Source organism: Amblyomma maculatum, chromosome 9, assembly GCF_055883805.1.
Source record: "Amblyomma maculatum isolate TAMU_Amacu chromosome 9, ASM5588380v1, whole genome shotgun sequence".
Lineage (NCBI taxonomy): Eukaryota > Metazoa > Arthropoda > Arachnida > Ixodida > Ixodidae > Amblyomma > Amblyomma maculatum.
The window spans coordinates 108,236,238-108,308,326 of record NC_139352.1 but is presented as its reverse complement, the minus strand read 5'-3'; the positions used below and the strand labels follow the sequence as shown (position 1 = coordinate 108,308,326).

Below are 72,089 nucleotides of genomic sequence, written 5' to 3'. Positions count from 1 at the left end.
TGCAATGTATCAGGATGCACATATTTGTTTTTTTATTGCGTGTGTGGATTTCCTGGGCATATGCACCAAGCTTCCTGCGCATGTAATATGCCCAGTTTTGGTTTAATGAAGATAAAATAAAAACGATGGAATTGCTACTACTGCAGGGCTTCAGAAAACTGGTTTATTGTTTCAACAACTCGTATGGCATATTCTTGTCCACAACTTCAAACTCTTCATTGGCATTAACAATAGGAGTGTAGCAATTAAAAAGTTAGTGAGTTTCAATTAATTAGCTTATGATTAGGAGTGTTGTGCAGTAAATTGTATCCATCAATGCTCAAAATGTTCCTTGCAAATATTTTTTCCATTTTGAACTCCTATGTTTAGGAATCTTCAAAAGTATTAACTGAAATCACAACTCGTCTCGCTGCCGCAATTGCACCAAACTGGTAGGCACCTTGCCAGACCTATATTGCATAATGACATCCATTATGTGGATCTTGCAGTAACCCTGCATTTCTTCTGGTATCTGATTGATTTCCTTTGCCAGGGACAAGCAGAAGTGTTCGTTTGGATCCAATTTTTCTTGTAGCTCTTTGTTTATATTTTCTATTTCCGAATCAAATGTTTCCCTTTTTTTTGCTTGTTTTTTTTTTTTTTTGTTTTCATTTGAAGGGCTGGTATATGGCTGATGCCTAGCGGGTTTTGCTAATGCTACTGAAATGTTGCGAGGAGATGGAAGTGAAGGGCATGGTGAAATATTTGACAATTCAGCCAGAGGTGTAGAAGTTTGGGAAAAAGATGCACAGTTTTCTTGCGTGTTGCAACTTGCCCGTTCTGATACCATTTTTAGTAGCACTTCCTGTGCAGGGGAGTGCTGTGCAGGGGAGTCTATCAATAGGTCGTCTTGACAACCCAGCAGGACTTCATCAACTGAGTCGCTGTCAACGAATACTGCACGCAAGTTGCCTGCATTGAGACCCGCAACATTGCTGGAGGACCTAAGGAGAAATAATAGGGTTTTCATCAGCATAACACCACCATAGAAGTCTATGCCATTGATTCACAACTCTACGTAGATACAGCCGATATACTGTGTTAATTTTATTTTTACCTTTCTACTCACAACATGAAGGTTTTGCATGAGGTTAAAAATCGTATATATATATATTTTTTTTATTTATTGAACCTTACAGGCCCCGAAGGGCATTGTGTAAGGGGGGTTACAATATCAAGGTTAATGGCTGTAAACAAGGAGCAGACACTAGGTATTACATAATTTCAAACATAAAAGAATTCCCAACGTAATTATACATGGTCGCTACAGAATAGAGTACATACAGATGCATATAAGAATATGAGAGAAAACATTTAGAAAGAAAGGCAACATGATAATAGTATAACATAGGTCAATTGAACTAGCAATACAAACTTAACACTTTCTCACGGAATGAAACAGGACTATTTATCGATGCAATTGAATCAGGAAGATCATTCCAGAGTGAAATGGCGCGAGGAAGTGCAGATGAGTTGAAAGCTTTCGTACGGCCAAAGATGCGAGAAAAACTAAGATGATTGTGCAAGCGTCTAGACGTGCGCAGTGGATTGCTTAGTGGCAGCGGCGAAGGCCTATCCGTATACACATACTTGTGTAACGAGCACAGAAGCGAAACTTGGCGGCGATTTTCTAGAGGCGGGAGAACATGTTCTTTTTTCATTTCAGACACACTAGATTGGCGGATATAGTTGTTGGAAATAAATCTGGCAGCTCTGTTTTGTATCGATTCTAATTTTATGTTCAGATAGTTCTGGTGTGGTGACCATATCGAAGACGCAAATTCAAGCTGGGAGCGTACATAGGTTATGTAAGCTAATTTTCGGACATGAGCGGGCGCTTTTTTAAGGTTACGGCGGAGATAACCAAGAGAGCGAGATGCTTTAGCACAGATGGAAGTGATATGTTCGTTCCAGGATAGGTTCGGTGTTAAAAGAATGCCCAGGTACTTGTACGACGGTGTCTCAGACAGAGGCACATTATTTAAGAAGTAACAGAACTTAGATTGAGAACGTTTACGGCTGAAAGTCATTATTTTACATTTGGAGGGGTTAAGCGTCATGAGCCAGTTTTCACACCACCTAGCAATATTATTAAGATCCTGCTGAAGAAGGTGATGGTCATTAGTCGATTTTATTTCTCGGTAAATTATACAATCATCAGCAAACATACGGACAGTAGACGATGTATTAGTTGAGAGATCATTAATATAAATAAGGAAGAACAAAGGACCGAGAACGCTGCCTTGAGGAACACCCGAAGTAACAGAAGAAGATGACGAGGAGTAATTATTAACGAAGGTAAACTGTTCGCGAAGAAAAAGAAAGTTTCGAAGCCATGATAAAGTGAGGGAATCAAGACGAAGTGCTGACAATTTGGAGATTAGACGACAATGGGCTACTCGGTCAAATGCCTTCGAAAAATCAAGAAATATGCAGTCTGTTTGTTCATTCTTATCCATATTAAAATTAAGATCAGTTGTTAGCTCGAGCACCTGAGTGTCACACGAATAACCTTTTCTAAAGCCGTGCTGATTTGGAAAGAAAAAGTTATTAGACTCAAGATGACGGCGGACGTTAGAAGAAACAATGTGCTCGAGTAGTTTACAGCATATGCATGTGAGCGAAATGGGCCTGTAACTGTCAGGAGAACTTCTATCACCGCTTTTAAAAACTGGAATTATTTTTGCCATTTTCCACTCAGCAGGGAGTTGACCTGTCTGTAATGATTGCTGGAATATACGGCACAATATTGCGCTGCAAATGGGCTTTAAATTCTTCAGTACCTTCGAGTTGATATTGTCAACGCCAGACGAAGTAGAAAGGTTCAGATTGTCGATTAGAAGAGATATGCCTTCAACTGTTATAGTAATGGGTTCCATATACGGCCAGTCGAATTCGGGGACAAATGGTACGCTGGAATGATCTTCCTTCGTGAAGACAGATGAAAAGAATTTGTTGAACTCAGACGGGCATTTTTCATCAGAAACAGGCACGTGAGCGTCCCTACGTAAAGAAATGCGATTGCCATCCCTCTGTGGCGCAATCACCTGCCAGAACTTTTTAGGCGTGGATTTTAGCAAAGCGGGGAGATCGTAAGAAAAGTATTTAACTTTCGAGTCACGTATGGCAGCACAGTATGATTTGACACACTCCTTGTAATTCTTCCAATCGGACTGATTACAAGTAGACGAAGCTTTCATGTATAATCGTTTCTTTTTATTTCTAAGCCTTCTGAGGGATTTGTTAAACCAAGGATTAGACTTATCGTTGTTCACACGCACTAACGGGACGTATAAGTCGACCAACTCGCAGATCTTTTCCCTGAAAAGAACCCAGTTTTCGTGTACCGTTCTAGAAGGAAAGTGTGGCAGGAATGCGTGGCGAAAAAAGATGTCAAAATCCGCGTTCATTAGCGAAAAATTGGCTTTATTGTAGTCTCGTATATTTTTACTTTCGCGACCAGAGTACCTATGATTGATTCTGATTGGTAACTGCATTAACTTGTGATCACTAAAGTCGTCAAAAAATGCAATATCGCCCATGGTATCAGGAACGCTGCTTAGAATTACGTCAAGAGTATTCGGGCCACGTATCGGATGGCTAACAATTTGGGATAGGTTAAAGTCCAAAGTCAAATTTAGAAAGTCTCGAGATGTGGTGTTAGCGGTAGTTAAATTAGGCCAATCAATATCTGGAAAGTTAAAGTCACCAAAAAGGTATATGTGGTCGCATGGATATTGCAAGGTAGCTGCATCAATACTTTGGCGTAGATTGTCAACAAAGCAGTGACTCTGGTCCGGTGGTCGGTAACAGGCACAAATAAGTACCTTAGTCGAAGACGAGACGAAGGCTGTCCAGACAATTTCGAGTGGTGAAACTGTGTCGACTACAAATGATCTGAGAGATTTTTTAATGGCTACCAAAACGCCTCCGCCTTTCCTTTCTGAGCGGTCATGACGATAAATACAGTATGCATTTATGTCTGGTAGAACTTCACTGCTGTTTATATCGGGGTGCAGCCAGGTTTCTGTTAATATAAGAATATCAGTATTGTTATCATCAATGAAAGAACGTATCTGATCGCGCTTCGGAAGCAAGCTGCGAATATTAGCGAAAGTTACTGATAAACACGGTACCGACTGACTTTTTGCGGCGAATGTAAGTGTATGAGGACCTGATTTCCGAGCTAGCTAGCTGCAAGAGATGACGGAATCTGTTTCACTGTCGTAAATGTAGGTCTTGTCGCCCATGCGCATTTTGTCTACAGACAACCTGAACTTCTTATCCTTTGCTTTGGCATGCTGTATCAATTTTTTTCGTGCCACCCGGGTGGCAGCAGAAAAATCCTCGCCGATAGAAAATCCTGAGTTCTTTAATTTGCGAGCAGCAGCTAAGATTGTTTGCTTGTCCTTAAAAAAAGCGAATTTCGCGATTATTGGTCGCTGCTTGTCGGAAGCAAACTTGCCTATACGGTGGGTGCGCTCAAATTGTGATCCAGTAATTGTGATATCCAGGTGCTCTGAGCAAAAGTCTATTAATTTTTGTTCGGAGGCTGGCCAGTCTTCTTTAGCATCGTCGCTGATGCCGAAGAACAGCAAGTTCGAACGCCTAGATCGATCCTCGGCGTTATCGCATCTAGAATGAATGGAATGCAGCTCTTTCGTGATATCAGACATCAATCACATTATTAGAAGAAACACTGGTTGAAACACTGCTGGGAGAAGCAATAGCGGTTTCAAGGGCAGATACCCTATCCATTACAAGTTTGATTTCATTGTCAGTGGCTATTTGTTTTTCTTTAACGCCCCTCAGTTCGCCTAGTATCTCCGCCTGCCCTGCTTCAAGTCGTTTCACTGCATCAAGAACAGATGTAAGAGTGTTGTCGTCAGGGCCCGGGTTCTCTTCAATATCGCCACACAGAAGCAGTAAGAATTCAAGCAAACAAGCGCGAAATTGTGTCAGCAACAATAAGTATCTTCTTGTCATATCATACAGTTCTATTGGGTACGACACCGCTACGAAACAATAGTTACTGCTTTTAGTACAGGTGCAATGATTCAAGTAACTAACCTGGAAAAGTAGGAAGGGTGAGTGCCCCATTCTGGCAGCGGTGTCGTACCCAAACGAGGCCGGTGCAAGTGGGCGTTTATATGCCGCGCCGAGTAATCCGATAGTGGCTGCTGACTTTTGAATGCCGGCGTTGCCAGATGAAGGTTTCGTTGAAGGCCAGGCTTGACCATGTGATGCTTCCTCTATGTCTGCTGCTATCTGCGCTCTTTGATCGTCGTTTAATTTTGCGTTTGCGTTTTGTCTAAGTTCCATTTCTCTTTTCATCAAGGGCCCCATCTGCAGACTAATACGTTTATGATCACTTCCCAGACTACACTCCCCTTCTTCGTCTATTTCCATTTTTCTGACCTTGCTATAAATTTCCTGCGACATTAGACAGTAGTCAATGGTCGTCTGCCTGCTGCGGAATTCCCACGTGATTTGGCCTTCACATTTTGTTTCTCTGTTTACTATAACTAGATCGTGTCGCTCACAGAAATCTAGCATTAGCTTCCCGTTACAATTCGTGTATCCATCCAGATCGTCGATGTGGCCGTTCATTTCCCCCTCATGAAAGAGCCGGGTCTGAAAATATCGTTGAATCACGTGCTTTCTCATAATGCTGTCCATCGCGTAGCCTGAAGTCCTTTCTCTCTGTTCTGTGGGGTTCGACGGCGGAGCTTCTGGTATCTTCCTGGAGGGCCGTTGTCGTTCCTTTTGCAACCTAAAGGATGGATCGATGGAGGAGCTCGCGTTACCCCCCCCCCCCCCCCCGGGGGGCACTAAAAGTATATAAAGAACCAGGGCAGATAACAGGATGTCTCTGAATGCATTTATTCCACAGCTATCGATATGCAAACATGGCGCTTTCTCGCTCTCACGCGCGCTCCCCAACCTCGTCTTCGTCCTCTTCGTTCTGTTTGTAGATTCCCTCACGAATCTGCAACACTTCTCATGGGCTCGTTTAAATAAACTAACAGAAACGTCGCACCTAAGAAAGAGGCTATCGAACACACAATACAAGCAGTACATCGAAATTATTGTTCAGTCTGGAGACTACAGATTTGCTACCTAGCCCACTTATCTACATATAAGTATCATAAACCTATGCATCTAACAGATCATCCAACTTTGTGTTTGGCGCATGATAGCCACAGTTGCTTATGTGCCATAAAACCACATATAACTAACTTATCTGCACCTCCCACGCGACTGTCCCAGTCATGAGCATACGGTAACCAGGTAACGCTCGCAACGCACAAGCTCAAAAACCTCAGCAACTTCCTTAATTAATTGACTTTACTGGTGACGACTACGTGTTGTCCATTGCGGTCTTTCTGCACACTGGCGCCGAACAGAGTATTGACCCTTCTTTACGACCCATTATCGACCAGCTACACACCAACGCCTCCGCTACTTCCGTCAGTAGGTTCGTGCTGCGTGACGATACCTTGTTCGGATGCAATACGCGCCCAGATAGTGCCGAAATTTTGCTCGTTGTCCCTACGCATCTCCGCTTTACCGTTTTAGCCCAACGTCATGACGCCCCTACCGCAGGGCACCCGAGAGTTTCAGGCGCATATGATAGCGAGCGCCGCCGGTTTTTTTGGCCTGGCCTTTATTGCTGTGTTCGCCGCTGCATTTCCGCTTGTGACCTGTGCAGGCGTCGGAAAAAGTCGCAGCTGTAGCATAGTGGGCACATTCAGCACAATCGAAGTCTCTGCCGGTCCAATTTCCCGCGTCGTTCTTGACCTCCTTCGACCTTTTCCGACATAGACTTCCGGCAACATGTGGATTGCGGTCGCCACTGATTACTCAACACGGTACGCTATCATGCGAGCTGTCCCGACCTGCGGTGTCTCTGACGTCACTGATTTCCTTCTCCACGACATCATCCTGCCTCAAGATACTTCCCGTCAACAGCTTACAGATCGAGGCCCCTACTTCAATCCTAAAACTTTGACGAATTGCTTCAGTCATGCTCCACCCGCCACAAATTCACAATGGCCAGTCATCCTCAAACGAACGGCCGTAGTCAGAGCCTTAGCCAGGCGCTTATGGACATATTCTCCATGTACGTTTCTGACCATCATCGTCACTGGGGCGTCCAGTTGCCATTCGTCACATTTGTATACAGTTCGCCCCGTCAAGATACAACCGTCGATTCACTCATGTATCTCCTCTATGACCGCGACCCTCTGGTCCCTTTTGACAAGTTGATGCCTGCTGAAGACCATCCAAGCAGATATTTTTCGGATGCTAGAGCACGCAACGACACATGCCCGAGGCATTGCTCAGGATCACCTCGGGACTTTGGCTCCCTCATCCTTCTTTGGCTCCCGGCCCGTGTGAGGACCTGTGCGAGAAACTCAAGCCCCGGTACGTGGGTCTCTACCACATCTAGGAGCAACTTACTAACGTGAAATACAAGATCACTCCCCTGTCTCTCACGCCAGACTCCACTGCACCATCGATAAAGACTGCACGTCGCTCGTCTAAAACCCTACTATACCAGCTCAACCGTTAAGCAAGCACCGGGACTGTGCTTGCCCTCAGGAGTAGTTACCGTGATGTAGGAAGACGACGATGATGCTTTGAACGCTGTGTTGAACGACGCCGACGCTGAAGCGGAAGCTGCTGTGTGGTTGTGCACTAGTGTCCCCGAGGAGCTGCTGACTTTGAGGAAGGCTCTTCGCTAGAAATGCCCCGTAAGCGCCTACCACAGGGGGCACACCCGCAAAAGCAGCGGGACTGCTTGGCTGCTGAGCGGATTGGTGGTCTCGGTTTTATCGATCGTTCTTACAACAACCAACGGTAAGGGTGTGGGAGGAATGACCTCATCTCGGTCGCTTTCGCAATCATCTGCATTATGTGTTTCGTTCTCCTCTCAGCGGGTATCCACCTTTATTTTTCACTAGCACAAAACTCTTCACGGGACCCATAACTAAATAATCGTCCTAAGCAAAATGATTAAGCTAATGACGGCTTTCCAGTTGCCTAGGAAGAGGAACTAAATGGAAGCCTTTAACACTTACGCTTTTAAATTTGGAATACGAAATAACGATTGATTCTTAGTGAAATATTAACTGTAGCATCGCTGATTATCCCGATACAAGAGCCACGAGAGAGCATATACTGACCTACACAAATATAGGTCCCTAGGTGCATGCAAACGCAGTTTCGTAACGCAATTAAAATAATTTTAACCCTACAGTTGCTAGTGGTGACGCTGTAGAAAACAAATCGTGGGACAAAACGCCACACAGCTTAATCGCTTATTTATGTGTCACTAAGGCGGCAAAACCACACGACAATTATGGGGCAGATAAAAGTAATTACACCTGAGAGGGCACAGCATCAGATTCCCCTTTGTAGCTCCTATTCAGGACCCTCATTCGCGTGATAATATTTGAATACTTTCTTAATCAATTGTTCCTTATAAATGCTTTGTTCTTGCAGGCTATCTGTCATGCAAGAGCAGTATTCCAGAAGTGCGAGCGCGGACTAGGGGCAAAGCGTCAGCGCTGAAATTCAAAGGTCTCAGGTTTCATTTCCATCAAACGCTACCCTCTTCAACCAGAGATCGCAGCGTCTCTCCGCTTATCTATCTTATAAGGACGATAAGCTATATATGCTCATAATGTCATGCGTGTTCGTTCGCTAGATTTTCACCGCATGGATTCTTCTCATGGTCTTGGGAAACAGATCGCAATTCTCCTTGTCAAGCACGAGGATGATGGTAGTGATGACAATGACGATGCAGTTAGTGCTAATGATAATGACGATAGTAGCGACGATAATGACGCTGCATTAAGTGACAATGATATTGACGCTGCGTTAGTAATATAATCACGTTAGGTGACTACCCAGATGCCATTGCAATATTTTTTATCCGCTTCGTAGAAAGTATTTTTCCAGAAACATACCGCGCCTTTTCGTAGACACCTTATTTGAAGAGGATTAGGCTACACCCGTTCATGCACTACCGGCATTTTCTAGAGCAACGATACTACCAAATACGGGACAATACGGGACGACGTATAAATATGCTTTGGTTTCGTTTCGCCTATTAGATTTATTGTCACAAGGTGGCAAGGTGCCTAGTGGAGGGCTCCGGAAATTTCGAACACCTGATTTGCGCTGATATCGAAAGCAAAAGGGCGCCTATCTTACAGCCTCCATCGAAAACAGGCCGCTGCGGTTTGATTGGATCATGTTTCCCTGGGCACAGCAGGTGAACGCACTAACATTTGCACCACCACAGCTAGTCATATTATATGGTGTCCCAGCTAAATATTAAAGAGCTTGTGAAAAATGCAGTGAGCCCTGTTGCTCCTGTGAAACCAAACATAAGTAGTTCAGAGTCGCCTCTTTAAATCTGCAGTATCTTTTTTTAATTCAGCAAAAACAAATAATTAGTAGAGACATTTTATTTATTACCTTGATATAAATGTGAACATACAAAAGCTGCAGATTCTTTCACGAAAAATAGCTACATAAATTACTTGCAAAAGCTAGATTGTAAGTAGCTTTATATATTGGCCTTCCGAGAAAGATTTTACTTGGCCTGCTGCTACTATATATTGCTCGTCCAGTCCAAGCTTCACCGAAAGAAGCACGGTATTGAAAAGCGGATATCATTTTTTGGTATGTGCGCCGAAACGTTGAAGTGGCAGTGAAGTGACTCGGTATGATATTCTCTAATCTGTTACGCCGAATATACTGCACGAATCTTTTGTGCAAAGTTATTACGAAGTGCAATCAAGCGGTGCCGAGAATCTCATGGCTGCCACTTGTTCGCGTTCCTCTCCTTAAGATGCTCAGAGACGCCGCTGAGGAAATGAGAATGGAGCGTATTGGAATGTAGCGCCCCGCGTGCGCTTGTATTTGCGTGAGAAGTAGAGCAGCAGCAGCCCCCGAAACAATTCATGCAACTTTCGAGCGGGGACGTTGACTTCACGCCGTATATTCCGCCGTCACTAAAGCTGTCGACTTGCCTGCTACTGAATGTGCTCTCTCCAAATAGAGGGTCACTAATCCAGGTGGCGTCCTGCAGGGGACAGCAGCAAACAATAAACATCACATAGCGTCAGCCTTTTCCAGCACTTGGTAGGAACCTCCAGAATTAGAGATGTTGAGGTTGTTGAAAGCCACTGGTGGCTTTAACCTTGCGGGTCTTCTCCTGGCAACTGCTCCAATGTAGCAACGTCTACACGTAGGTAGAGTGAATAATGTTCTGAATTGAGGCACTTATTTGTGACACCACTAATCTACATCTTGTTGCGAGTTCATCATGCCCCACAACCGGCGGAGTGCTTTTAAGCGTAGCGTGGGCTGTAGCTGAGCTAGATATGTTATCATATGGTGCGTGTAGTTTATTGGTTTTTCGAGACGTAGTGCATGACTGGCACCGGTGTGGGTCGCTATTTATTATTGGTCACCGCGGTTAATACGTGCACTGATATCGTGCAGTACCGAAGTATACTGAATTTCGCCTCTGACAAAACGTTACCGCTCTGCGGATGCGCGCACAACTGCATCATAGGGCAATCTGTCGAGCGCAATACAATTTCGCCATCGTGGTGGGAACTTTCTGATCTTTCTTTGCTGTGTTGGCTAGTTTAAAATGAACTCGCAATTTATACGTTTAAAAAATGTAATGCTGGTGCCGGGTGTCCAAAATGCAGCATGGAAACGGCGTGCAGCTCCCAAAAATTGTAGTGCTTGCGAGCGTGACTAACATGACAGCGTTTGGTTAAGACACAGGTTAACAAACATGGCTAGCTGCAGCTCGCAGATTGAAAGAGCGTTCCAAAAGTAAACATGCATTCGTTCCCGTGTCCCTGATTAAAAGCCTCGAGGAAAGTCCCGAAATTGCTGAACGAATCCCAAGGCCACAAAATCGAGACAAGTAGAAGTAACTTTGGCTCACTGCAAAAAACAAGTGCCCGAAAAATGTGGTGGTGAAGATGGGATGAGTGCCCGGGGGACCAGTGTGCAAGAAAAAAGAAAGTAAAGAAGCTACCAACAAAACATGAATCACATGACAGCGTATACGAAGGAAGATGCTATAAATAAATAACGCAGAGCAAACGCTCGCGAACCTCAACCGAGCTAAACCTCGACTATATTAATCTCCAAACATTAAAGAGACAAAACAGTTAAACTGAGGCCGATTGCTTTCAAGAAAACCCAACGAACGATTTGGTCTTCGAAGCATATTCATATGGTTTGATCACGATATTGGAGCCAATATCATTCTGCTTTATTTCGTGGGGTTGTTGCGGATCAACAAAACTACAAGAGCACGGACTTTTGGGCAAGTTGGTGCATTGCAGACATGTACTAGGGCATACGAATTATATGAAGGAAGAAATGCATCTTTGTGGAACGCTTTCTGTCTATCTTGTCAATTTTTCAGCGTTTTAGTGCGAAAACCTTTAGTGCCTCATTGTTATCGACAGAAGGTTGTCAGCAGAGGCGTCACGAGTTCGAGAGCGATAGTTAAAAATCAATTAATAAACCGTGTCTCTACCAGGAATTAAACCACCATCCCTTAGATCCCCAACACATCGCTTTACCAACTCCGCCACGCCCTCCATCGCGAAGAGCTATTCATAATTCCTCTTGTCTACCGTGAGGATTACAGCGGGATTCCGCGAGAGACTGACACTTCGCCTTTCGTTTCCTGTAAACGAATTAAAGAACGCCAGTGAACGTTTAAGCCTTCAATGAAATGTTGGTTGTGTTCGACAAGGGGCGCGCGATGTACCGCCACGACAGGTCATGAGGTCACCAGGCGAAGACACGCAGTGCGCTCCAACCGGCCGTGCCGGAATGGAATTAATTTCGAGAAATCACGGCAACCACGCAATTAGAACGAATTGCGAACATTGAGGAATGGACGAAAGCACTCAAACGCCACGAAATGCCACGTTGGGGAGGTTACACAGACGCTGGTAAGAGACGATGCACCTGGTATAGCGGATAGACGATTGCTCCACATGTGGGACGCTGAACAAAATGTGGAACGCAGGCTGAAAGAGCGAAAGTCGAACAAGAATCTTAGAAGACGGATCACCAGGCATAATAAGGAGGTTAAAAGCTAGGCGATCAAATTTGTGCCAAAAAACATTGTTCAGCAAATGCGACGAAATGGAGGGAGGCATGAATCTCGCCAACACGTGAGGCATGCACCGGCATCTGCTGGACCAAACAAAACCAAAACCTCATTCTGGAGTAAGATTGGCAAAACTCAGGCCCGCCATCGAAGGAGACGACGCGGCGTGTATGAATAAGTTAGTAAAAACGTACTTTGAGGACAACCAGCGTCCCCCCGTCTCCCCCATGCTACTGTGCGGCGCCCAACGCCGGTTCAACGAGACGCTTGACGCCCCCATCATGAAGCCAGAGGTGAGGGCAGAAATTGTCAGACTAAAAACTAAATTAACCCCGGGCCCACATACGATCACCAACGATATGCTAAGGAATCTGGACGTGACACGTACCATTAGTCTTTTAACAGAATTCAGGGGAATATTTTGCGAAACGAACCAGTTGTCAGATCAATAGAAAACGGCAAACATAATATTAATACCAAACCGCACAAACCCTCGCAACTGGAAAATTTGAGACCAATTTTCTGTATCCTCATGCGTTGGGAAGTGGCTGGAGCACGTAGTCCAGACAAGATTAACGTGCTTCATGGAGCAAAACAATCTATGGCCGCAGAGGTGGCTGGTTTTCGACCACACTTGTCCACGCAGGATGTAATGCTCCGACTAAAACTATATGATAGACTTGCGATCGAAAGACACCAAACTATTCCTGGGTCTAGACATCCCCAAGGCCTTCGACTCGCTCGGAGTAGGAGAGTGAACGCAGAAGTACATAAAAGACTCTTAATGGGGAAGAAAACCCTGAATTATACTTAAAACGTCAGAATCTATTACTAAAGAGTTAGGAAGGAGAAGCACGCCGCAGGGCTCACTGCTATGGCATTTTCAATTCAACGTGGCGATGAGGGGCCGCCCAGGTTAACTAAGTCGAGGGGTAAAATGTTTGCATATATGCCGATGACATTGTAGCGTGTGCCACAGAAGCCGCTAGGCGACTGCTCATTGCGAGTCTCGTGCGCTGACTTGAAGAAGTGGCCCCTTGTCGTTCGATTAGAAAGGCTTAATTTTGATGCTGACCGTCTCTCGGTGCTCTGGATCTGCTCTCCTGTGCCTGTTGGATCAGCCCCACATTAAAACCAACCTTCTGGTTACGGGCCTAAATGGCTACGTGACACTGGTAGCGGTACGGCCTTGAACTCCATTTCTCAGGCCTCTCGCTGCCGCTCATTGAGGCCCGACCGGCTTCCGCTCTTGTGTACTCCTGTTCATCACTGCAGCCGTCGCCTCCGAGGCCAGGCGAAGAACTTTGCTCCTCTACTTGAACCGGTGCCATCCTACCAAGAACTAAAGATTTCTGCAATGATCTAGTCAAGTCGACATCATTTGCTGCTTCAGAAGCCTCGTGTGCCCCGAGTTTACATGGTGGTACTGGGAAAGACGTCGACGGCTGGATCGACCAGTTCAAGCGAGTGGCTCAATTCTATCAGTGGAGCCGTGGTCAGAAGCTTCACAATATGTATTTCGCACTTAAGGACTGCGCTAAAACGGGATTTGAGAATAGGGAGGCCAGTCTTCAAAGCTGGGATTCCTTTCGCCAGCCGCTGCGGAATACTTTTGCCAGCCACGACTGCGTGATCGCGCACGCCCCCTCCTAGAAGCTCGTGTACAACTGCTCAAGGAAAGCGTCGCCATGTTCGCTGAGTACGTGACCTGTCTTTGTCGGCAGGCTGATCCCGACATGACGGAATCAGAGAAGTTGGGCCACCTGATGCAGGGCGTAAAAGAACCCCTCTTGACTGGTCTATTTCGCGGTCCACCTCAAACCGTCCTGGACTCCATCAATGAAGCTACCCTCATTGAGCGAGCTATGCAGCAACGATTCCGGCGCACTGAGTCTGCCTGTGGTCAATCTTTCAGGAGTGTGGCCACTGATCCGCGAGGTAGTTCTCGAGGAGCTCCTCAAGTTCAATCTTGGATCGCCTAATCCGACTGCCGCTGCTGTCACTGAAGCCGTGCGCGAAGAAATCCGTCAAAAATGTTCACCACCTGAGTCGCTGTCGGAGTGTCACCCGTTAATAATTAGAGGGGTATTATTAACGATGCGCCCTTAACGGTGCGCACACTCCCAGACACCCTTAGAGTGAGTGGGGGTAGCTGTTCCGGTCGCGAAGGAGATGCCCTCGACTTGCGTGGCAAGCTCAGCCGGAATCCAACTACCTAGTAGTGACAGAAGGGGGTAGCCGTTTGGTGCCCAGCTGTCGCCGGTTCAAACCAGAGTAAGGATCGGAGTCAGAAGTAAAAAACAAAACACAATTTATACACAGCAAGAGACGATACAAAGGAACACACAGGATCACTTGAAATACAACAGACGAGAGGTTCACAGAACACAAACGCTAAGCATGCAACTACAGAATTATTCAATAACACAGGCTTTACAACAGATCAACACGAGAGAGTTACATAAACAAACACCAAATTGTTCACCGGGCACTGTTGCAGTCCGACGCCTCAAGAGTCACGATGTGGCCGCCGCCATAGGCAACCTGCAATGGAGTTTGCTGAGACATGTGGCGCCACCTGGCGGCCGACGGGAGCTAATACTGAGGCGGCGCAGAAGCTGACGCCGTATATGTTGCGGCCGCTGTGTTCCTTCTGCTTTCGCGTTTTGTTATCCCAGTGAGTGTGATTTACTCATTTAGTGACTTCAGTGGTCTCGTGCGATGCTTCGACTACTACGGATGTGAACAAGAATAAAAATAAGCGCAAGGGCGGCGAGAAAGACTACCACAATCATGAAGGAGACCTAAGCGTACCGCTTGCTGGGAGAACCTGGGGAGAATGATGAGAGATGGAGATATTGGCTGCGAGAGAGTAATGTAACTGAAATTCGTTTTGTTATGGGGCCATTGGCGTATAGACGCCAAGAAGCTAAAATAAGACGATTGCCCGTGAGCGGAGGAAATGGTATAAACTTCTGACTCGGAGAGTCGCACGCTGGTTGGGGCACACTGCTCAGTACGCGCTGTAAAATTTGGCGTGTACTGGTGTGTACTGCTGTGCAAGATCGAGTGGCATACGTCCAGAAAATCAACAAAGCCGTGCAGCCGCAGCATCGTATTTCAGCCGCATTTCAACGGAGGCGAAATAAAAAAAAATGTTCGTGGATCTGAGAACCGGATTTCTAATGCGGTGTCTATTCGGAACCACAAAGCCAAAATATCTTCAAAACTTCCAATTACAGATTTCAATAAGCATATTTATCTGTAAATTAGTTCTTAAGCTAAGGTGCTGAAAAAGTCGAAGTGGCCGCTGAGAATGGAACTTCGTTCTATTGTTCCGCGCTAAATATTTCTTTCACCGACTGCTCAAGCTACTCAAGAGTCTCTTATCTCAGACGATAGAATATTTCATCATTAGTAACAACAGTAAAAAAGTCTAACTCTTAACGACCTCCGTTACGAAAGCTTTGCCGTTGAGTGCCAGCATTTCCCGCCTGCTTTCCCCAAGCTTGAGGTACGGAGATACAAAATGCATGCCAGTTATTGTTGTTGTTAAGGGCTTTATTTTTCCAACGGTGCAGGAGGCCCCCTACTCCCCGCCTCCGGCACGCACAGTTTTCGTTGATGACGCACGCTACAACCGCACAGTGCTTGCAATCGCCACGACATCCGTAGCGGGTACCGCACCATTCCTCCTGTAACTTCCGCGGCACTGTCGAAAGGTGCACCACGAACAAAAGTGTTCGTCATGGTATTAAACTTTAAAGCAAAACCGCGAGGAAATTATTATGCTGCTGTAATCAAACAGCAAGAACAAAAAAGAACCGGCGATCAATCTCTTCTCAGGTTCTCTCTGCACTTTCAATGTTTGGGTATGAGGTGTGAACGCAATAGGTGAATGAAAAGCTACGTTTACAACATTTTTCATTCATTTAATTATTTCTTAATTCATCATCACATATCCGACTAATGCCCTGAGAGAATAAATTTCGTTAAAAAAAATTCCGTCTACTCACGCGACATTCAAAGCTATGCGCGCGGGTGTTCCGTCGCGAGCGGCGCGCACTTCGCGGTGACGTCGACACCGTTCACGTTTTAAACATGAGTATTCTCGAACAGGCGGTGTCCTTTCGTCAGTATTGGTTTTCGAAAGTAGCTCTCAAGACATTCGATTGCCTTAAAACCGCAGAAAATGAGAGCCGAGATGCTTCTAGCCGTACAACGCGAACGCAACCCGACCGCGCCGGCCTACTCAGATTACTCGGCGCCGCCGTTGGCGGCGCTGAACGCTGCGCTCCACTAGCGCCGCCTAGCCACTGCAGGTTGCCTATACGAGACGAGCGCCGCTCCCTTGAAAGTCCGTGGGCTTGCCAGCAGCGGGTGATCCCCGGGAGTCCAGCCGTAGCACAGGCGAGCACGTCGCAAAACACTTGAACTGACTGACTGACTGACTGACTCAACAAGCGGCGCGGTCGCTTTAATTAGGGCGCGCCGCGTCTGTTTGTTAGCACGCGCCAAAACTAGCGCGCACACACACATAGCTTCGCTGGTTATAGCTCCCTCTTCTCCTCCCGTCGAGCCGCGCGTCGTCATTGGCTAGGTCCCATAGAAGATGCTCGATTTTTCTGGCGCATTCCAGGCCGATGAACCACCGTCTTCCCCGGGCAAGGGGAAAGAGGGTGACAACAACGCGTACAAAGCTACGCGCTCTCCAGCGCGGGGAAGGGGGCTTTTCTCTACATGCTTTCCACGCGACGCCGCGCGGGCCTCGCGCCGTGCCGGCTTGATAAAAATGGGCGCCGATTTCGTGACACGGAGCCACGTTCTATCAGCTACGCAGCGGCTCTTCGTCGGCCTGCAGTGCCTCCCGCGCAACACCTTCTTTTCGAATTACAGCTGTCATCCACTCCTCAGCCACTATTCTATCAGCATTCCGACCACCCGCCATCCCAGCAGAGCCCCGTGATGCAGCCACCGGTTCGGAAGGCAGACATCTGGCGCACTCCTCGCCAACGGCCGCTGTGCTACCACTGCGGAGAACACAGCCACTTGTAATGTCGTTGCCCATACCGTGAGCTTAGTCTTTGGGGTTTTTCGCGTGATTCTCCGCGTCCCCAGGTCGACGAATGCCCTCTAGAAGTCGAATAATATTTAGCAACCCGTGCAATATCTTCCAACGACCGTACACAGTTGTCTTCTCCCGCGCGCTACTCGTCACCCAGCCGCCGTAATTTTACTGATGCGCCGAGGCTCCGGTAGCCAAGCCCACGACGGGGAATCTGAAAGCGGCGACTTTAGGGGGGCAAGTTGCTGGTGAACGGAATCGATGTCCCGAAACCCCCTCCCTAACTACTCAGCCCAATGCTCTGACTACGATGGCGCCGCCGCCGCATGAACCTGAAATTCCGAATCCACCTCAAGCCGATCACGTTGTTTGCGCCGACCTTTCCGTTCTCGTTGACGGGCACCCAGTGACCGCTTTGTTAGACGCCGGAGCAGACTTTTCAATAATAAGCAAGAATTTCGCGGATCGGCTCTCCAAGAGGAAAAGTGAACGGCTGGGGCCGCAAATTCGTACTGCTGGCGGTCACCTTACAACACCAATCGGACGGTGCACTGCCCGAGCAACCATCGCCGATTCAGCCTTTGTATCCGTTCTTGTTATCCTGCCGCACTGCTGCAAGGACCTCACACTCGGTGTGGACGTTTTACGTGAGCATGGGGCCATTATGATTATTCATCGCCATACTGTCAGGTTTTCGACGCCTGAAACGACGACTGCTGACTCCGAACGACACCACGCACCTTTACGCATCGTTGACACGGATGTATCCATGCCGCCTCGTTCGTCTGCTCTCGTCACAGTCAGGTGCAACGGCCGGTCCTGTTCTTCCGGTGTTGCCGAACAAACTCAGAGCTTCTGCTACATCAGGGCGTCTGTGTTGCATGCGGTATAGTTCATCTGACCAACGGTCTAGTGCACGTGCTGATAACGAACTTCGGGAACAAACGCTAACGCATCGCTGAAGGCACCACGGTAGCCTACTTTGAAGGTGTCACAGAAGCAGCTCACGACTGCTTTGCTCTTGAGATCAACACGTCTGCGAGCCAATTGCCCAACTTCGACCTTGATGTGAATCCCGCTCTATCAAAGGCAGAGAAGCGCAGACTCGTCGGGATACTCTTTCACTTTCAAGACTGCTTCTTGTCAGCCTCCGCGGTTAAACAGACGTCCCTGACCAGAACAGCATAATAACCGACGACCGCACCCGACTAATCCGACAGAACCCCTGTCGAGTGTCATCGCAGGAACGCGAAGTCATTGCTGAACAGGTAGACGAGATGTTAAATGACGGTGTCATACAACCATCGAGGAGTCTCTGGGCTTCCAATGTTGTTCTCGTTAAGAAGAAAGACGGAAGTTTAAGGTTCTCTGTGAACTATTGTAAGCCTAATCAGGTCAGAAAAAAAGACGTCTACACGCTGCCACGCATTGATGACTCATTAGACCAGCTGTGCCAGGCGCGCTACTTTTCATCGCTTGATTTTAAGAGCGGTTACTTGCAGATCGAAGTCGATGAACGTGATCGCGAGAAGACAGCGTTTGTCACGCCCGATGGACTTTATGAATTCAAGGTCGTACCTTTCGCATTGTGCTCTACCCCAGCGACATTTCAGCGACTGATGAACGCAGTTCTATCTGGTCCTAAATGGCAGATGTGGGTAGTCTACCTGGACGACGTTGTTGTGTTTTCGCCAAAGTTCGAGAAACACCTCCAATGTCTCTCCACTGTGCTACGGGCTATCAGGTCTGCCGGCCTCACGTTAAAAGCATACATGTGTCACTTTGGTTATGAAGAGTTCCTGTTCTTGGGACACGTCGTCAGCGATCGAGGTGTTCGGCCCTATCCTGCTAAAACATAAGCGGTAACCAAATTCCGCACTCCGTCCGACAAGAATACAGCTAGCCGTCTCTTGGGCCTTTAGCCTATTAGCGCAGGTTTATTGAAAACGTTTTGCGCATGGCCGCTCCGTTGACACGTCTCACGCGGGATGATAAGACAATAAAGTGAAGTGACTATAGCATGAGCCACGAAGCACCGGCAGCTGCTGCTACGCAGATGTGAAGAGAAATTCAGCCAGCGGAGCCCTGGACTGAGGGCAACCGACCATTGTAAAAAGTGGACGAAGTCGACGGAGAAGACTCTTGTGGATACAACAAGCAGACATCTCTGAAGACGTCCAAAAACCGCCAAATAATATAGGACTAAATAAAGTTTTTCCTCCCCCTCCTCCATCGCAGTTATCTATCACTCCTACCAATACCTCGATAAGGGTGAGCTATCCTCTACAAACGCCCATTTCAGACATTCTTTTATCCGCTGGCTTATTATTTAGGACAACAATGAATCTTAGCACGCTTTTCAACGCTAGCGCGAAGGACCCACGGACAGCTTGAGGTAGGCGCCACCGGCGAGGCTGCTGCCTTCAGACGATACTTGAGCGCAATGTTGTCACGCGATCCTAATGGCATTCTAGACACTAGGCTATAAATGACTATTGTAAACGCAGAGTAGTTCTGCCGATCACCGCATTATGCATTTTATTTGCTGTACCTAAATGGGAATGGTTGCCGTAATCGAGAACCACGGGGAGCTGTGTAACAACAGTAAAAAGAGCGTAACAACAGCGTAAAGACGGCGAACTCACCTGTGCAACCATGGTATTAGCCTCATTAGGAGCGAGAAGAATGCGAGAACAGCCCGAACATCATTGGCGCTGTTGTAATTGGAATCACATGCGGCCGCATCGCTGCCAAGATTAGATGATAATAATCGGCACGAATATCATCAGTCAACAACAAATATGATTTCAAAAATAAAAACTTTTCCTTTCCGTGACAGAGACTCACTGTGCTGCAAGTTTCTTATCCTCTGGGAAACTATTAAGTACCATATGTCGCCTGGACCAGCAATGTTCACACAACCGAAAGCCGCGAGATAGTGACTAGCCGCTTCACGCACTCAAACAGAATGTTTGTTTTTCAATGACACGAGGAAAATACTCTTCGAACATCGAACGAGGTATAAACTAAAACAGAGAAAAAGAGGTGCACTTGTCAGAAATTATCGAAACGCAGGGCGCGCTATTCCGGAATCGCTGTGTCTGCTAGTCGACCTGGTGGAACCTTTGAACACGCGGAATTTTTAGCACACAGCGACCGATCTGGGGAAACAAAACGGCACCGGCAAATGATTGCGTTGATCCTCGAACAACAAAGCGCGGGATAGAGCCGAGCAAGCATGCAAATCGCGCGGCTGGTCGGCCAGCACACCAATTTTGACGTCACATCCTCCTTATACCGACTTTCGGCGCCCCCCCATCATGCTCTCACAGCAGCGATGAGGGCGTGACCTGGGCATATTTTTAGCAAGCGATTTTGGCTTTTATTACCGATCGAATCCAGAAGCAACGGACACACGTATCAGAGGCCCTTCTACCAACCACCACATTTTGTGGAATTTAAAAACCGTTCCAGCTTCCTTTAAAATCAGATGTAAGCGAAAGAATGGGCCAACGTTCCTTTCATGGCAGCCTGCCTGACGTATTTTCCACTAAATCACTGAGAGCAAAAAGTTGAAAAGCAATTATTCATTATTGTGGTGAGGTTATTGGTGCCAGAAAAAATTATTCTCCTTATTCTGCATCCTTCTCCAGCCTCCTGACAGCCTATTTAATATATATATATATATATATATATATATATATATATATATATATATATATATATATATATATATATATAAAAAATTTAGTGTCCCAATACTCCTAAACATTGGTACAAAATAATTTATTTCTACTTCCAGTCTCCTTAATGCGGACACCAGACTTTAAGTCTAGGGTGGCCACTTGCTGGCAAGTGGCCACCCTAGACTTTTCATGGCTAGGTGACGACCGCATTGCTTCTTGGCTTTGGTGGTTCACTGTTTAGGGCTGCGGATTACTTTGCCGAGAGACATAGTTCCCATCCCTATCGTCCATGTTTTTAATGAGACGGCAACGGAAAACAACGCGTTTGCGAGTGGGTAATGCCTCTTTTCTATGAGGGGAAATTTAGATACAGCATCCAGAGCAAGTGAGCTGCGATTCCTCTCGTAGTACGTAGCAGCGCCGCCGCTCCTTTGGCAGCGGAAAGGGCTTTCCCTCGTCCTGTACTCTGAGACTGATTTGATATTTCATTTTACCGGATTCCACGGGTCCTTCCAGACCAACTCTGTACCTGCCGCAGCGCCAGAAAAAGGCCGACGTGGACACGGCACCCCAACAGTGCCAAAGTAGTACGCCTTCGAACTGAAATTGTTTGTAGTCCACAGACAGACGTCTCCCGCACCATTGCTCTAACGCGGGTAGAGAAATATCTGCCGATTCGAAATATAAACAAAGAGGTCCATCCGGACAGCGTGTTTTCTAAATTGGTTAATAAAATCTCTGCCGGGACACACAGTCGGGGAACGAGGCCAGGGAGGCTGCCCTTATCTCCCTTGGGAAGTAGCTAAAATGGAGGTGGAAAAAGGTAAAGGGATTTGGCTAAAAGGAATGTATTCTGAGATTTATGAGGAAATGGGGACAACATGCGATTGGCCAAATGGTGCTTTTGATGTAGCGAAGCTTGCTTTCGGACCTGCTTGGATGGCGAGCATTCGATTTAGCTGAATGTGAAGCCATCGGCCTCCAAGCGCATTCCAGCGCCGCAAGGCGCTTACCGGGTCTCAGAACTCTGCGATAGGTCCCCTAACGTGAGGCCGCTTTTGGGGTTCCTCATCACCAAAGCCAGCTTCTCCCACCCTGACCCTAGTCGAGATACTAGAGAGGTGAATTTCACCGTCGTGAGGTGTTTTATTTATACTAAAAAGTACTAGGCAAACGGTTCGAGGCTGGACCGTGACGCACACTGGTGGATACTCATCCTTGATACTCGCCCAACATAGTATATGGGATGGATATCTTGCGAGTATGCTTTGGCAGGCCAGTTGGTACCTAAGCATTATGGTTTTTTTTTGCGCAAAAAACACGACACAAAAGGAACGAGGTAGACAGGACAAGCGCTTACTAACAACTCAGGTTTTTATTGACGGAACATTTGCTTAAATACAGCAGGTGCTCTTATCAACAAGAAGAAGGGAAAAAGAGGCTTCGCATACATACATATCAGATCAGCACAGATCCCATCATCACACGAGTGAATGCATGCTTCGAGTTCTACTTATGCGCAAGATAACTGATTTCTTTTTTTGAGAGCAACATTGAAGGATTGCTGACACAAGGAGTTACCCGATTTTTCTATTTCATTAGCCTCAGTTATCTCTCTTCCAAGTTGTGTCTTGCATCGGCGCAGTAATGACGTTTTTTCGAGCGTGGGAGTGCAGTTGCGGCAATTCCGAACATGGTCAATTATTTTGCTACATGAATTGTTCCTGACATCTCTTGCGTGCTCCCTGGGCCTTTCATTAAGGCACCTTCCAGTTTGGCCATATATACTGCTTACCACTTAGGGATGGATACTGCTTAGGGATGGATATCGTCCAGGGGGAACAATCTTGAACTCCAAGCCTTGCTATGGAGTTGTTCGCTGTTAGTGCCAAAAGTGACATAATACAAAAAATGGACCCCCCCCCCCCCCTTTTGTGTGTGCTGCACATGGCTCATTAATCACCGGGCTACTAACCTCTTCTGGGTTCGGTGCTTCTGCACCGTTCCCGCAATCCTATTTGTGTCGGTGGCATTCAAAACAGTACTAGGTGCTTTAATACTACTAATTGCTCCTACTACCTCCTGGCACCTATCGGAGTGCCACTCAGTGCTTTATGACCTTTGCGTACTAAGCGCTTCTACGCCTGTATACAACCAGTCTGTTCTGAAGTTTCGGTTTAACTATATTTTCATTTGGCTATTTAGCACCAACCTTTTCTCTGTTTCGAGCCTAAAGCGAGTTCTCTAAAGCCAAAGCTTGGCTCGCTCTAGCCGTCAGGCCTCTGCGAGAACCTCCTCTTTTCGCCAACGAAAACCAACGCGTTTGCGACTGGGTATAATACCAAATTGGCACAAGGGGAAATTTAGATCCAGCGTCCACAACAGCGGTCTGCAGTTCCTCTCGTACTACGCAGAAGCGCCGCCATTCCCTTGTCAGTGGGAACACTACCGACTCGGAAATCGGCTTGACATTTCTTTTTTTTTTACCGGATTCCACGCGCGCCATCCAGACCCACATGGACCTGCCACCGCGCCGGCAAGGACCTAAAGTGAGCATGGCTCGCTCACAGGGCCAAGGGAGCACGCTGAGAACTCATCTGGGATTTCGCACCTCACAGTATGGGTCACGGCTGCACCCACACTGACTGCTGGCTGTTGCGACTTAGCAAATCCTGTCAGCCGTAATCATCTTGGCCCAAGCAATCGGTGAGAACGGGGGACTACGTGCAAGTCACCAAATCAAATTTATCCCCCACGCTCCCCCTAGCTGACAGAAAGAATTTTGGAGTATAGTCAAACTCCTCCTGCACCACTAATGTATCGCGGGGAGAGAAAGATATCCCAATTGTAGATATAAACGAACAGGTTCAAACGGACAAATTATTTCGTAAGAAGAATATAATAAATGGGATATGCTACTATGCGACCCACAGCCGTGAAGCGGGCCCTAGCTGACATAATGTAAGATGGAGTCCAAAGCCAGACTCCGCCCGCACCACTAATGTATCACGGGTAGGCCCTAGCTGACAGTCCAACCATTACAAATGATTTACCTCCCACAAAAAGACAAGAAGCTACCACAGTGCCTTAAAACCCGATTGATTACATTACCACTGATCTTTATTTCCATGTGTACAAGAAGGCAAGTTCGACCTTTACAAGAGACCGTTTTCTTCGATAACTGTTAAACGCTGTTACGCAGCATCCCTTTGAAATGTGGCTCGGAAAGTGTTCTCAGATATGAAAACACCGACAAATAACGCGAAGGCGCCACGGCAGTACAAACGCAGAGTACAGAGGTACCCGGTTACCAGGAGTATCTCTGAAAAAATATATATATTTTATTCTTTTTTCAGAGACGTCTCTCTTTGCCCAAAACAGTTTAAGCAGAGGATGGGGTTAAAATATGAAAGAACACAGCTCTTCGTTATTTAGCACAATTTGTTAAAATGAAAACGATTACGAAATGTTACAGCTCTCTCAAAAAAGAAATAGCCTAACGTCTTGTTCTAGTTCTATATTCTGGTGTGTTGGGGTCGTGGTCACCTCTTATAAATAGCGGTGTGTTAAAACTGAACGCCTTGTTATATTTATTCTTGTATTGATATCTCTGAAAAAAAAAAGCAATTTCAAGCGCAGGTTTCTTTGATGTGAGGAAAGCACTTCCTATACCAGTTAATTTTTCATCTTAGTCTAGCTCCTTCCCCTCCCCCCCCCCCCCCCTTCCGTTTGTACGTGTCCTCTCTGAGCATAAACGGCAGATGCCTAGAACTAAATAACCGTTTTCAGCTTCCACGGCCATGTCGAGGCTGGGGAATATTCATATTCCTATGCCTTCCCTAAGAGCACTGTAAAAAACAACCATGTCCAAGCTAACACACGGCGACAGTTAGTTGAATGCACTGAGAGGAGTCAGTATAAACAGCTATAGCCCTAGCTATAAATGACACTACTGCAGCAATCCTCTTATCGACTTCAAAATTGCAGTTGAAAATATTGATGAAGGCAAAATCCCCAAACCGGCCATGCAAATTCCAATTATCAACAAACCTATCGCCATATTAGGAATATGCGAGTCTCAGCACCTTTCTTGTAACCACGAAGTAGGGCTGCGTAAAATGCGTAAAGCTATTCTCGACATTTCGTGAGCCGGGCGGGGGCATCCTCTACCAGCTTTTAGCTACGTATCGCATGGTGACATTCAAAACATGACGTTCACTTCTGAAAATGCTGCTAACCTGTCCAATTAAATCACTACAAAATGGCAACATCTTATATCGAGACAGCTGCAGACATGGTCATCTTTTTAATAATTTAGGTACTCTATATATTTGCGAACTTCACCCCTAAGGCGGCCTCACACGTATATTGAGCGGCCGCACCAGATTAACTGAAAATGCGGAACTCCAAATTAATGATGGTTTGTATTGGAAGCCAGCAGGATCCAGTACGGATGGAGCGGGCCGTTATCTTTTCGCTGAAAATCACAGAAGGCCAATGGTGTTTGACCACCTCACGAGGTTTGCGAGGAGGAGAAAGGGCTCAATAATTCAAAGAACTCTTCAGACGAAAATAAAGCATTATTTCGTCCTCCTTCTTCACAGTGCATGCCGAAGCCTATGCCTTCGCTTGACGCCAGAAAATGCCCAGTCACCCCTCCTCAGGCTTCCTTTCTCCCCGCCTTTAACTTGCCTGTGTAGTAGTTTGAGCTGAAGAGAGTTTTCCATGCGTAGAGTGGTCATGGCCAGTGCTAGAGCAATACGGTCTGAAGTGATCGGATGCTAGCACATAACGCTTTTCCTTCAGGTTGCTACTCTAGGGATTACCGCTTCTTGCCTTTACTTTCGTTTAGTACCGAGATGTCGCAAACATGCACAAGCACCGCTCAAAGGATGCTGGTTTCCAGGTGGTCAAACTCGAAGGAGTCAAATAAGATTCCTCCCTGATTCTCCGGTCCAGTGCCCGGCGGATTACTTTCGTCCCTAGGGAGCTCTAAGCATCTGCTCCTACTAAATGCCGTTCAAAGGAGAGAGATTGGAAGGGGATAGACAGAAGATTTCTGCTTCTTACTCTCATTTGTTCAATAAAAGAGGACAGGACGCAAAAAGAAGAAACGTTACGTAGAAAGCCCTGGTAAGAAAGAAAAAAATACTTTGATGCACAGGACAAGGAATGGACAAATTTCTACATATAACGAGCTGTTGTGCCGAAAGAAACCTATTGGGGCGTTTTATAATTGGTACAATAGCAGTGACATCCGTGACTACCATTCTAACATTCATTTAGGGACCTAATATGGTTTCTCGAAAATGCCATGACATCTATAAAGTTTTTTCCCTTACTGGAAGAAACGCCATAACGCGATATAGTTTCCTGAACAGATCAATCTAATTGCTTGTTGCGTGACTTTCTTTTAGGGGCTGGCGTCATGTACACATTGTTTCCCACTAAAGTTTCACCTTCCTCCCAGAGATATCCACATCAGAAGCGCTGACTTCAATTCCGTCAAGGATATTCCTATTGAGAAATTTTTAGTGTGAACGCAATATTTCAAGGGTGAATCAGAAATTCAGGTAATCAAGTTGCATGTGTAAAGCCTAGACCATTGATTCTGTATTTTACCTTTTATCTTGAAGTTATTGCACTTTGGTTTGCTAAACACAACCAAGATAAAGTATTTTAAACGAGTACTCCAGCAAGTTTTGTAGGTTTAGCCATGCTCATCCACAAAAATATATATTATTTATTTTGGCAAGAATGTCGACAAAACATTGTCAATGTTCCGTATACGTGCTTTGCCCTCTGCTACATATGTCTATTTAGACGACAAGGCCTGCGGCCTTCTTCCGAAAGTAGACAGAACAGTACAAACTGAAAAACATATTGTCGAAATTATTGGTCTCCTTTTTGTGTATATATTCAGCTTCAGATTAGGTATAAGCTGCGTAGCGTTGATTCCACGACCACATTAAACAGCGGGATCACTAAACAATCTTTCTGTGCCTACTACATCTGCTGTTGTCCTGTATCGCCAATGAATTGCTTTAACTAGTGGCTGTATAAAGCATGGCGTTATTTTGCCACACCTTGTTGAGCCCTCTGCATTCTTTGTCTGTGGTGGCATATCTATTCGTCGGTCCGAAATCAGTGGATTGCAGTCCATGCGGTGTGATATTAATCCCTAAAGGCCGGATGAACGAGCTGATGTCAAGACTAGTATTCCTGGCGTGTTTCACTGGTCGAATTCATGATCATTGAAATACCTTACCAGACGACGTCTACGTATAATTATGTTAGATTCCCAGAAATTAGCGAAACCTTATAATTAAAGTGGCAAAGTATAGTTACCGTGATATATACGGTAGCCGCAGCGACGCCAATCTTCTTCAACATGCATGCTCTAGTTTGCTGAAATGCTTCACTTGGAACGCAAATCGCAAGATCGTAAGAATGAACGCCCTGTTTGCTTTCTTTATATTGCAGCGACACATGCATGGCATACCTAAGTCTTATGACCACTATGAATGCGCCCATTTTGTAGAGCGCATAAAGTTTTGACGCCATGTGCCTTCTTTTTCAAGCATGAAGCAAAAGCCATTTTGTGATTTAAAGCATGCATCAGGTATGTTTTTACGTCCGTGAAATTATATATTATATAAGTTATGTGTTTTCAAAAATTATCACTTCACAGCCCTCTGTATGCACTCTTCGAGAAAACCGCAGTATGAATTAAAATTTAGCAAAACGTGGTAGCGAAAGGTTCTGCCATCACCTTGGCAACCGATAATGCAATGAGAAACAGTATTGAACAGGTGTTTATTTCGTGGAGATGAATAGGTTAAGTAGGGCATATTTTCGAGATGAAGGTAGGAAAATAATTTCGGTAGCATAGATATTTCGGTGCTAATTCTTGTAGAGGCTAATGTTTGTCAGGTAGGCCACATAAAACACGGAAATAAATTTGTATAGAATAAATTAACGTAATGCAGATAAAATAATGAAAGACACTGAGGCTTGGCAAGGCCGAGCTGACTACTTTATACACGTAGCAAAGGGAATACAACCTGGAAAGGAAAGGAAAAAAAGGAATGTAAAATCAGCTTCGCGGGTCTTCACTAACCATGCTATTATTGTTAAAGGGCGCAGACTGAAATTTCAAGTTCGCATCATTTAACAATGCAATGAGTCATATAAGGATATGTTTTACACTGTCGCTGATTTTCTCTAAGACGAAGATATATCCATGGGAAAATAATCTTTTTTTTTTCCGTAAGGAGAGAAAGTGCTAAGTTCTGGAGCTTAGCAGTGAAATAAACATTACTCAGCCTAGTCAGGGTATATTGGCAAAGTAATTATCTACTCTTCAATTTTTAAAAATCTGTTACCGTTCCTTACTCCTGTATTGAAACCACGGAAAACCGAATCCGATATTATGCACTATGAATCTTTAGAGCATAAGGGATTTACGGAAATTTTCACGAGTGGAGTGACGACTAAATTTTTTTAATGCACTGACCTCCAAATAATAGCCCGCTTGAACTAAGTGGAGGTCCACCCACTTTTTTTGAGTTTCTGTAAACACTCATTTGACTCTTTAACGACACCGCAAGAATCCAAAAACATATAATTTCCATTTGAAAGACCACGCGGCCGCTCTTTCACCCTATAGCCACACTACTTTTCAAGATACACCCAACACGGAAACGTTATCTTCTGTTTGAAATTTTCACGTTTGCAAGTATCGTCTACTCCTGACAAAATTTGATGGTGCATTACTTTCTAACATTTTCTGAGAATACTGAAGTCAGCCAGTAAAGTTCAGGTTCTTTGTTTTTAAATCTTCCGCACCTCTCGAGGATGCTCGCCGATTCGGCAGGCGAAGTGCAGATCACAGGAACACTCAATGAGACGTAGGACTACGAACTGGCAGTAACAAAACGAATCTTAACTTTATACGACACAGACACAAACACAAGATAAAGAAAACTTATTTACACGAGGCAGAGAGGCGACACACTTTACAGAGACTGAGCGAAAGACTAACTGCAAAATGAGCGCATAGCTCTTTTTACGACTTCTCAGTCAGGGCCTGCCTGCTATGCTATCTTTGTCGACGGCCAGTATCAGAACCAGAACCGCCGATGGCTGCGCGGCGCGGTCTTAAATAGCCAGCGCAGAAAATTCGAGGCCGACCCTGTTGTGGCGTCAATACTTTGGGCGGTACAAAATCATTCTCCGCGTCGGACCACTGGACTATGAAGTCATTCCCGACGGAATGTCAGCATCACACCGGCGACGCGCACGCCCAGAAATTGTACATGTTGTACGACTGAAGCAATATTACGCGCGTTAAAGAATGTGTGGTAACTGTGCAGCGTTTATGTTTAAATTGCTTTGTTTTGGAACATGGAGGCGATGCTTTTTTAAGGGGGCAGTAATGCCGCGAAACCTTCAAAACTGTATTTGTTGTTTTCTAACAGCCACCGGCATAAAGTCTTATCACTCTGCTTCTGGATCGCGTATCAGTTCCGTAATCTTCGTTTGTTAATGCTCGATGTCGCTAGTCACATCTTTATCAGTTTCGTTGTAGCCTATGATGCACCGAGATCTATCTCGAAGATTCCGGCCACTCGTGTGTCTTTCCATAATGTTCCAGCCCGTGCTGGTAGCTGTTTGCGACGTCATCCAAATTGTTCTGAGCAGCCTTTAAATTGAGCGTTGACGAGTGTGACGGGCATTCTTTGTTCGACGATCGACCAGCACGTTTGTTGCTATCGCCGGAGCCGAGTTGCTTAGCTCTTTTGCGGGCGCAAGTCAGCCCAGTAAAGATTTAATTTCAGTACCGTCAAGCCTGTGTCTTCTTTTGGTGTCAGCGGCCTTGTCACCACTACCATCATGGCGGGAGGAGATTTAGGCGAACGTGACGAAAGGTAAGGAGACGTCCCAGTCACGATGGGTATCGTATACATACACAGACAGCATGTCGGTCAGTGTGCGATTGAGGCGCTCAGTGAGACCGTTCGTTTGCGGATGGTAGGCCGTGGTCAACTGGTGACAAGTAGCGCATGAGCGGAGAAGGTCATGAACCACTTTAAAAAGGAAACAGCGGCCACGATCTGTGAGCAGCTGACATGGAGCGCCACGAATCAAGATGGCATCATGCAGAAGAAAGCCGGCAACGTCGGAGGCGCAGCTGGTGGGGATAGCCCTGGTTACAGCATATCGGGTGGTATAATCAGTCGCCACAGCAATCCATTTCTTTCCAGAAGTCGATGTCTGAAAAGGCCCAAGAAGATCGAGGCCCACACGAGAAAACGGCTCAGTCGGCACTGGAATTGGTTGCAGGGGCCCACTAGGTTGAAGCGAGGGTGTCTTACGGCGCTGACACAGCTCACAAGCGGCGACGTAGCGACGGACAGAGCGGTAGAGAATAGGCCAGAAAAATCTGCGTCGCACACTGTCATACGTGCATGATACTCCCAAGTGTCCTGCTGTAGGAACGTCGTGAAGTTGGGCGAGGACACTAGAGCGCAGATGAGCCGGAACGACCAGTAAAATGTCTGCGCCATCTGGACGCATGTTCCGTCTGTATAATGTCCCGTTATGGAGTACAAACATGCAGGCGGAAGGATCGGGGATGTTGCGCAGCTCGTCAATAATTAGCTGCAGGGCAGGATCACGACGCTGTTCGGAGCCGATATTGATAAAGTCTGAGATGGACAAAACGTAGTCATCAGCAGTATGATCGGACAAATCGGGAGGATCTACGGGATGGCGGGACAGGCAGTCAGCGTCTTGGTGTAAGTGGCCGGACTTGTACACCACAGTAAATTTATACTCTTGTATTTGTAAGGCCCAGCGACCTAAGCGGCCAGTAGGGTCCTCAAGTGAGGACAGCCAACACAAAGCATGATGATCAGTCACTACACAGAAGGACTGCCCAAACAAATAAGGGCGGAATTTGGTCAGCGCCCAAACAAGTGCAAGGCATTCTCGCTCTGTAATTGAATAATTGCGTTCAGAGGTCGAAAGCAGGCGGCTAGCATAAGCAATGACGCGGGAGGAACCATGCTGGGACTGGGCAAGGATAGCACCAATACCATGTCCGCTAGCGTCGGCGCGCAGTTCGGTAGGTGCCGAAGGATCGAAGTGCGCCAGAACAGTTTGGGTGGTGAGGGCGGAAATAAGCGCCGTAAAAGCATAGGCTTGGTCACAACCCCATGTGAAAGGTACGTTTTTTTGCAAAAGAGAGGTAAGCGGACGAGCGATATCTGCAAAGTTCCGAATGAAGCGGCGGAAGTAGGAACGATGGCCAAGGAAGCTTCGCACGTCACTTAAGCTACGTGGAGTAGGGAAGTCGCGCACGGCTCGAACTTTGTCAGGGTCGGGCTGCACACCATTTGCGTCAACCAAATGACCCAGGACTTTGATTTGGCGCTGGCCGAAGATGCATTTTTTGGCGTTCAGTTGAAGACCGGCGAGGCGGAAAACGTCCAGGACCGCAGAAAGTCGATCGAGATGGGTTGCGAACGTGGAAGAGAAAACGACGACGTCATCCAAGTAACATAAACATGTCCATTTGATGCCACGGAGGAGTGAGTCCATCATGCGCTCGAATGTCGCAGGAGCGTTACAGAGTCCAAATGGCATCACGTTGAATTAATAGAGTCCGTCGGGGGTGACAAAGGCGGTTTTCTCGCGATCCCGTTCGTCGACAGCAATTTGCCAGTAGCCTGAACGCATGTCGATGGAAGAAAAATGGCTGGCACCATGCAAGCAGTCAAGGGCGTCATCAATTCGCGGGAGAGGGTGAACACCCTTCTTTGTTATTTGATTAAGGTGGCGATAGTCGACATAAAATCTCAAACTTTAGTCTTTCTTTTTGACCAATACGACAGGAGACGCCTAGGGAATGCAGGAAGGCTCAATAATATTTTGCGCCAGCATCTTGTCAACTTCTTTCTGTATAACATGCCTCTCAGTAAGGGAAACACGATAAGGCCGTCTGTGGATGGGGTTGGCGTCACCCGTATTGATTCGATGGGTCACAACGAATGTTTGGCCCAATGGTCGGTCCCCGAAATCAAATATATCACTGTACGACAGCAAAAGGTCGGAGAGAGCTCTGGCTTGGTCATCAGGCAGATCCGCGGCTATCATGCCTGAAAAGAGGTTCGAAAGAGAAGAAGCCGATATATGCTGCTCCGACAGATGCTGAGGGTTTAGAGCAGCAACTTCGCAGTCCGCCAAAGGAAACAGATCAGCGAGTGCGATACCATGGGGTAAAACTTGAGTGGAACGGCTGAAGTTCAGTACGGGAAGATAGGTGCGGTTAGCAGTGACAGTCACGACGGTATGAGGGAGTATGACGTTGTGACGGAGAACATTGGTAATTGGGCAAGTGACGTATGTGCCATCAGGAACTGCGGGAATCGGGCCAGCGGGACATAAATAGCAGCTTCGGGTGGTAGACGAACAAATTCGGCCGATCGGAGGCAAGGCTTGACATCGGTGTTTTCGGAGCAGTAGGGCAGGTCTAAGCGAAGAAGACCAGTTGAGCAATCAATCAGGGCAAAATAGGCCGTTAAAACGTCGATGCCGAGGATCACGTCGTGAGAGCAGCGGTCGATAACAGTGAAGAGGACAGGGGTAGTGCGACCGGAAATACTCACGCGCGCAGTGCACAGTCCCACGGCGGCAGCGACGCTTCCATCGGCAACACGAACGGCAGATGAAGCGGCGGGTGTGACAACCTTTTTGAGACGGCGGCGAAAGTATGAGCTGAAGACTGAAATTTGGGCACCAGTGTCAATGAGAACAGTAACAGGGGCACCATCCACATAGATGTCTAGAAGGTTGCGGTGATGAGCGAGGGTCAGCAGAGGATTTTCGGGCCGGGTCGTCAATGCAGCGTCAACTCCGGGAGCTGCATTGGTTAGTTTTCTGGATGAGAGCCGGAGAAGTGGGGAGATGAGGAACGGCGAGATTGGTGCGAGTGGGACCGCCGGGTCTGAGGAGACGGTGAGCAGCTGGGCATGCGCGGGGCTGGCGAGTTAATGTCACGATTGAGCGTATCACGGACATAGGTTGGGTGTGGAGCATAGTCGGCGCTGCGATCAGAATAGTAGCGAGGTCGAGGTGGCGGAACCGAACGGCTGCGGCAATGGCGAGAAATGTGGCCGACACGTGAGCAGTTGAAGCAGATGGGTCGGTCATCCGAGGTTCGCCATTCGTCCGGGTTGCGGTAGCGGTAGCGGTACCGCGTCTGAAAGGGCGTGGTAGGAGCCGCAGCAGCTACGACTGGAATGTTAGGTTGTAGCGATTGCTGTGCGGAAGGTTGGCCGGAGTTGAAGCCCACGTTCGCGTTGAGGCCCACATTTGCGATCTCCTGGCGAACGACAGATTGGATTAAGGCTATAGTAGCATCCGCTGGCTGAGGAGCAAACGCAACGGGTGTCATAGCTTCTATCTCTCGACGAGCAATCCTGATCAAGTTGGAGGGATGAGATGGCTGCTGTAAGGTTGGACTATCTTCGCACGAGGACGTAGCAGCTGTGTCTGGCAAGCGTTCGAATCGGTGAGTAATACGGCGGTGTTTTGCTTGTTCAAACTGGCGGCAAACTTGGATAACTGAGTCGACCGTCGGACAATTTTTGCAAAGCAGTAGATTATAAACATCGTCTGCAATTCCCTTTAATATGTGGCCCACCTTGTCTAATTCGGACATGGCGCTGTCCACCTTTCGGTATAGGGCTAGAATGTCTTGAATATAAGACAAGTACGATTCTGTCGAAGACTGGGCACGGGATGCGAGGTCTTTTTGTGCGCCAAGCTTGCGTCCGATCGGCTTGCCGAATAGGTCTCAAAGCTTCTCCTTGCAGATCTCCCACGATATGATATCGTCTTCATGCGTCTCGAACCAGACGCGCGCCGTACCTGCCAGATAGAAGATTACGTTGGCGAGCATGATGGTCGCGTCCCAACGGTTGTGCTTGCTGACCCGCTCGTACATGGTGAGCCAGTCTTCTATGTCGACGTGGTCGGTGCCGCAAAAGGTACCTGGATCGCGAGGCTGCGTCAGGACGACGGTGGGAGCTGATGGTGCCGCTGAAGGTGTCGCGTCGAATGGCATAGTGATAGTACCAATCTGGCGGCCACTACGGAGATCCAGATTTGGCGACTTACGTACTTTCAGCAATCCTCCACCAAATGTTAAGGAAAAGTACACAGTGGTAAACGCTAATTCACTGTTAGACGCACACGACACACCGCACACCACAGAACGAAGTCAGCTAGGCCTGAGCGTCGTCTTCTTCCCTACTTCCCATCAGCACGTCGTCGTCGTCTCCATATTGTGCTCCGTAACAATATTAAAGAACACAGCTCTTCGCTATTTACCACACTTGGTTAAAATGAGAACGATTCCGAACTGTTACAGCTCTCTCAAAAAGCAATTAGCATAACGCCTTGTTCTAGTTCTATATTCTTGTGTGCTGGGGGGGATGGTCACCTCTTATAAATAGCGGTGTGTTAAAACTGAAAGCCTTGTTATATTTATTCTTGTATTGATATATCTGAAAAAAAAAAAGACAATTTCAAGCGCAGGTTTCTTTGATGTGAGGAAGGAGAGCACTTATACCAGTTTACTTTCCATCTTGGTTTAGCTCCTGCCTCCTCCCCCCACCTTCTGTGTGTACGTATCATCTCTGAACATAAACGGTAGATGCCTAGAAGTAGACAACCGTCTTCAGCTTCCACGGCCATGTCGAGGCTGCAGAATATTCATGTCCCTATGCCTTCCCTAGCACTGTAAAAAACAACCATGTCCAAGCTAACACCCCGCGACAGTTAGTTGAATGCACTCAGAGGAGTCAGTATAAACAGCTATAGCCCTGGCCATAAATTACACTACTGCAGCAATCCTCTTATCGACTTCAAAATTGCAGTTGAAAACATTGGTAAAGGCAAAATCCCCAAACCGGCCATGCAAATTCCAAATATCAACCAACCTATCGCAATATTAGGAATATTTGAGTCCCAGCACCTTCCTTGTAACCACGAAGTAGGGCTGCGTAAAATGCGTAAAGCTATTCTCGACATTTCGTGAGCCGGGCGGGGGCATCCTCTACCAGTTTTTAGCTAAGTATCGCATGGTGACATTCAAAACATGACATTCCCTTCTGAAAATGCTGCTAACCTGTGCAATTAAATCCCTACGAAAATGGCGACATCTTATATCGACACAGTTGCAGACATGCTCATTCTTTAATAATTTAGGTACTCTACATTTGAGAACTTCACCCGTAAGGCGGCCTCACACGTATATTGAGCGACCTCACCAGATTATCTGAAAATGCGGAACTCCAAATTAATGATGGTTTGTATTGGGAGCCAACAAGATCCAGTACGGATGGAGCGGGCCGTTATCTGTTCGCTGAAAATCGCAGAAGGCAATGGTGTTTGACCACCTCACGAGGCTTGGGAGGAGGCGAAAGGGCTCAGTAATTCAAAGAACTGTTCAGACGAAAATAAAGTGTTATTTCGTGCTCCTTCTTCACAGTGCATGCCGAAGCCTATGCCTCTGCTTGACGCCAGAAAATGTCCGGTCACCCCTCCTCAGGCTTCCTTTCTCCCCTCCTTTAACTTGCCTGTGTAGTAGTTTGAGCTGAAGAGAGTTTTCCATGCGTAAAGTGGTCATGGCCAGTGCTAGAGCAATACGGTGTGAAGTGATCGGATGCTAGCACATAACGCTTTTCCTTCAGGTTGCTACTCTAGGGATTACCGCTTCTTGCCTTTACTTTCGTTTAGTACCGAGATGTCTCAAACATGCACAAGCACCGCTCAAAGGATGCTGGTTTCCAGGCGGTCAAACTTGGAGGAGTCAAAGAAGATTCCTCCCTGATTCTCCGGTCCAGTGCCCGGCGGATTACTTTCGTCCCTAGGGAGCTCTAAGCATCTGCTCCTACTAAATGCCGTTCAAAAGAGAGAGATTGGAAGGGAATAGAAAGGCAGAAGATTTCTGCTTCTTACTTTCATTTGTTCAATAAAAGAGGACCGGACGCAAAAAGAAGTAACGTTGCGTAGAAAGCCCTGGTAAGAAAGAAAAAAATACTTTGATGCACAGGACAAGGAATGGACAATTCTCTACATATAACGAGCTGTTGTGCCGAAAGAAACCTATTGGGGCGTTTTATATTTGGTACAATAGCAGTGACATCCGTGACTACCATTCTAACATTCATTTAAGAACCTAATATGGTTTCTCGAAAATGCCATGACATCTATAAAGTTTTTTCCCTTACTGGAAGAAACGCCATAACGCGATATAGTTTCCTGAACAGATCAATGTAATTGCTTGTGGCGTGACTTTCTTTTAGGGGCTGGCGTCATGTACACATTGTTTCCCACTTATGTTTCACCATCCTCCCAGAGATAACCACATCAGAAGCGCTGACTTGAATTCCGTCAAGGATATTCCTATTGAGAAATTTTTAGGTTGAACGCAATATTTCAAGGGTGAATCAGAAATTCAGGTAATCAAGTTGCATGTGTAAAGCCTAGACCATTGATTCTGTACTTTACCTTTTATCTTGAAGTTATTGCACTTTGGTTTGCTAAACACAACCAAGATAAAGTATTTTAAACGAGTACTCCAGCAAGTTTTGTAGGTTTAGCCATGCTCATCCACAAAAATATATGTTATTTATTTTGGCAAGAATGTCGAAAAAACATTCTCAATGTTCCGTATACCTGCTTTGCCCTCTGCTACATATGTCTGTTTAGACGACAAGGCCTGCGGCCTTCTTCCAAAAGTAGACAGAACAGTACACAGTGAAAAACATATTGCCGAAATTATTGGTCTCCTTTTTGTGTATATATAAAGCTTCAGATTAGGTATAAGCTGCGTAGCGTTGATTTCACGACCACATTAAACAGCGGGATCACTAAACAAACTTTCTGTGCCTACTACATCTGCTGTTGTCCTGTATCGCCAATGAATTCTTTTAACTAGTGGCTGTATATAGCATGGCGTTATTTTGCCACACCTTGTTGAGCCCTCTGCATTCTTTGTCTGTGGTGGCATATCTATTCGTCGGTCCGAAATCAGTGGATTGCAGTCCATGCGGTGTGATATTAATCCCTAAAGGCCGGATGAACGAGCTGATGTCAAGAGTAGTATTCCTAGCGTCTTTCACTGGTCGAATACATGATCATTGAAATACCTTACCAGACAACGTCTGCGTATAATTATGTTAGATTCCCAGAAATTAGCAAAACCTTATAATTAAAGTGGCAAAGTATAGTTACCGTGATATATACGGTAGCCGCAGCGACGCCAATCTTCTTCAACATGCATGCTCTAGTTTGCTGAAATGCTTCACTTGGAACGCAAATCGCAAGATCGTAAGAATGAACGCCCTGTTTGCTTTCTTTATATTGCAGCGACACATGCATGGCATACCTAAGTCTTATGACCACTATGAATGCGCCCATTTTGTAGAGCGCATAAAGTTTTGACGCCATGTGCCTTGTTTTTCAAGCATGAAGCAAAAGTCATTTTGTGATTTCAGCATGCATCAGGTATATTTTTACGTCAGTGAAATTATATATTATATTATTATGTGTTTTCAAAAATTATCACTTCACAGCCCTCTGTATGCACTCTTCGAGAAAACCGCAGTATGAATTAAAATTTAGCAAAACGTGGTAGCGAAAGGTTCTGCCATCACCTTGGCAACCGATAATGCAATGAGAAACAGTATTGAACAGGTGTTTATTTCGTGGAGATGAATAGGTAAAGTAGGGCATATTTTCGAGATGAAGGTAGGAAAATAGTTTCGGTAGCATAGATATTTCAGTGCTAATTCTTGTAGAGGCTAATGTTTGTCAGGTAGGCCACATAAAACACGGAAATAAATTTGTATAGAATAAATTAACGTAATGCAGATAAAATAATGAAAGACACTGAGGCTTGGCAAGGCCGAGCTGACTACTTTATACACGTAGCAAAGGGAATACAACCTGGAAAGGAAAGGAAAAAAAGGAATGTAAAATCAGCTTCGCGGGTCTTCACTAACCATGCTATTATTGTCAAAGAGCGCAGACTGAAATTTCAAGTTCGCATTATTTAACAATGCAATGAGTCATATAAGGATATGTTTTACACTGTCGCTGATTTTCTCTAAGACGAAGATGTATCCATGGGAAAATAATCTTTTTTTTTCCGTAAGGAGAGAAAGTCCTAAGTTCTGGAGCTTAGCAGTGAAATAAATATTACTCAGCCTAGTCAGGGTATATTGTCAAAGTAATTATCTACTCTTCAATTTTTAAAAATCTGTTACCGTTTCTTACTCCTGTATTGAAACCACGGAAAACCGAATCCGATATTATGCACTATGAATCTTTAGAGCATAAGGGATTTACGGAAATTTTCACGAGTGGAGTTACGACTAAATTTTTTTAATGCACTGACCTCCAAATAATAGCCCGCTTGAACTAAGTGGTGGTCCACCCACTTTTTCTGAGTTTCTGTAAACACTCATTTGACTCTTTAACGACACCGCAAGAATCCAAAAACATATAATTTCCATTTGAAAGACCACGCGGCCGCTCTTTCACTCTATAGCCACACTACTTTTCAAGATACACCCAACACGGAAACGTTATCTTCTGTTTGAAATTTTCACGTTTGCAAGTATCGTCTACTCCTGAAAAAATTTGATGATGCATTACTTTCTAACATTTTCTGAGAATACTGAAGTCAGCCAGTAAAGTTCAGGTTCTTTGTTCTTAAATCTTCCGCACCTCTCGAGGATGCTCGACGATTCGGCAGGCGAAGTGCATATCACAGGCACACTCAATGAGACGTATTACTACGAATTGGCAGTAACAAAACGAATCTTAACTTTATACGACACAGACACAAACACAAGATACAGAAAACTTATTTACACGAGGCAGAGAGGCGACACACTTTACAGAGACTGAGCGAAAGACTAACTGCAAAATGAGCGCATAGCTCTTTTTACGACTTCTCAGTCAGGGCCTGCCTGCTATGCTATCTTTGTCGACGGCCAGTATCAGAACCAGAACCGCCGATGGCTGCGCGGCGCGGTCTTAAATAGCCAGCGCAGAAAATTCGAGGCGCGGAGGAGAAGCGGAAACAGCTTTGCGCTGTCAAAGCTATGCCTTCCCCCCTCGGCTTTCTAGAAAGAACTGGAAGCTAGTCGAAAGCCACCGTCAACACGCAAAACCTTCTTAATGAGGAGGGGTGATGCACGCGTGAGTTAGCCCATGTCGTCGAGGACGAGGAGACAGTGCGGTGGCCGCGGTTGCGCACTCGGATACGTCGCGTGGAATGTGATGGAACTCTCTATCGGCGCTTTCCCGTGGCGCGCACGGCGAAAACTTATAGGATGGGTCACCGCGGCCTTACACAGCCCTTCTCGTAAATAGTTTCTAATTAACAAGGTTGCTGTGAGTCAAATCAAATCAAATCTATCTTTATTTAGCATTCTTCCGCGATGTAAATAAGAAATGCCAGGACAAGAACAAAAAAGCTGCTACAAGGAGCTTTACGACGTTCTTGACTCTGTCATTGGGCAGCGCGGATTTTTATGCACACGGTAAACACGGGATACTGCCATATTTCAACACACATAGACATAAGTTGCACTTCATAATAAAAATAAAGGAGCCATTATCATATAAAATATTTTAAATAAATATTCACAAATTTGAAAGCAAACGCAACACATAGCCAAACAAACAAAACAATGTCATATTAACTATTACATCGAAATGTATATAGTTATTTTAGGCCCGTTACTTAATTCAAGTGTTAAATGCTACAAAATCTGACTTTATCAAAGAACAGAATTCACATCACGAGATCCTTTTTCGACACCAATTATTCCCCCCAATTGCTACTAGTCATAATTTCAAAATTTACATTTTTCTTTGTCCGCGTATTTAACAAGCAAGGCACACGGTATTGCAACGTATTAAAGCCATTATTAGTGCGACAAAATCGCAATTGCCACATTTCTCTTTGGCTCATTATTTATGGCAGTTGCCCGGTTTTGAAATTACACATCTGAATAAAATACTTATTGTAAGTTTTAAACTGCTTTTGTATTTTACCGACAAGACAAAAGTATAGAGGTGTGTGACAGAAAGCAAATTCAATGCCTGAAACGAATCCCGTGTGTGATCATATAATATATATATATATATAAATATATATATATATATATATATATATATATATATATATATATATATATATATATATATATATATATATATATATATATATATACATATGTCAGAACGACAGGTTGTTTGCTTCTGTACCTGTGCGAATAATATTGATTTCTTGTTCTACAGTTATTTTTAGTGAATTTACTGTGCTCCAATGAAGCAGCCTATTAAGGGTTCCGTTCGCTAATATTTCAGGTTCTTGAATCTCCTTACATTGAAAGAACATACTGGTATTATCGGCATAAATAACAACACATGCTTGATCACTAATAGCTGTGATATTATGAACATAATTATTAAATAACATCGGCCATTGCATACTGCCCTGCGGAATCCCTGCTCTCAAAGGGAGGAATGCTGAATTCTCACTTTTTATGGCGATGGACTGTTTCATTCACTTTAAATATAATTTTATTATATAAAGAGGAATCCAACGCAATGCGTAATGTGCCAGTTTATGCAATAAAGTGTCATTATTAATTCTGACGAAATCTTTTGAAAAATCTACGAAGATATCCAGAGTTAAGTTCAGTTCAGTTCAGTCGTTCAGTCGTGTCCGACGCTTCGTGACACTATGGACCATGTCACGCCATGCTTTCCGGTCTCTCACTATCTTCCTAACATCACATAACTTAATCTGCAGTGCCTCGAGGATGCCATCTAACCATCGCGTTCGCTGCCTACCCCTTCTCCGGCGACCCTCAACCTTTCCCAACATCAAATCTTTCTCCAGCGACTCCTCTCTTCTCATCAGATGACCAAAGTAGCTGAGCTTTAACTTTAGAATTTGACCCTCCAATGAGCAGTCAGGGTTTATGGTCGACAATATTGACTGATTTGATCTTCTGGCAGTCCAAGGAACTCTCAAGAGCCTTCGCCAACACCACAATTCAAACGCGTCAATTCTTCGGCTGTCAGCCTTTTTCACAGTCCAACTCTCGCATCCATACATCACAACTGGAAAGACAATATAGCACGAGTTATACGGATCTTGGTTGGCAGACTAATGTCTCTGCTCTTTACTAGGCGGTCAAGGCTAATCATTGCTCTCTTTCCCAGAAGCAGGCGTCTCCTAATTCCATAGCTGCAGTCTCCTTCCGAGGTAATATTGGAGACCAAGAACAGGAAATCTGTCACAGCTTCCACTTCTTGTCTATTGATGCTCCAGGACTTGACAGGGCAAGCCGCCATGACCTTTGTCTTTTTAATGTTCAGTTTAAGCCTAAACTTCTCACTCTCTTCTTGTACGCGCACAGAAATCTCTTGAGTTCCACTTCACTTTCTGCCATTAAAGTGGTATCATCCGTATATCTAAGGTTGTTGAAACGTTTTCCATCAATCTTCACTCCAGCTGAAGACTCGTCCAGACCGGCCTTCCTCATGATGCACTCTGCATATAGGTTAAATAGGCAGGGTGACAGTATGCAGCCTTGCCTCACTCCTTTCTCAATAGGAAACCAATCAGTAAGACCATGCCCAGTTCTGACTGTGTCCTATATCCAGAGTTAAACTCTTCTCCAAATCCGTTATGTATTCTTTTTGAGTCAGTACAGCCAATTCAGTTGACATGTGTTTTCAGAAACCGAACTGTTGTGGCTTTTAAATAGAAAACATATAACAAATTGTTCTTACCTTATTGCAATAAATATTTCCACACCTTTCAAAATAACCGTCAGTATTGCTATTGGGCGGTAATTAGAAAAATTGTTTTTGCCTCCCGGTTTGCATAGCACCGTCACCTTTACAAGCTTGGGTTTTTCTGGAAAACAGCTGTAGATAAGCAAAAAATATATACATGAGTTAAAACTACTCCAAGGCGGAAGCAGATGATGTAACGGAGGAATCAGCGGCGTTTGAAATTGGTTTATCAGAAATAAGACGCGCATTTATTCGAAACAAACGCAAACAGCATCGCTGTGTCATCAGTATTATATGAGAATGTAATCAGTCCTAATTGTTTCTTTTCTCAGCTGAAAATATTGAACACCACAGGCGGGCGTGAACACCGTACCGAAAAAGAATAGAGCCGCAACCATAAAGGGAGGAAATGGACAATTGTAAGTCCAAATAAACACTTCACTATGTAAAAGAAAATAAAACCTAAAGAAGACGAGCAGCTTTCACCTACTCTGGTATAAGGGTCACTATCAGAGCCGTAGGGGGGTGGATGTGAGCTCCTTAGCTTTAATGGAGTGATTCACTTGGATAACCCAGTGCTTCGGATCTATGGTCGAATGCCCTTTAATGGAGCGCTTGACCTAGATTTCTGAAGATTCCCGTTTATGCGGGCTACAATTGCGAAACTAAATACAGTCTCTTTCACTTGTCAGAATACTGCAAAGCACGCGTATATGGTTAGGACGATTTCGGTAATTGAATAAGGAGCTTCGTGATTTATAGTCGCAAATCATCAGGGTAAATATTATCCCCAACAACCATATTTGAATTCCTTTTTACTGCGGAATAGATGTCAGCTGTCTCGCAAAATTTCACGGAATATTTTATTCAATTTGAACGAATGTTTTTGACATTTTTGCCCCAATTACCAAACCTTAATATATCGTGTTTAAAGGCAAGTGTTTCTACATAGAAAACAGACTTTTTTTGGAGTCAAAGGGGTTTCATTATGTCATCAATGTCCTCATATATTGCATTAAAATTGGAAGGAGCGATGGAGAATGCACATATCTGCTGCTATGGCTTGGGGATGCCCGCTTTCTAAACAGTGTCGGAAAATAGACGCACATCCATTCTAAGGATTCCGTAAGCCCTTACAAGCATAGGGAGCACTTCAAGCATTTCAGAAAAAAATACATAGTTAGGCCTCTCAATCGTGATATTATATGACTATGCCGGTGATTCTCTAATGCCCAGCAGGAATTTCCTATTTTTCGTCACGGGCACAAAAAAGAAGTGTCAGTAGCTTGTACTACACCGTGTTCCGTGACTCTTCCTTTTTTTAGGCAAAATCCTTTTTTCGCAGGAGTGTGGATAGAATTTTTTCATTCGCAAAAAGCATCACACCGTCCTTGTTGAGGAATGAATTGATTGATGAGTGATTCTAAAAAAAATTCTTGTACAAGGTGGAGGATGGACAAATGTGTCTCTGTGCAAACTGTCGATAATGTGAAGCGATCAGTTAAATAAAAAAGGGTCAAATGACAATAAACTTTAAAATAGCCAAGGTCGTCGATATATTGTGCTGACGGCAAAACAGCTACAGACGTAGAAATTGCACCAAATACGTCAAAATTGTGCAAAAAACCTAAAAAAAAGGAAAGACATTCAAAGAAACGAGAACTAAAGAAAAGACCCAAGTGAGTGAAAAGAGTCGCCGGAAAGGCTTTTGCTTTACGCTTCTGCAAACGAATGTTGTTTTTTGTATTGCCTGTTGACCTCCCAGACAAATTAATCCCCGCGCTTTTCATTTCGCTGATGAGTTTCGGTTCTGTTTTTGCAGTAGGTGTCGTAATGCAAATGCGGCTTCCTGTTAGGCATTATTAGCTTCCAAGGATTTCATCGGCCCTATTTTGATGGCCAACTCCTGAAAATTTTTTATAGTTGTTTACGCGCTGTGTGTGATATCAACAAAACTAATAGATTGCGTGCTTTGTGGCTGTAGATGCATCGAATACACCTGGTCGCTAGAGGGAATGCGGCCTACAGGCAAAAATAGGAAATAACAGGAGAAAAAGAAGAGAAGGCGAGGGGAGTAGAGGAGTGCGAACTTTTACACTAGTAGTGGCAGCTATTACGGACTTGCTCAGGGTTCTGGGAAGGTCTCACCGCATATTGCCGCGAACCCTTCAAAACTGTATTTGCTGTTTTTTAACAGCCGCCGTCATAAAGGCTTATCACTCTGATTCTGGATCGCGTATCAGTTCCGTAAACTTCGTTTGTTAATGCTCGATGTCGCTAGCCACATCTTTATCAGTTTCGTTGTAGCGCAAGATGCACCGAGATCTATCTCGAAGATTCCGGCCACTCGTGTGTCTTTCCACAATGTTCCAGCCCGTGCTGGTAGCTGTTTGCGACGTCATCCAGATTGTTCTGAGCAGCCTTTAAATTGAGCGTTGACGAGTGTGACGGGCATTCTTTGTTCGGCAATCGACCAGCACGTTTGTTGCTATCGCCGCCGCAGAGTTGCTTAGCACTTTCGCGCGCGCAAGTCAGCCCAATAAAGAGTTATTTCAGTACCATCAAGCCTGTGTCTTCTTTTGGTGTCAACGACCTTGTCACCACTACATGAGATCTGGTGGAGGTGCTGCCTTCGATCCTTCAAGCGAAGACCCCAGCCTTGTTCCTGTTACCCTGGAAGAACAGATAACAGGCCACCCAACCAGTCGCCGGCTTCAAGGGCTCCAACCTGAACACGGTCTGCTGCCGGACACCATTCGATCTCGGAAGGCATCGACGCTGACAATGTCCCAGCCTACAGCTCCGGTTGTTTTCTTTCAACCCCGTGAGCCCCCTGCCTCCATGGACGACCGGACGAAGATGCAGTAGACTGGATGGATCTTTTCGACCGTGTGGCAGAATTCAACGGCTGGAACGACGCCGCAACACTCAAGCAAGTCTACTTTGTTCTTCAAGGACATGCCCGAGTTTGGTTTGAAAATCATGAGGCAGCTATGAAGGATTGGGAGATTTTCAAGCAAGCGTTTTTGACTGCCTTTTCAAGCGTCGTCCGAAAGGATAGAGCCCAGGCCTTCCTTAAGACTTCAACTTCCTAACGAGCCTGTCCTGGCGCACGTTGAGGAGATGAAGCGCCTCTTTCGCTGTGCCGACCTTAACATGACCGAAAGTGAGAGAGTCAAAGTTTTAATGCGAGGCGTTAAAGAATCGCTTTTTGCAAGTCTTGTCCGAAATCCGCAAAAAACTGTGGCGGAATTTGAAACGGAAGCGTCTGCCATCGAGAAGACGTTGGACACCTGGATGCGCCACTACGACCACTTCATCCCGACTACTCAAACCACTACCCCAGCGCATCTGCGACCGGAGAGAACCTTCGGGACCTCATACGGGAGATCGTGCGAGAGGAGCTTCGCCGATTGATGCCATCATCACAACAACCCCAGGTGGCGACGCTCACGGACGTCGTCTGTGAAGAAGTCCAGCAGGCGCTGGGCGTTCCTCAAGCGACAGCTGCGACTGTTCCAGCACAAGAGGCAACAGCGATGAACTACGCTGCTGCATTATGTCGCCCTGCGCCCCGACGTGACGACTTTTCGAGCCCTCGCCGCTACCATCCTGTTCCTGAAAACCGCCCCTTGGCCCCCGCCCGCCAAGCCTACCAACGAGCGCCACGCCCCAGGAAGTGCGACACCTGGAGGACAGCAAACAACCGGCCATTATGCTTCCACTGCGGTGAGGTCGGAGACATTCTGCGCCACTGCCCGCACCGACGAATCGGTCTCTGCGGATTTACAGTCGACGCTCCACGACCACGCCCAGGTGAACAACCGCAAGAGAACGACAATTATCTGCGTAGCGGTGAGATCGCGCCACCAAGCTGTCGGTTCAGGTCTCCATCGCCGTACAGGGCCCGCTTTGCGTCGCCAGGCCGTAACTACAATGAAAGTGTGCGCGGAAGATCTCCAAGCCCGCGCAGGGAAAACTAAATAGAGCAACCTTTGAAAATAAGGTTGCTCAACGGCGAAAAGACGAACATCCCCCGCCGCCGACGACCACTAACGACGACGCAGCCATTTCACCGCCGCTCCACACGACAACATCGACAACACGACGAGAGTGCAAGACGACACCGCCTTCCAGCGAAGTAACAACGGTATGCCCCGGCCATGACCTGAAGAAACGACGGAGCCGAGATCGGACACCAAGGCCCACGTGCAATGCGAGGACGCGAACAAGTGACCTTGAAGTTGATATCGATGGTCGCAGAGTCTCTTCCCTAGTAGACACCGGAGCTGACTATTCAGTCATTAGTGGACTGTTGGCCTCTCAGCTCAGGAACGTTACCACCGCTTGGGATGGCCCGCTGATTTGCACGGCAGGTGGCAACCTGATTACTCCATCGGGACGATGCACTGCAAGAATAATCGTAAATGGGCATACTTACCCCACCAGCTTGTGGTCTTGCAGCAGTGCTCCCGCGACGTGATTTTAGGCATGGACGTCCTAAATGAACATAGGGCTATCATCGACCTGCGATCCAAGCTCACCAAGCTCTCTGCAGACAAAGCCATTCCTGCTACGACGACGTCGATGCAACACATCACTCTAAACGTCCTCGATGAACTGACCGTCCCGCCCCGATCAAGCACCGCAGTCTGCATAGGTAGCGCGAACAGCGAAACCGCTGAAGGCATCGTCGAAGGAAATATCCAATTGCTCTTAGAACGAGGTGTCGGCATCGCAAGAGGCTTCGCAAAATTCCGGAGAGGTCAAGCTCAGGTGCTGGTAACAAACTTCCCCGAAAAATGCCGGCATCTCAACAAGGGCCCGACGATCGCCTTTCTCGACGAATTAGCAGACCTCAAAGACGTATTCGCCCTCCACGACCAAACACTGGAAGACGCACCGGACCAATTCCGTCAGCCCAAATCTGACATCAACCCGGCATTGACCACAGCGGGAAAGACCAGATTCTCAGTCCTCTTCAAAGCGACGGGGAGTACTTCTCGTCATCATCGAAGATACGACAAACACCACTGGCCAAGCACTGCATTTTAACGGACGAACACGCCCGACCTCTGCGCCCAAGCCCTTATCGTGTATCGCCGCGAGAACGCCAGGCCATTCGCGATCAAGTTGAGGAAATGCTGCGTGATGACGTAATCCAGCCATCGAACAGTCCCTGGGCGGCACCAGTTGTTTTGGGGAAGAAGAAATACTGCACACTTCGCTTCTGCGTTGACTACCGCCGCTTGAATAGCATAACGAAGAAGGATGTCTACCCGCTTCCCTGCATCGACGACACTCGATCGGCTCTGCAATGCAAGGTACTTCTCATCGATGGACATGAAGAGCGGATATTGGCAAATTGAGGTCAACGAAATAGATCGCGAGAAAACCGCATTCATCACATCGGATGGTCTTTTTGAGTTCAAGGTGATGCCATTTGGCCTCTGCTCCGCACCAGCCACATTTCAACGAGTAATGGACACAGTCCTGGCAGGCTTGAAGTGGCAAATTTGCTTGGTATATTTGGACGACGTTTTTGTGTTCTCATCAAACTTTGAAGACCACCTAAAACGATTACATACGGGGCTGGAAGCCATCAAGTCATCGGGACTAACGCTAAAAGCAGAGAAGTGTCACTTCGCCTACGAAGAACTCCGGGTCCTAGGTCACATCGTTAGCAAGGACGGTATTCGCCCAGACCCGGAGAAAACAGCTGCAATCTCACAATTCCCACCGCCTACCGACAAAAAAGCTGTGCGCCGATCCCTTGTGCCGTGCGCTTATTATCGACGATTTGTCAGAAACTTTTCGCGGATCGCGGAACCGTTGACGCAGCTTACAAAGGCTGACGCACATTTTAAATGGGAAGCGCCGCAAGGAGAAGCCTTCGACGAACTTAAGCTCCGCCTGCAATGCCCGCTTGTACTTGGCCACTTTGATGAAATCGTCGAGTCCGAAATTCACACCGACGCGAGCAGTGTGGGCCTAGGAGCCGTTCTCGTCCAGAAGAGCGCCGGACTGGAGAAAGTAATCGCCTACGCTAGCAGGTTCCCCACAAAAGCCGAAGTAATTACTCGACGACCGAGAAGGACTGCCTTGCGATCATCTGGGTCACTTCTAAGTTTCGTCCGTAACTATACGGCCGACCATTCAAGGTGGCAAGCGACCATCACGAGCTCTGCTGGCTGGCTAATTTGAAAGATCCCTCCGGCCGCCTTGCCAGGTTGAGCCTACGACTTCAAGAATTTGACTTGACTGTAGTCTATAAGTCGGGCCGGAAGCATTCCGACGCAGACTGCTTATCACGCGCTCCCGTCGACGCTCCTCCGAAGGACGATGACGACGACGCCTTTTCGGGACCGGTAAGCGCCAACATTTTCGCAGAACAGCGATCAGACCCTGAGCTGAAAGCGCTAGCCGATTACTTAGAAGGAAAGACCACTTCCCCTCCTGGTGTGTTCAGGCGACATTTATCTTCGTTCGCGTTAAGCAATGGCCTCCTCGTGAAGAAGAACTTCGCACCCAACAGGACTGCGCAACTTCTTGTAGTGCCTAAAACACCTCCGGCAGGAAATTCTGCAGGCGTTGCATGATTAGCCCACAGCAGGCCATCTCGGATTTGCAGGCACGTTGCATCGAATCCAGAAGTACTACTGGCCGCGACTGCCTGCTGAAGTTGCCCACTACGTGAAGACATGTCGTGAGTGCCAACGACGCAAGACACCGCCTATCAGACCAGCAGGACTACTAAATCCGATTCCACCCCCAGACCTGCCCTTTCAACAAATTGGGATGGATCTCCTCGGCCCCTTCCCAGCTTCGTCTATGGGTAACAAGTGGATCATCGTGGCCAATGACTACCTTACCCGTGACGCCGAAGCTAAAGCCCTACCAAATGGTACCGCGGCGGAAGTCGCCAAATTTTTTGTCAACAAATTCTCTTGCGACACGGCGCCCCAGAAGTGCTCATCACGGGCAGGGGAACGGCGTTTACGGCAGAGTTGACGCAAGGGCATTCTGGAATACAGTCCTACAAGCCATCGACGAACAACTGCGTACCATCCCCAAACCAATGGTCTTACAGAGCGCCTGAATAAAACAATTGCGGACATGATCGCCATATACGTCGACGCTGAACCCAAGACCTGGGACGCCATCTTGCCGTACGTGATCTTCGCGTATATCACGGCAGTCCAGGAGACGACCAGAATGACCCCGTTTAAGCTTGTGTACGGCAGGAAGCCGACGACGACGCTCGACGCTATGCTGCCGCACTTAGCCAACGAGGACAACGTTGACGTCGCCGCCTGCCTGCAGCGTGCAGAGGAAGCCCGACGACTCGCACGGCTGCGTATTAAAGACCAATAGCGCACCGACAGCCGACGATACAACTTACGACGACGCCACGCAGAGTACAGTTCGGGAGACCAAGTGTGGGTTTGGACACCAGTTCGCCGTGGCGGATTAAGTGAAACGTTGTTGCGTCAATACTTTGGGCCGTACAAAATCATTCCCCGCGTCGGACCACTGGACTATGAAGTCATTCCCGACGGAATGTCAGCGTCACACCGGCGACGCGCACGCCCAGAAATTGTACATGTTGTACGAGTGAAGCCATATTACGCGCGTTAAAGAATGTGTGGTAACTTTGCAGTGTTTATGTTTAAGTTGCTTTGTTTTGGAACATGGAGGCGATGCTGTTTTAAAGGGGGAGTAATGCCGCGAAACCTTCAAAACTGTATTTGTTGTTTTCTAACAGCCACCGGCATAAAGGCTTATCACTCTGATTCTGGATCGCGTAACAGTTCCGTAATCTTCGTTTGTTAATGCTCGATGTCGCTAGTCACATCTTTATCAGTTTCGTTGTAGCCTATGATGCACCGAGATCTATCTCGAAGATTCCGGCCACTCGTGTGTCTTTCCATAATGTTCCAGCCCGTGCTGGTAGCTGTTTGCGACGCCATCCAGATTGTTCTGAGCAGCCTTTAAATTGAGCGTTGACGAGTGTGACGGGCATTCTTTGTTCGACGATCGACCAGCACGTTTGTTGCTATCGCCGCAGCCGAGTTGCTTAGCTCTTTTGCGGGCGCAAGTCAGCCCAATAAAGAGTTAATTTCAGTACCATCAAGCCTGTGTCTTCTTTTGGTGTCAACGGCCTTGTCACCACTACGTGACAATATTACAGCGTCCAGAACACCTGCATCATAATGTGAGTGTTGAGCGCTAGTGATTGTATTCAGAAAAGGTTATAAAGTCACTTGCTTGCAACATAGACGTACATTCTAAAGGTTATGCATGGAGGGGTGTTGGGCACTGTTCACAAGGCTCACGAGGTGCAAGCGCGAAAATTCCCGTGCGGCAATGTAGTTTTGATGGACGTTTCAGACATCAGACTGGCTGAATAGATGCGCCGATTGACCTGTTGGCTGACTCATAATGTGTACAACGGTGTTCCGGTTCATGCAATATAGTGGGATAGGAAAAAAATACTTTGTTTGTTCTTTACTCGCTGTGAAAATTCTTCTGTGGGTTTTTAATCTCAACTTTTTGCCTCGCTAGTGCTAAGAGAGATATCTTTCTCATTTGCACCGGCGTAGTAACGAGTTCCACGCAGGTCATTAAGCAGTAGGTAGAGCCGTCTGTGCATTACTTAACGAAGCCTTGGTACCGCAGGTTGGGGTGAAAATAATTTTAAACTAAGAAAACCTTGTTCTTATGTGAATGCCTCAGTTATTTGTTTATGCAAGCATATCAAACATAAAGTACCTGTTTTAGGCAATGTGTTATTAATCACCATCAGCTAACTATACTCAGTGTAGGGTGAAGGCCTCTCCTATATTTCTCTAATTGCCCCGGCCTTGCGCTAGCTGCATCCACTTCACCCCTAGCGAACTTTTTAATATTATACGCCCACCTAACGTTACAGGTCGTGTCCTGAGAGTAATGAGACTATTCATGGAGCCGCGCGCTTACGAACTCGACTGGGGAAACAGTTTCGGGGGATGGATTGGGATCCTTGAGCTTCCCAATATGACGCGTTCTGTTGTCTTTGAACGGCGAAGTGAGTGGATGGCCTTGAGCGTGTACCCCTGCTTCGTAGCGGCGTCGAGGAAGCTGGAGTGGACATTGGATCAGCGATACGCGGTGAAGTTTTGCAATATTAGTGGCAAGTAGGCTACTGAAGCAGTGTCCAAGACAAAGGCAATGGTGTGATATGGTGAGTGCAACTGTTCAATTATCACAATTCATTAACAGGCTGCTGTCATATCGTTCAGCTCAGCAAGGGTCCGGGGCGCGCGTCGACGACGGCTGCGGACGCCAATAATGATTGTGTATGTGTTTTACTGAAAACGGATCAGTGTATAGGTGCCCTTATAATTGAAGAAGATTTAGAGATTCTACACGAATGGTGACATTTATACGCACATAATTTTTCAGCAAAACGCGCACACAATCAGTATCGGCGTCCATAGCCGCCGTCGATGGACACTCGGATTCTTCCCGGCCTGGATGTGATCAGTGAAATCTGCAAATCCTTCATGTCACTTCAACGGTCGAAATCAGTATATCGGATCATTGCACTGATCATGCTGAATGCCTCAGTAGCCTACTTCCTGTTTTTATTGCAGAACTTCACCGTGCATCGCTCTTCCAACAAACCCTCCAATTTCCTCGACGAAGCTACGATACAGAGGTGCACGCTCAAGAACGTTGAGTAGCTTCGCCTGTTCGAAGACAATTGAGCTCATCACATTGTGAAGCTGAAGTGTTCCCCACCATCCCACAACACTGGCTTCCCACTCACATTCATACGAGCGCAACTCCTCGAATATTCTCATAGGTCAGGGGACGCTGTATTTCGTCTCTGCTACGCTTTCCTTTGCCTGGAGTCCAATTTGTTACTCCGAGCGCCTATAGGTTGTGCTCTCTTCGTACTAGATGCCCTGCCCAGGGTAATTTTTTCTGCTTGCTTGGAACTAGTATGTAATAACTCGAGTTATTTTTCTGATCACCCTGCACGCGTCCTATCTCTTAACAATTTTACGGTACATAGCCCTCTGCGTTGTCCCAAAATAATTGTCTTCAAAATTATTATATTAATTTTGCAGTTTTGGTAGCTTACGAAACTATGTTATGCACAAACTATGGCAAACAAATTTCGCAGCATACTTTACCGACACTTCTGAACCAGTTGTACTGCTTCGAAAATATAGATGTACCCAATATTTCTATGGAAGAATTGCCCCGAATGTTCGTGTAGTTTTGTACTTTACACGTACAATATACTGCGTACTGAACGTATATGTCTCTTTCTCTATACCGGACATATATGTGTTTTTTTTCTTCTTGCGTTTTGTTTGATGTTGTGCTCCGCCACCGTCAATGCTGCTCTGTAAGAGGAGGCCAGGACCACTCAAGCTGTCTATACAGCTTTTTTCCTGGCTGTCCTCGCAGAACCAGGTTCAGAATCATCATTATCATCATCATCAGCCTGACTATACCCACTACAGGGCGAAGGCCTCTCCCATATTTCTCCACTTAACCCGGTTCCGTGCCAGCTGCATCCACTTGACCCCTGCGAGCTTCTTAACATCATCCGCCCATCTAACGTTCTGCCCCCCCCTGCTACGCTTTCCTTCCCTTGGAATGCAGTTTGTTACCCTAAGCGAGCATTGGTTATCCTCTCTTCGCACTAGATGTCCTGCCCGTCTTCATTTCATCTTAATGTCCACTAGAATGTCGGTAACTTGAGTTATTTCTCTGACCCACTCTGCACGCTTTCTATCTCTTAATGCTACCCCTACCATTTTTCGTTCCATAGCCCTCTGGGTTGTCCTGAACTTAAGTAGAACTCTCTTGGTTAGCCTCCACGTTCCAGCTCCATATTGAGTACAGGTAAGACAACTGTTGTATACTTTCCTCTTGAGCGATACCGGTAAGCTGCTAGTCATAACGTGCGAGTGCTTGCCAAATGCGCGCCATCCCAATCTTACTCTATTTGTTATTTCCTTGTCATGGTCCGGATCTGCGGTTACTACCTGTCCTAAGTAGACATATTCGCCTACTACTTCCACTACTTCGCTACCTAATGTAAGCTGCTGTTCCTTCCCGAGGCTGCTTAACATTACCTTAGTCTTCTGCATATTTATTTTCTAGCCTATCTTTCTACTTTTCATGTCTGGGTCATCAATCATTGTTTGTAGTTCGTCCTCCGAGTTGCTTAGCAAAGGCCATGTCATCAGCAAATCACAGATTACTGAGGCTTTCTCCATCTACCCTTATCTTTAACTGCTCCCATTCCAAGTCTCTCAATACTTCCTCTAAGCAAGCTGTGAATAGTACTGGGGAGATTGTGTCTCCTTGCCTAACACATTTCTTTATGGGAATTTTGTTACTTTCTTTATGCAGAACTATGGTTGCTGTGCAGCCGCTATATATATCTTCCAGCACTTTCACGTACGGCTCGTCTACCCCCTGATCTCGCAACGCCTGCATTACCGCCGAGGTTTCAACTGAGTCATATGCTTTTTCGTAATCAATGAATGCTATGTATAAGGGCTGGTTATATTCCGAGCATTTTTCTCTCACCTGATTGATGATATGGATATTGTCGATAGTAGAGTACCGATTCGGAAAACTTGCTTGATCCTTTGCTTGATTGAAGTCTGTTTTCCTGATTCTATTAGCGATTACCTTAGTAAATACCTTATACGTAACAGACAGTAAACTGATTGGTCAGTAATTTTTAAGGTCCTTAGAGTCCCCTTTCTTACGAATGAGGATAATGTTTGCATGCTTCCGTGGTTCCGGTACCGCCTATGACACCAGGCACTGCGTATACAGGGTGGCCAGTTTTTCTAGCACGATATCCCTCCTCAGTTCAGTCGTTCAGTCGTGTCCGACTCTTCGTGACCCTATGGACCATGTCACGCCACGCTTTCCGGTCTCTCACCATCTTCCTAACATCACATAACTTCATCTGCAGCTCCTCGAGGATACCATCTAACCATCGCGTTCGCTGCCTACCCCTTCTCCGGTGACCCTCAACCTTTCCCAACATCAAATCTTTCTCCAGCGACTCCTCTCTTCTCAACAGATGACCAAAGTAGCTGAGCTTTAACTTTCCCCCGTCCTTCAGCAAATCTGTAGTTATCTGATTGTCTACAGCTGATTTCCCCTGTCCTTCAGCAAATCTGTAGTTATCTGATCTCCTCCCACTGATTTCCCCCTTTTCTTAGTTTCTAATCCTTTCTTAACCTCATCTTTCATCACTGGTGGAACCCCTATTGAAAAAACCTATTTGCGGTTTTAGTAGGTCCTGTATGAAATAATATGGGAGTTGCAGGAGCCGAAATGGGGCACAGAGGACCCATAAAGAAGCATTCAGAACTAGTAAGAGGACGCATAGGATATGCATATAGGTCCTGTTTCTCCTTACAGACTCCTTTACCTCCTGTATACCACATGTGGGATATATATTAGGAGTTATCGGAGTTGTGAATTGGTCATGTGTACCATGATACAGAAGTTGGATGGGCTCCTTAATCAGGATTTGTTTATGCAAGTTTGAAAAGGCAAAGTTTGATATACGCATGCGGTGTTCCAGCTAAATTGAATCAAGAAATAAAACAAGACAGCCTCTTTCAAATTTGAATGAAATGAACATGAAAGTTTATTTTGCATTTCGATCTCTGCATGCGCACCTATGAGCGCATGCCGTAATTGAAATCAACATATCTCTGCAAGTCTTCCGACCTTATGGCGCACGTTCATGTCTGTAAGTGATGACGAGTCTACAATACGGAAGTGCAGGGAATAAATTCGCCTTTCCACATGAACATAAGTATGCTGGAGCATAACTCAAAACACACGTCTTCGCCCACCGAACCCTTCACTGATAGCTGCATATCAACAGCGATGTTTATTTAAGGATTTGCATATGCGAAAGGAGTGATGGGAAGTGAAATACTGCCGCCGCTGCTCCGCTGGCAGCACCTGAAGTTAAAATGTGATATATGACAAGCGGCTCCCTGCGAGATATCTGTAGTACAAAGAAAAATGCGCTCTAACACGGCGACAAAAAAGGCAGTACGTAACATATTCGCACATCCTTAGGTGTATGTGCAAAAAACTGATACGTTTGAATGATATATGATATTGCCTATCTGTCTTGATAGAAAAAAGCAAGGTTCAGAGTGTTTATAGGGCAATCGTCGAAGGACGACCGCACTTGAGAAAAAGATGAAAAGTGCGAAACAGCAAAATAGCAATAGAAAACGACGAATATAAGCACAGCAACTTCGTGAACATGCCTTGGGTAACAACCCTAGTGAAGTATTTAGGAGTGCCACTGGTAAACTACCGATACAGTGAGTCATATTGGAACCAGCAGGTTTTAGAAGTACGTGAGAAGGCCGAAAGACTAAAAGGATTCGGTTGGTCTATGTTTGCACGGGCTACGATTTGTAATTTATTTCTTGTTACTAAGATATGGTACGTGTTACAAGTACTGCATTGTTCTCGTGTGAATGTGCAGAGATTTTACCATGTGTTTGCCATGTTTGTGTGAGGAAGTACTTGGGAGCGCAACCGCCGAACCAGCTTGTTTCATCGTGATCGCTCAGGAGGAGTTGGTTTGGCGCCTTTGTATTTGCGCCAAGTTTGGTTTGGTTTGTGGGGTTTAACGTCCCAAAGCAACTCAGGCTATGAGAGACGCCGTAGTGGAGGACTCCGGAAGTTTCGACCACCTGGGGTTCTTTAACGTGCACTGACAAAGCACAGCACACGGGCGCCTTGCTTTTCGCCTCCATCGAAAAGCTGCCGCCGAGACCGGGATTCGATCCCGCGTCCTTGGGAACAGTAGTCGAGCGCCGTAACCACTGCGCCACCCCGGCGGGGTTTGCAGTTAACCGTTTTATGTTCTTTCGTGATACAAGGGACCCATTTTTTACGAACTGTGTGTCAGGTTAGATTGAACAGAGTGCTACCAAATTTTGTTGTAAGTTCGGCGAGCATGCAAGGGAGGATTTTCGGAATCCTTAAAGAAGTGTACATGCCATGTCGTGCATTGCAAGCCCGTTTTTCGTTTGAATATTTATCTACTGTGACGCGAAAGAAACTCTACAAGGACTTGTGCGATGTCTTTCTCCCGATCCCATTGTACAGATCGTTGTACTGTGCAGGTCCATGGAAGTCAGTCCTTAAACGAGTAAAAATATGGCTGTACCAGGGGGAAGAAAAACTTTCTTTTTCAAACTCCATAGCAATACACTAGAAGTTAAGACTTCTTTAGAAATGAAAGGTTTCTCTGTACCTTGGGGAAATCACTGCTTCATATGCCGCAAACCGGAAATTATCGACCGCGTTTTCTTAGACTGTTGAGAAGCCTTTTTCTTCTGGGACATTTTCGAACGAACAATTAAAAAAGACCTACCCGTGGGTGCTTTCGGAATTCGATTTTTACCTGTTGAAGACGATGATGGGCTACCGCTGGACATGATCATGTTATTTGGCCTCCACAGTATCTGGCGATCCAGAATGGCTTTCATGCATGCAGACGTTGATGCGAGGAAAATACGGCAGTATTTTCTCGAAGCCGTTGCGAGTGTTATTGAAGTTCTCAAGAAACAAGACGAAGTGCCTGAGTGGCTTCCGAGAATGGAAGTGTTGCTGCAAATGACTGATTTGTAATGGATCACGCAGTCCGAATCGCGTGGTTTTAACCCATGTAGTGTATTTGTCGCGCAATATTCACTCTCTGTGTGTGTATGTGTGCGATGGTCTATATGTGCAAACTGTGATAATAAATTAGGCAATAAAGAAAAAAAATGTAGACGCATTTTTGGTTATTTTAGAGAAGTTGTCGCTAGTGTGCGATTCCTGTCTGTTCGATTTTCTTATGAATATTTATCTTGTGTTAGCAGGAAGAAGCTGTACAAGGATATGTGTGACGTAGTTCTTCCCATACCTATGTACAGGGCCTTATACAGTGGAGGACCAGGACGCGACGTACTAAAGCGGGTGAAGGCGATGCTGGTGCCGTCAAATCCAAGAACTTTTTTCTTTAAGTTACACACGGAAACGCTGCCAGTAAAGAAGTTCTTGGAAGGGAAGAATTTATTTTTAACTTGGGGTTCGCATTGCTTAATTTGTAAACAGCCAGAGACTATAGACCACGTTTTCCTACATTGTTGGGAAGGGGTATATTTTTGGGATATTTTACAAAGGACTTTAAAAAAGGAATTTCCATTAGACTCGCATGGTATTAGGTACTTGCCAGTAGAGAATGAAGATGGGTTGCCATTTGACCTTATTATGCTAATGGCCCTCCACTGTATTTGGCGCTCGAGAATGGCAGGATACCATTGCGATCCTGACGCACGGCCAGCACGAATCTATTTTCGGGAAGGCATGAATAGATATATTGAAATTCAGAAACTTGCTCCTGAAGCTCCCGAGTTGCTCGGAAGATTGGAGCCATTAGTGAACCTAAGAGAATTTTAGCATGACGACGCCACAACCCACCTGGCTAATTGTTGTATTAATGAATGCTCATTGTGCCCTGTAAGTGGTTTTGTGTATTGTGCCGAAGTCAGTCAATAAATAAAAAAAGAAAAAGTAGCCGTGGTGTAGTGGTTAGCATGCTGGGCTGGTATGCGGTGTAATCCGTGATATCATGGTTCGGTTCCTGGCATGGCATGTTCTTTTTTTGTCAAACTTTTTATTTACGTACATTTTTTATTTACCTGAACGTATTTTTAGCCTGCATCCGCATTGTCCCCACAAAGAGAGGCGCTGACCACCTTCTACAACGCACATAACCTGCGACTCCTGCGACTCCTGCGACTCCTACTACTCCTAAAACTCCCACAACTCCCACCACTTCCACCACTCCCACAACTCCCTCAACTCCCATGTCCAATAACACGATATGAATAGTTCCTATATATAGGTTTTTTTCAATAGGGACGTCTACTGTTTTTCCCTATCGCCAATCTCATTACGGTCCTCACTACTTTGGCTACTGTAGAGATCTGTATAGAAATCCTCGGCTACTTTGACTATTTTGTCCATATTCGTGATGACGTTGCCCGCCTTGTTCCTTATCGCATACTACATCTGCTTTTTGTATATGCCCAATTTCTTCTTTACCGATTTAAGGCTTCCCCCGTTCTGTACAGCATGCTAAATTTTCTCCATGTTATACTTCCTTATATCGGCCACCTTGCGGTTATTGATTAGCTTTGATATCTCGGCCAATTCGATCTGGTCTGTTGGATTGGAAGCTTTCATACTCTGGCGTTTCTTAAATCTTTCGTCTCCTTAGACAGCTGACCGGTGTCCTCTCTAACTATCCTACCGCCTGCCTCTACCACGCACTCAGTAATGATATCTCTGAAATTATTGTTCATTGCTTCTAGAGTAATGTCGCCATCCTCGGTTAGAGCTCAATATCTATTCTGTCTAAGAGAATAAAAACTAGCCAAGGGACGAGGACGAAGGAAGACGATGTATACACACGGAAGCTGGAATCGTCTTCCTTCGCCCTCGTCCCTTGGCTGGTTTTTATTCTCTAAGACTATGTACCAACTGACCCAGATTTCAACCCTCCTTCAATCTATTCTGTAGCGAGATCCTGAACTCTTTTGCCCTCCCCATCACCGCTAATTCGTTGATGGGTTTCTTTCTTACTAATCTGTTGCGTTCCTTCTTCAGATTTAGGCTAATTCGGGACCTCACCATCCTGTGGTCACTGCATCACACTTTCCCGATTACCTCTACATCTTGCATAATGGCGGGGGTGAACACATTATGAAGTCGATTTCATTTTTAGTCTCTCCGTTAGGACTTTTCCACGTCCATTTCCGGTTCTTCCGTTTGAAGAAGGTATTCATGATTCGTAAGTTATTGCGCTCTGCAAACTCAACTAGTAACTCCCCCCTGCTATTCCTAGAACCAATAACATAGTCACGCATACTGCCTTGTCTCCTGCCTGCTTTTTCCCTACCTTGACATTAAAGTCGCCCATTAGTACAGTATACTGCGTCTTTACTTTTCCCATTGCCGATTCAACATCTTCATAGAAGCTTTCAACTGCCTGGTCATCATAACTACATGTTGGTGCATAGGCCTATACAACCTTCAGTTTATACCGCTTATTAAGCCTAATTACGATGCCTGCAACCCTCTCATTATTACTATAGAATTTATTTATATTACCCGCTATATACTTATGACAAGGAAACCTACTCCTAGTTGTCGCCTCTCTGGTAAACCTCGATAACACAGTACATGCCCATCCTTCAGTACAGTATATGCCTCATTCGGCCTCCTAACCTCACTAAGCCCTATGACATCCTATTTGATACCCTCTAGTTCCTCTACAGCACTGCTAAACTAGCTCCACTAGCTAGGGTTCTAGCGTTAAACGTTGCCAGGGTCAATTTCCAATGGCGGCCTGTCCAGCGGAGCCAGGAATTCTTAGCACCCCCTGCTGCGTCACAGGTCTGACCACCGCCGTGGTCAGTTGTTCCGCAGCCGCTGGTGACTAAGGGCCGGGGTTTTAGGGTAGCTTATCATGAGAGGTTGCGGCCAATTACTGCACCAGGGTGGCCAACTCCTGTTCTGGTGAGGACGTGCGTTGCCGGAGGTGTTCACCGGCATCAGGTCGCACCCCAAACCTGTTTGTGCAATTGCATCGACACTGCGGATATTTTTTTTAATCCGGTGGGGAATTGCGCGGCACCGGGTTTGGAACCCCGGTCCTCTTGCATGCGAAGCGGATGTTTACCGCTACGCCACCGCTGCCAGAAATAATCCTTCAAACGCAAAGCCAGCTAATAATGACCGCGGATTATGCAATGATCTTCAGCATGAATTAAAAAAAAAAACTGAACATAATGTATGCTCTTCATTATCTCAGAATTTAAAGGTATGAAAAAAGAAAACCGGATAGAATTTTTATTTATTTTCCATCAATCGCCTAGGCATTAAGAGGGGAGTGGGGTTAAATAAATCATAACAAATAAAGCGGCAGTTGTAGAAAATAAGCGAAATATAATACAAAATTTCCTAAATCTGAACTTGAGCAAAATAGAAACATTTGCTTCCTCATTATCAAAACTTTAAAGCATAATTAAGGCCGTACAAAATTTTCAAGCAATGAAGTAGGGCAGCATACAACTATGACAAAAATTATAATGAAAATGAAGAAAAAACGAGTAACCGATTTACTGGTAAACATAACTAAATCAAATCACGAAACAAAAATGCAGACAGTGACTGGCGAAATACATCGAAATCTCTCATTGAGACAATATCTGCAGGAAGCTGGTTCCAGTAATTTGATGTGCGTGGCATAGACGAATAATAAAAATGTTTTGTGGCAAGGATTAACGTGCACCTTGTGCTGGTGATGAACTCTTGAAGAACGATAAGTTGCCGCTGATATCACATGGCTGGGAGGTAGTGATGATTGTAAACCTTTTGAAGAAGACAAAGGCGAAACAATTTCTGTCAAAGTGAAAGACAGGGTAGGGATAGGCTGGCCTTCATGATTGTAATGCTGACGGTGCAGTCAGAGTATGAATTATTGAAGCGAACAGAGTTATTCTGAACCAATTCAAGAGCGCTATTTAAGGTTGCATTGTTATAATATCACAATGATGCAGAATACTCTAGTTTAGAGGAGACAAGTGCGGATGTAATGCATTATTGTCAAGGAGTCGCCTAAGACAGGGAATGAAATTGTTGGCCAAAAGAGCTTAAAATTTTAGGTCATTCAGTCGTCCTGTTGCGTTCCTGGTTTTGCAAATGCTAAGTGCAAATCACGAATGCTGGGTTTCTACAATTCGCAAGCGAGTCCTTTCCTCTGATGTGTTGGCGTTGTTCGGAGGCTTTCTGCTTTTCGTCAGCGATCGCATAAAGCTGGGCAAATTCCTATGAGCTGAGTAGCAACGGCAAGTGAAACTCCGCAGGGGCCACCTGAAGGTTCTTCTACAGCCATCTAACGGGCTAGGCGCTTGGAAACAGCAGTGGCACGTGATAAGCCGTATCATAAGCAGCAGCACGGAAATATTATGGCAGCCAAAGTTTCCTCTACTTCGAAGGCTCGTCCCAAGAAAAATGGAAGAGACACTGGTTTAAGTACACAACGAAGAAGGTGTTACTTACCGGACGGTGTTTAAAGGGTTCTAAAACTAGCCCCATAGTTTGCTACAGAGCCGAATTTACGGCCTCCAGAACTGCTGGCCATGGTAAGGTGTGTTTCCCGACGTGCCAAAGAATCTGAAGCTAACAGATGCATTTCCGATGGAGTGGACGTCTTGCTGTGCCCGATAGCACGTTAGAAAAGTTAGCCAATTGAGAGGAATTGAGGGATGATCTCTGGTTCTCATAACAGCGGATAATGAAGGGAGCGTTGCTTTTCTTTCAAGGAATGACTTCAAGCAGAAAGCAGATGAAGCTGTTTGTTGTCTGTCTAAAGGATGTAGAAAAGTTTGCCTCGAAAAATCTAGATTGCAGGCGGAAAAAATGTGCAAAAAGCTCAATTTAGAAGCGCTGTTATTCTCAATAGAACATTGTAAAATCTCAACCTCAATATATTTTTCAGTGCAAAAACACATGATTTATGAATGTCTTTACGTGTAATCATTTCAGGAAATGGCACAAGGCACTCATTTCAGAGAATGGCACAAAGCAAAAGTGCTTGGGGAAGTTTTCGCAAAACCTATCACTGCTAACTGTGAACGATACTTATCAGGTGAAAAAGTCGGATGAATACTTGAAGTTTTGAACAAAGACCAGGGAAACTATTGCAAGCGTTTTCTATTGACATTAAATACTGGTTTTATTCCATCCCTCATGATAAACTTTTAAAGTGCATTTGTGAAGTTATGGACAGCTATGGAGCGATATGATTTCAGAATGCCTCTGGCATAGAAGGAGATAACTTTTTAGACCAACTACTTGCTTACCTTCAATCTACCTATGCCGATTGGGAAGGAAAGGTCTTTATACAAAAATAGGGATATGCATTGGTTCATGTATTGCGCCATTTCTCAGCGACTTCTACTTGCAATTATTGACAAGGCACTCGAAGAACCTCTTGTAGACACAAATGTTTAACGAGTGTTTCGGTTTGTTGATTATTATCTTGTTTTAGTAGAATGTGACTCGGAAGGCTTAACTAACTACGTGGTTGACTTTTAATATGATTTTTTATGATCTTATAGCGCCGTTGAAAGTCGAGCTAGTTGGTCAGATGACGTGATGCACCACGCAGCAGAGTAGGCGACGACACACAGGAGAGGCACACAATACACACATACACATAAACACTGACAATGATGCGCTGACAACTGATTAAATCTAACACCAACATCCTCTTCCTTGTCCACTTCTAAGGACACACACCACTTCTTTGACGGTCCTCCCAATGATCTAAAAAGTATTTCTCTTTCATTGACAGGAGCACAGAAGGCACGCTAACGCAGTCTTCACCAGCAAAAGATATCTGCCAAGTTTCCAAAATCTCTCTGGTTAATTTGTCCTTATTCTTCCTCAACACTGCTACTTTATTAAGATCTGTTGAAGACATTCTTTTTACACAAAGAGCACAGTCCTTGCAGTGTATCGCAAGGTTAGTTCCGGACTTATCCAATATCGTAGAGGCATGTTTTCTAAGGCATGTTTTCTAATCCTATCATTTATGCATCTTCCAGTCTGGCCAATATAATTCTTGCCACAGGACAAAGGGATGCTATAAACAAGCCCTTGGATGCACTCAGAATACCTGGTTCGATGCGCTGTTTTGCATCTCGATCGATTGTCATTTCCATTTACACGTGCACACATAATTCTAGCTTTGTTGAGAGCCGTAGGAATTATACGAACGCCATACTTCTTCCCAATCTTCATCATGTTGTGGGTAAAGCCATGAATATAGGGCACCAAAGAGCTCTTCTTCCTTGTCAGTAGATGTCCATTCTCTATCATTTGTTTCTTATTCTATTTCAACATGCTTTCAGCTATTTGGCATATGATTTCATCAGGAAATCCTGCGTCTAAAAGCCTCTCATACGGTTTTAAGAAATTTTGCCTACTAGTGTGATGGCATGATTTCTTAAGAGCTGAAAGCAAAGCAGCCTTCGCTGTGCCTGTCTCCACTGCCTTCAAAAGATATGACGTATATGGCAGGAATTTTTTCTTCGCTCAGGGTTGATAACTCCAACACAGATGTCCAGCCAAAAATTCAAGCCGCAAGTCCAGGAACCTTAGAACACCTTCTTCTGGGAGTTCCCAAGTGAATCGAAGATCAGGACATCTTTGAAAAACTCCAAGCTCTATGTCTCTGAAGTCTTCTGTGTCACTTCCCTCTACAGCACCAAAACGTCGTCAACATAACGCACGACCCTAACAAAATACTTTTATGTTGATTCTTCCTTTATCCTTCTATCACAAGCTTCAAGGTACACATCACTCAAGGCCGGTGCCACCCTTGACCCAATACAAACTTCACTCTTTTGGACATATAAGAATCCTTCATAGCTTGCAACAGTGGACTTAAGATAAGCTCCTAGCAGTTCTAGGAACGTGTCCACAGACACACCAGCTGCATATCGAAAAGCGTTGGCGCCATTATTCTCAATCGTGTCCCTTAGTTCTCGCAACAAATCATCCTGTGGAATTGAATAACACATATCTTCAATACCTAGTGAAAACCCAAATAATGTCTTCTTCTCATATTTCTTAATGTCAAATATGAACTATTCGGAATTCTTTATTCTAAAAGGATCATCCACTTGAACTTTGTTTAAATGAGCCGCTAGGTGGTAACCAGAGATTAACATCTGGCAAGTGTGCGCCTCAGATAAACTTGCCCTGAAAGGCATATCTGGTTTCTGTGTCTTTGCACTAAAGAACTCTGACAAGGTATCTTCTTTTGTGCTTTTTAACTTGAGGCATAGCTGCTTCAAGTTCCCTTCCTCTAGTATTCCTATAACCTTCCTCTTGGCACCTCCAAATCTTTTTTCTTTACCTCACAAAAGTTCTTGTTCATGGAATTCAAAGCTCTCTCTCTATAGTTGGAAGAATCCAAAATAACAGACCCCCCTTCTTTATCCGACAGGCACAGCTTCAGGTCCTTGCTTCCAAGTTCCTTATTAACCTTTTCAAAACTTAACTTGCATCTTCCCCTATCTTCTGTACGATTCAAATAGTCGATACCTTCCCCCAAAACTCTACTAGCATCCTCTTCCTCCGCTGTTTGGGCGATATGTCTTACAATGACAAGCTTGCCTGCTGCATCAATCTTCGGGGGTATGGCAAATTTGGGCCCGTGCTCGAGAACTTCAATGGTGTAAGTAGACAAATCTACCTCACCCACAGTAACAACATGATGTTTGCGCGGTAAAACATGCTCTCTTCTTAGTGCACATCCTAACCAGTGTTAAGAACCAAACATGCCACATATGCTAGGTGCCAAATCTTACGGAATTAGAGTATCTCCTGTAAGACTTTTCGTCCATACTTCTCACCTTAAGAAAAGCGTTGAATAGTCGAATCTGCCTCCATAACTCAGACCGTAGTATTCTCATAACCTTTCTTGCATTTCCCCTTGAAGCCGAGATCATTCCAAAGGGAAACTTCAAATCTTCAGGCAAGACAGCTTTCTCAATGCTACGCGAAAGAAAACGGGCCCGGCAGGTAAAGAATGCGATCCATTGGCATAGCTGTTGAGGGTGTAGTAGATGCGGTGGACACATAGAAAGGCTCGAAGTAAAAAGGAAAGATACTACCGTTGAAATTCGAGCTAGTGGGTCAGACGACATGATGCACCACGCAGCTGAGTAGGCGATGACACACAGGTGAGGCACACAATACACGTATACACATAATCAAGGACAATGCTGAACTGACAACTGATTAACATAGCCCCACCTGAAAAAAAAAAAAAACACACGAAGTGCCAGTTAACGGCCTTATGACTTCAAATGACATTGCATTTTACTGTTGTTCATTTTTGCTGGTCGTTTGAACACCAAGTAAAAAACGATTGCTTCCGTGCAGCTCAGCTCAGTCGAAAAATGTATAAATGGGCATGGCAGCGCAATGCCTTGGCAAGCTGTGAAAACATCTTGCACCTACAAAGTTACCTGCAGCTTTTCCGGTCAGGTGGATGTGCTTGTTCAAGCAGAATACCCCCTTGAAATCCTTGCTTCAGTAACGAAGGAATGTTAAAGAAGATACGGGTTGGCGACAGAGTCAAACATAGCAACGTCGAAAGGAATGTAGCCGTTATACCCTATATCCATGCATTGCCCCGTACTTTTAAAATAGAAAAAAGAGCGGGCGTTGGCGTGGTGTTCTCAGCCCCTGTCAGATTAAGCGCCATGTTCTAGCATGTAAATGAAACTGGAAAGAGGACAAAGAAGATGTTCCCAATTGCGAGAAAAATCATCAGAGCAAATATGTGTCATGCATGAATAATGTTGTTTAATCAATCCTCCTGTCAAAATACCAGACTTAGGGAGCATAGTACTAATGTTAAGAATGCTGTCCGCAACATAATAATTCACTGCCGCTACTGCTCGTGTTTTTCATGTTGAAAAAAGCCAGATTGCGACCACCCATAAGATAAGCTAACAAGAGAGGTTATTGAATCATTAGAGATTGTGAACTTTTGCGCGAAATGAGTCAGCACATCGTCCGTTGCCATAACAGAGAAAGAGCTCAACTATTTGCTATCTTCTAATGGCCGGATTTGACGAAACAACATCTCCATGTCAAAGTGATATGGGCTGACAGTCCAGTCACATGTGTGCATTTCGTGTTTTTGCGGTGGCAGAGCATGTGTAGCAATGGCACCCTGAATAAACCTATGTTGTCAGTTCAGCGCTATGTTTGTACCTTTCTCTCGTGTAGCCTTGTGCCGTTGCGCTGCACCACTTGAAGAAGTATTCATTCTTTTATAGCATCACTGTGCCCGAACTCAAGAAGCCAGATCCAGCTCTTTCAATGTCGTAGAATTCAATGACCTGTCGAGCGATCGCGTCATTGCATCTCTTCAAGACGCTCGCGTCAGATATATTTGCTCGACATGTGCCTTCAGTGCATTTACTGCAATATGCTGGTGCGAGTCCTTTATCAGTTCTTGTGCTCCCAAATCCTATCAATAATACATCGGCCTGTTTGGCAGACATATACCTTCCCGCATAGACTATACTCCCTCTGTGCATGCAACATAAGACTTTCTATGCATTTTATTGCAACCAGGGAATGCTTCCTTCGCCTTAGACGTTTTCTGACAGTGGCTGCCATGCTTGCATAGAACGCAAAATACCACATTAACCATGACATTTTTGGCTACCTTCTGCAAGTTATAAGCGACACGGTGCGTGTATGGGACCACTACAGGTTTAGTCGATTCACAGAAGAATCCTTTTTTACTCGTCTTTCAGCTTTCACTCTTTGCAGACGTTTTTCAGAGACAGCAGATATTAAAGTATTGGGAAACTCAACAGACTCAAATTTTGTGATCTGTCTATAAAAGCTAGTGCTTTGCATATGGAAGGAAACATGACTTATTGAAGCTGGATTGCAGGCAAAGTGATGCTATACTAGGTATGGTGGATGTCCGCGTGCCAGGAAGGAAAGTTTACCGTTCGATTCCGCGCATTCTATAGCTGTAAAAGGAGCGATAGCATCCCTCTCACTTGGGGGAATGTATATATCGACCAAACAGGCCGATGTATTAATGATAGGGTTCTGGAGCACGAGAACTCGTTAAGGACTAGCCCCTGCTCCAACCTTCTTTTACATTGTAGAAAATTCAGTGAAGGCACTTGTCCAGCACGGTTATACGACACAACCGTCTTGAAGAGATGCAATGAAGCGATCGCTCGACAGCTTATTGAATCCTATCACATTGAAAGAACTGGGTCTGGTGCCTGAGTTCGGTTGCACTGATGCTGCCCAAGAATGAATACATCTTTCTTGATAGATTTGGAAGAATATAACACGTACCAAGATAACTACCCGTCGCCTGCCGCATATATTTTGTGTGTTTCCTTGAAATAAACCATTATTGAAAGTGTAGCACCATCCTCTGCTTCTTCCCCTCTGTGTGTCGTCCTTTAGCGCTACAAATCCTTTTAATTACTGTGAACCAACAAGCCCATCATGACGTTTGGCTATGATACTTATAAGAATAATAAAAAAAAAAAGAATTTACGGTTTACACTTTCACACCTCTTGCTTTATAGTTTTTATACTGTTATTCAAACGCGTAGGATGCTCGTTTTTCATCACCGACCTACACACAGAGCGCTGACTTCTTTTTGTTTTGAGGTCTTTGGAAAATCATTCACAATATTCTTGCTAAAACACTAATCAATAATGCTAATGTCAAAACATTTTGCCCTTAACTTTGCTCCTCCCTGTTTTAATATAATTCCTGCCGGGCACTGGCTTGAAGTATTGCGCTTCTGCTAAATTAACTTATCGTCAGCTCAGGCGTTCACTAGTTCTCTTGTTCATGTAAGGATATATCTGTAGCTGATCTCGGCATCGGCCTTGTCTGAATACAGGAAAATCCTGCATGCAGTCCGAGTTCCAATAGCACATTTATGCCATTTTTTGGAAGTGGAAGGCAGGTCAGGGCGCAACAACATTCCATCTTCAGAGTGTAAAATTTCATATAGATTATTTTATTACATCTTATTGCTACAGAAAAGGCCACTGCCAGGTAAATTTCTAGTCTAGCCTAAACATGCAAGAAGTATAAAAATGCATCGACACCTAATCTAAGTCCTTAAATGTGTGATGCTACAGGATTAAGAGCTCTGGTTTACAATTCTCTTGCCGACCGTTGCTTACGTACATACAGGTGTTTGCTCGCTCATTCGCTGATAGCTTAATTTGCGCTTTTATTATCGCACACATGTCCTAATGACATGCAGACGTAAGTTTCGAAGTCTTTTGCATATCCATGCAGCATATATATAAAGCTATGGCCTTAAAAAACCCCACGCGAACATTCTTGCACTGACGTAATCTGTACCCTGTGGTCCTGGTACTTTCTTTTAATTTTCCTCCCAAATCAAAAAAGCTTCCTGCGTTAGCAGGAGACGCCAATTCGTTCATGTTATCTAGTTCCGTTACATCCCCACAAACTGCCGATCAATCTCGATCCGGCCCCATCAGCTGCCTACTGAGTAATGCTTTTAATTTTTCCGTTCACTCCACTCTATTGATGTCTAGCCTTTCAGGAGAATTGGAGCTTTAATTTTACGCGGTAAAAGATGCATCGCCTCAGTTACCACCACTAGTGAGACTCAAATTCGGAAATTAATATTGGTTCTTGTTTGAATCTACCTCCACTGATTAAAAAGTTGAGTTCTTGTTGACAGGGCGCGCAAAGCATTCATGATGTCTTCATGCATTTCATTTCTGTTAAAGGGAACCTGCATTGCGTAGGTTGCGCTGCAATTGCCCCGCAACGTGCCTCAAAAGTGCTGCTTTTAGCCGCTTGGTTCGCGACAAATGACCGAGCATGTTCAGCCCCATTACAGATACGCGTGTGACAGATAACTTCCTTGTCCAGGCGCTCTCGACGTAGCCCAGATATCTGACACACGTCATACAAAACTTCGGCAGAGCATGCAATTTGATTACTGTAAGCTCATGCAGGTGGCATGAAGGGGCTCTGAAAAGCCGCCTCAAAAGTACTTGCTGTTCTCGTTAGGATGCGTGTTATGGCGCGTCAATCGACACAGCAAGCTTCATTGCAGGTTGCCTATACCGAGAAACAAGCATGAAATACAGAGAGCAATTTTTGAAATAAGTTAAGATGAAAGATAAATTGAAGTTTTCATTTCCAGTATCACGGCAGTAGCATGGGCAAAATGGGGCTGGATTTATTCGCCAAAGTACAGTACCAGTACCGTTGAGTACAACCAGTTTTTTCCTATGTAGTTATCTGTCCGTTAAAGTTAACTTTGTCTCTAGCTTTTTTCTTTGCCGCAGTACGTGGGACACACACAAAATATAGACTTCGATATTTTAACGGAAGTGGCGCGTAATCCTCTCAGTCAAGGAATCAGTCGCTAAGATTTGGCGGACAAGAACGTGAGTGCCTTTTCGTGCAATGCTTCAGTAAAAATTGTCAACAAAGCTTCTGAGCGATACTCTATACGCAGAGCTTTTACCGGGTCTGCCTATTCCATTCGTGCACACGATGTTTGTAGATTTAGCAGCAGCCTCTGTAGCATCTTCGATGCAGACGGCTGAGGCGCATGTAAGTGGAAACTTTATTGAATTTTGATTTTATTACTTTTCCAGGTTGTTCAAATGCAAACACACCCACACATGTTCACACGCAGAATCGTGAAAGCACGCAAATGTGCTTGCGCGTGCATAAAAATACAAAAACACGTACAAGCAGCGTTCACAACCTATGCATCAGGCCGCCTTCTGCAGTACCCTACTTATATGCAATGTCACGCCTAGCGCCTTTTCAAAATGTTATGGGGTTACTATGGCGCAGGCGCGAGGGTTGCATCCGCTTGCAGGCATGGCAGCGCAATAGAGGACCAGTCAGCAGGTGCTTCTGAACATGTAGCGCACGAAAAAATTCTTGTAATCGAGCTCTAATACACACTACATGCAACGTAGGTACCGATACCTTTCCTTACTATGTACTACCATCCGTTTACATGACGTCCCGAAAGGCGCCTAATTCTCCTTATCTACATGAAGCGAGAGCAGATTCCTGGCATGGAAGAATCTGTTGTGCCGGAAACAAAGACGCGATAACTCCCTCAATCCCAGTGCACAAATAACTAAGGGATTATGCATGGAACGAAGTGTATTCAAGAGGAAAAAAGTGCCGAGGCAATGCACACAATGGAAGGTCTCGCGTGTCCTTCGCAAGCCACTCGTGCTCGGCATAGCAGTCGACACTGCAAACCGCAGACGCAAATAAGAGTACGCCTACTGTTACCGTCTAGAATGAAGAAAACATTTTACAATTCCACAGAATTTAAAAACTTTGCCAATGTTACAAACTTCTAATTCGTTCAGGCTATGCTGGCCAGTCAAAGATTAGTAGAAGCTGATAAATCATAGAGAAAAGACAGTGACTGGGCAGTCGTTATACTGAGCACTTTATATGCATGCCCCCTTGGTAGTTCCGATATATAAATCAAATTATAAATGAACGAATCATTGCTGAGCATGCTTCCGCATATAACCAAAGAAATACGGGAACGAGAAGAAGCTTTCAAAAGTGGCTTGAGAAACTTAACTTTCATTAGTCGGTAGCGTGCTACATAACGAACATACAAGCTGAATAGTAAAATGTGCATGGAGCTTAGCAGGTGTGGGAAAAGGAAGTATGCCCTTATACAAAAACGTCCCGCATACAGGAATGCACATCTTAAAACTCACATACAAACATCCTGACAGTTAAAGCGAAACTATTTCATTTTTTTTGCATGCCAGCCAGCATACATAAACTAAATACAACATGACCATTGCTTATAAACAAAACAACATTTAGACACGTATAGCATGTTTTATGTTTACGGACCGGTGGTTGGCTACCTGTTGTTCTTCCGATTGCTCCCTGGAAATTGTGTCAAGAGTTATGAGTTGCTTTGAATATCTTTGCAGCAAGTGGCACAAGGTAACCAAACGAAAAAAATTGCTTACTTGTTCGGCAAAATGGCGAATAATGTGTTTTAGGCTATTCGACATTTGTGATGTATATTTTAAGGTTGCCGATTAGATGAAAATGCTAACTGTTCTATGATAAAATGGATTCGTGCTCTTCAAGTTCAATAAATGTGACTACATGCCTAGAAGAACGCTGATTATTTCATAAAAGCAAATTCATTGCGCAGGAACATCATAGGGCATTTGATGTTCGACAAAGAGTTTTCTCCTCGAATAATAATTTCTGTACTTGTGTTTAAGCTGCTTAGAAGTTCGTATTTTAGTAGACTTATGTTACGCAGTTTGTTTATTGTGATTCCATAAGGGGACTTCTTTGTAGTAAGTGCTGCGTTAATAATCACATAGGGAGCCCTTTCTTTCCACCGAAGAAAGACTGAATGTCTCGCTTTTATAACGAAGGTCATTACATTTACATTAACTGCTACTTTAACAGTTCCGCAAAAAGCCTCTCTTTCCCTGGAAAGAAAGCTTAACAATTTGTTGAACAACGAGGAGCCAGGTTCATTGCAGTAAACAATATTTTCTCCCTTATGCAAAACCATGTTAACAAAGTCCACAATGTGCTAGTTTGTATAGCCACGTGAATTAAATATTCCGGCCGAAAGCGTTAGAAAACCCAGCAAAGAGGGTCATGGCCAACTTCCTCGTGGTTTATAAATTGCAGTTTTTTCGTATTAGAAGAACATCCTATGTTGACTAACATAGTAAGAACTACCTTGAGGTATTCTGCTAAAAATTTTTGACAAATATGATCTTATTACAAATTTTTTGAAAGTTTTTAAATAATTGACAATATTAGTGGTGGCGTGGTAAAAAATAAATCATTTTTCCTAGAATCATCGGAACACCTTACGCGAAAAACTAGAACGGTGCGTCCCGTGACAGCTGAAGCCTTCAAAAAAGTATATCGGAAAGTACATTTAGAAACTGGCCTTCACACAATCAGTGACTACGTTGCGAAAATAAAGATGATGATGATAATGGGATTGATAACTCTTAGCTGGCTACCGGTTTCACGCGTTGCGCAGAGTCACGCCGGCACTCAATATGTTTGACCTGCCTCTCTTGCAGTCTTTTAAATCTTGAGGCCAAGGCCTTGTTCGCATTCTTCCTCAGATGCAGGAGAGGTTCTCTCCCGTAGAATTTACGCGTAGTGAAAAACACCACAAACAAAGCTGCTTGGCACTCTGTCAACTACGTGGGCAAAATGTCCAAAAATTCACTGCCCAAAATTCCCCTTTGATATCAGTTAATAATGATTTGCGGCGGTTGAGGGGGAAACCATAGCCTCTTTCAAGATTTTTATAGCGAGAGAATAAATGCCCTGCTCCCCTAAAAAATGTTCCGCCATAATTGCCGGTGTTGTGAGAGACTAATTGGGAGCAACTTTTCGGCGTATGGCAGGCCACATGGGCGGTCACTGATTTGTCTGAGGGCTGAGCAACACGAGGCAAGAAATGGCTGACTTGGCAGGAGCTGCTTACTC

The 72,089-nt window shown here is 45.3% G+C and overlaps 1 long non-coding RNA gene across 1 annotated transcript; it reads left to right on the top strand.

Moving 5' to 3' along the window:
• Window positions 1-27,513: 27,513 nt before the first annotated feature.
• On the top strand, window positions 27,514-61,720 carry LOC146180113 (uncharacterized). Its single transcript, XR_014700953.1, has 3 exons — window positions 27,514-27,581; window positions 42,193-42,279; window positions 61,526-61,720. It is a non-coding gene; the product is annotated as an uncharacterized LOC146180113 (long non-coding RNA).
• Window positions 61,721-72,089: the final 10,369 nt, after the last annotated feature.